Here is a 72089-nt window from a genome sequence, read left to right on the forward strand (position 1 = left end):
CGATGGGCTCGTCTGCTACCTCCAAGACGGGACCTTACCTCATGACGAGACGGAGGCTCGCCGAATCAAGCGCCAAGCCCCCCGGTATGTCCTGTACGAGAATAGACTTTATCGTCGATCATTCACTTCTCCCCTTCTCAGATGCCTCCGCCCCTCCGAGGCGGACTATGCCCTCTGAGAGGTCCATGAAGGGATCTGCGGAAATCACATGGGGAGTCGGGCACTGGCCCACAAGATCCTGCGGCAAGGATATTACTGGCCCACACTCCAGAAGGATGCGACGGATTTCGTCCGGAAATGCGATCGGTGCCAGCGAAACGCCAATATCCAGCGCCGACCTTCGGCCCTGCTGACTTCTATCATCGCCCCCTGGCCATTTGCCCAATGGGGGATTGACATCCTGGGGCCCTTTCCCCAAGCCTCCGGACAAAGGAAGTTCCTAGTCGTCTCCATCGACTACTTCACCAAATGGGTCGAGGCCGAACCCGTCGCCCGGATCACCGAGCAAAAGATGCGGGACTTCGTGTGGAAGTCCATAATCTGCAGATTCGGACTCCCCCGTATCCTTATATCCGACAATGGTCGACAATTTGACAATGTTCATTTCAGGGAATTTTGCTCTGAGCTCGGCATTGATCACCGTTTCACCTCGGTCGCTCACCCCCAGACAAACGGGGAAACTGAGGTAACTAATCGCACTATTTTGCAGGGACTCAAGGCTAGGCTTGATCGGTCCAAAGGACAGTGGGTCGAGGACTTGTACAATGTCCTTTGGGCGTACCGGACCACGTTCCGACTGCCCACAGGAGAGACCCCCTTCAACCTAGCATACGGCACTGAGGCCGTCATTCCGTTGGAGATCGGCCTGCCTTCTCCAAGGGTGGAGCATTATGACCCCGACACCAATTCCTCCCAGCTCAGGAGCAACTTGGACCTCGTCGAAGAGACACGAGAGGTCGCCCAGGCCCGCATGGCAAGATACCAACAGCGAACGGCCCAATACTACAACTCCAGAGTCAAGCCCAAGCTCTTCAAAGTAGGGGACCTCGTCCTCAGGAGAGCCGAGGCTTCTCAACTGACCGAGCAAGGAAAGCTCGCCCCGAATTGAGAAGAGCCGTATCAAATCGCCCGGGTACAACGACCAGGGGCATACAAATTGAAGTCCCTGGAGGGGACTCCGATCCCGCGAAGCTGGAACTCCGAGAATCTACGAATGTACTACCAGTAAAACCCCTAGGGGTTCAAGACAATCAGGATAATGGGCTCAGTTCCTTTTCTGCAAATAATTCTCTTATCTTGACGACTGTAATTCTCTTCTAATGTTGGGCCGTCTGTGATCCTCAGATTCCCCGGCCAAAATCGGGATGCCTCGAGACTCGACCGTAGAGTTCCAAACTCCCTCGACCTCGAGAAGTATCGCAGGACGATGAAACATCGGCTTGACGCAAGGATCCCTCGACTAAGGTCGGGATGCCCCGAGGATCGACCGTAGAGAACCAGACTCCCTCGACCTCGGGAAGAAGCCGTGAGGGGTGGAAAGGGTGGTTCCACCCGGGGCGCCACAAAGTGGACCTCCGGGAGCGGTCGACGATCCCCGATCCCCGAAGCGGACAATACTTTCCCTCGACTAAGGTCGGGATGCCCCGAGGGTCGACCGTAGAGAACCAGACTCCCTCGACCTCGGAAAGGAGCCGTGAGGGGTGGAAAGGGTGGTTCCACCCGGGGCGCCACAAAGTGGACCCCCGGGAGCGGTCGACGATCCCCGATCTCCGAAGCGGACAATACTTTCCCTCGACTAAGGTCGGGATGCCCCGAGGGTCGACCGTAGAGAACCAGACTCCCTCGACCTCGGGAAGAAGCCGTGAGGGGTGGAAAGGGTGGTTCCACCCGGGGCGCCACAAAGTGGACCCCCGGGAGCGGTCGACGATCCCCGATCCCCGAAGCGGACAATACTTTCCCTCGACTAAGGTCGGGATGCCCCAAGGGTCGACCGTAGAGAACCAGACTCCCTCGACCTCGGAAAGGAGCCGTGAGGGGTGGAAAGGGTGGTTCCACCCGGGGCGCCACAAAGTGGACCCCCGAGAGCGGTCGACGATCCCCGATCCCCGAAGCGGACAATACTTTCCCTCGACTAAGGTCGGGATGCCCCGAGGGTCGACCGTAGAGAGCCAGACTCCCTCGACCTCGGGAAGAAGCCGTGAGGGGTGGAAAGGGTGGTTCCACCCGGGGCGCCACAAAGTGGACCCCCGGGAGCGGTCGACGATCCCCGATCCCCGAAGCGGACAATACTTTCCCTCGACTAAGGTCGGAATGCCCCGAGGGTCGACCGTAGAGAACCAGACTCCCTCGACCTCGGGAAGAAGCCGTGAGGGGTGGAAAGGGTGGTTCCACCCGGGGCGCCACAAAGTGGACCCCCGGGAGCGGTCGACGATCCCCGATCCCCGAAGTGGACAATACTTTCCCTCGACTAAGGTCGGGATGCCCCGAGGGTCGACCGTAGAGAACTAGACTCCCTCGACCTCGGGAAGAAGCCGTGAGGGGTGGAAAAGGTGGTTCCACCTGGGGCGCCACAAAGTGGACCCCCGAAAGCGGTCGACGATCCCCGATCTCCGAAGCGGACAATACTTTCCCTCGACTAAGGTCGGGATGCCCCGAGGGTCGACCGTAGAGAACCAGACTCCCTCGACCTCGGGAAGAAGCCGTGAGGGGTGGAAAGGGTGGTTCCACCCGGGGCGCCACAAAGTGGACCCCCGGGAGCGGTCGACGATCTCCGATCCCCGAAGCGGACAATACTTTCTGAAGCAGAGCTCTGCCATTGAACTAGCGCGCACCCTACTTCGGTAGAGCTCCCACAGGCCCGCCGACCTGACACAAGACTCCTCGACTAAGGTTGAGGCGCCCCGGGGTCCGACCAGAGGGTCTCAAGCTCCCTCGGCCTCGAAAAAAACTGTAGATCGATAAAGCCTCCCCAGATCCTCTCAACTTCGGTGGGTGTCGTCGGGTCCGTGAGAAGCCCGAGCCCCCTCACAAGTCAAAATGACTCCGGAGGACGACGAGGAAGGGAAGCAACCTACCCCACCATGTGAAACACAACTCCGAGAATGCAAGAGGTACATCCAACTCGATGCCCTCCTTGTCAAATTTTATCTACATACCGCTAATCATCTAACGTTGGAGTCCTATCTCGCCCCAAAGTCGGGCTACTCCAATGGGTCGGCTTAAGACCGATCTCCTAACTACATTATGCATGCTCCGTTCGACAAGTCTCCGCTCGTCAAGTCTCAACTTGAACAAAGTCTCCGTAAGTTAGGGCCCAACTCGGCCCCCATACGTAGACTCCGATGTCTAGCTGAGAAAGCGGTCCCGGCTGCAAGTGCACCAGCCGAACACAGATACTAAGGCGATCTTCAGAGATTCCAGCCTTACTCACTGAAATCCCGGCAGAGTCCGAGAGCAATAACTATGAAAACCTTCGGCGATAATTCGACTATTAGCCCGCGCTCCCTACAAAGGACCCGGAAGTCAAGTTCGGAAACCCGACTAGACTCCCCCGAATAGCGGCACGAACAGACCTAGCCCGGTCCTACTCGAAGGGCTAAGGCCCGACCTCAATGCCTTGGATTTTCCTAAAGGCCGAACGTGACGACTTTCGCGATTCTAAGATCCGAGTTATAGGACTTAGAAAATTTTCTGGAAACCTAAGCTCGGAGCTCCCTTTGCTCGGAATGACTAAGACCCGAGAAGGCTAAGGTATAACTCAGGAAAAGGGCAACTTCGTTAAGTGGCCCGAGAACTAAAATACAGAGTTAGAGGTCGTCGAGGCGGTTAGCTAAGACCCTAGCCTCATTCACGACAAGAAAGGGAAAGACGAGCACAAAATGACAAAAGTATTTTTTCATTGACAAAGGGCCGGAGGGCCAATTACAAAATTGGAAGTCGGTGATAGTCAACTTTAAAGACCACGCAATAGCACGTATCTGGTAGGATAGTGATTACGGGTATCGATCCACAGGGATTGGGGTATAATTGTTTTTCTTTAAAAATAAAAATATTTGAAAAAGAGAATTTGTGAAGACTATTAAACTAAGCAATTTAATAAAAGAAAATGCAATTAAAGGGATATCAGTTTAGGAGAACCTAGGGCAAGGAATTCACCACTAACATCGGAACAAGGGTTATTTATGTTTTATTTCGTTCTTGGATTAACATGCAAATTGGCTACAAGCCTAATAAGCATTTAAATAAAAATTCACAAAAGTAATTTGGGCATAATCCATCTTCAGTTGGCATGAAATGTCTACCCTAATCTAAGGTGGTAGCACACTGCATCTTCCTTAAGCATGGACTATCTTATATTTACTTAGTGATCATGAAGAACAGTTGTATAAACATCATATTTAAAATCACAGAAATTAAATATGAGATGAAATAAAATATTCATTAGAAGCAGAATAAGGTTTATACAACTCCAAGAATAGAAATCAAAAAATATAAAACCCTTAGCCCTTTGTTAGGGCTGCATCCAGCCCTAGAGAAGAGATCAGCCCTGCATGGAGTTGGAGACGGCAGCAGCAGCACAGCAGCAGGCTCCCATCTCTTCCTTCATGATCAGCTTCCTTTCTTCCTCCCTCAACACTTCATTCTTATTTTTTTATATACATGGGAAGTTATTCCCAAAATATTCTCTCCCTCCTCTGTTTCTTATGGAACTCCCCCGAAGAGATGAGATCCATGGGATCCGTCTCAACCCCCTTTTATAGCTTCAAGCTCCCACTCTCTCCTCCTTATTCCTCGTCGAGATAAGGATAGATCAGCTGCGAATCCTTGCTTGATCTTCGGACCCGTTGAGCATTCTGTTCACGGTTGAAGAAGCTTGGAGGCTTGCAGTTGAAGCTTGCAGATGAATCGGGAGGTTGACGCTGGATTTGTTGGGCTTATCCGTTCGCTGAAGCAGATGGGATGAAGGCGGGATGAGCTGGGGGATGAGCTTGGATGCCGTGAAGCTCGGGATGGTTGTTGTAGAGCTGGGAAGTTGAATACGGTTTGGAAGAGAGATACGGAGAACAGAGGATCTTTGGATGCAGAAGAATGTGTGATCCGGAGGGAGTTTGAACTGATGTGGAAGCCGATCTCGGACGGGAGGAATCCGGAAGAGATCAAATCTAGAAGATGGTTTGATGCCACTCGGAAGAAGTTGGAACTCTTAGATTTGCTGGGAGTTTTGCTCTTCACGGCCGAAAACAGGGGATTCAGTTCGAATGGGATGAGGATCTCAGCGGCTGATGGCTGGGAGCTTATCCATCGAGAACAATCGGAAGGAGTTTGAGAGAGTTGGGATAGCAGCTGAAAAATAGGGGATGAGGCTGGAAGATGAGGTTGAATCGCGGAAGAAAAGGGATTAGCGGAATGGTTGCTTGAGGTTGTTCCAGAAGTAGGTTCTGGTTTTCATCCGCACGAAACATGGGATTTGAGGCTGAGCTGGGAGCAAAAGGAGTTGCTTTGATTCGTGATGACGAGGAGATGATTTTGGATGCGGGAGATCGCTTCCGGCTGAGATGCATTCGTTGGCTTGAAGCTGTGGATCGGCTCGGGAAGAAAAGTTTATCCGTGGATGAAGATAAGATGAGCCGGAAGTTTGTTCAGTGGAGAATGTCGGATGAACTGAATTGATTTGGCTGGGAAGAATAAGAATGAATGCAGAGACGTGGGAGTTAGGATTCTGAACGGAATCTGGGACATATATTGGATGTTATTCGGAGAAGATTTCGGAGCTGTTAAAGCATGGGAGGTGACTGGTTTGGTGGAACCGTGGAAGTTGAAACAGGGGAGAGAACTCATCCGTGGATGGAGTTCAACCCAGAATGGATTTGCACAGCTGAGAGGAGATCTGTGACGCGGGATGGCTGTTGAGATTAATCCGGGAGTTTGCTGGTCCGTGAGGCTCGGGAGGATTAGGAGAAGACGAGGCTTGACTCGCGGACGCTGGGAGCTTCGGAGAAGGAAAAAGATGATCTCGGCTTTTGTTGCGGATTTTGCATTTGATTTGGCTTGGCTGGGATCAATCCGGGTGTTTGGGTTGTTGCCGTTGGATGAGAGGAAATCTAGGGAGAATCCGGAAGAAGATGAGGATCAGTGGTTTGTTCTTTGTTGGGGGATGCTGTGAGTTTAAGCTAGAAGAAAAGGATGGCTTGGTTCCGTTCTTTGAACATGGGAGTGAAAGTGACGTGGAAGCTTAATTTCTAAGCACTAAAAGGGTGACGTGGACATGGGTTCAGCTGCAAACGCGACCTGCACAAATTAGTTCAGATATCATCCCAATTAGTTCGACTCGATCTGCACATATTAGAATTGACCAATAAAATCAAGCAAACTCGAATTATTTTTAATAATGCCATGATGAAGGGGAACACATTTTCTTATGTTGAATTCACTAAATATATGAATTAAAATAATGATAAGTGCTATGAATAAGATATTAATTTATGCATTATTTAGCACTTATCACACCCCCCAACCTACATTTTGCTAGTCCTCGAGCAAAATAAAAGCTAACTCACTTTCGCAGGAATCGCGATTGCATTTACCGTATGCAATAAGGCTTTAAACCCCTAAGTGGCCCTAGTGGACGAGTTTTGTCTCGTGAGGGTTTCCGGCTCAGATACCCACAAACTGCTGTCTCTACCTAATGAATTTGTTTAATTGCTTTATAAAATCTAATTTCAAATGCATAAGTGCCAAGCATTTCAAAAGTACACAAAGTTTTAATACTAAGTCAGCCCAAATCCTAGGTGAAGATGCAACTTAAGTTGAAGTTATTAAGCCTCTGTTAGAGAGTTGTAAGACTTCTTTATACTTGGGTGCTCGGTGATATCTGGACCATACACAAACTAAGGCTTTAGATCCCCAAAATACTGCGAAAGCTAGTAGTTCCAAGAATTGGTCAGATAAGACCTAATCACTGATTCAAAATCATCCTATCTTGCAGGATTTCGAGAGTTGTGGATGTTTACTTTAATACCTCATGGGCTTTATCTGTAATATTCCAGTTTACTCGAATTTTTACAACGATGGCTTTCACACTATCGTCTTTTTCAAGGTCAATATTATATTTATTTTTTTTTTCTTTTTATTTTTTATTTTTTATTTTTATTTTTTTATTTTTTTTTATTTTTTTATTTTATTTTTATTACGCACTTTTACTCTTGTAATGATTCCTCCATGTAACGAGCATTCAGTCAACACTCCCACACCAGATGGCATAAGGTGTTAGGCATCAAGACTCCCCTACGGACCTATGCTCGGATTCATCATTGCAAGCCCGCTGACCTTTGACAATAGGTAGCCCTTTTCGATGTACCTGACTAAATTCACTTCTCTTTTTTTTTTCTTTTTTTTTTCTTTTTTTTTAATAGTGAATTAGATAGGTATGATTCATCAGGACTCAAGGTTGCTACCAGACTTAACAACATCATGTTGAACCTAACCCTTAGAAGTGCAGGCCATGTGTGTTGTGAAATTCCAAAGTAAAAATTATCTTACAACTTACTAAAAGAACTTTTAATAAAAAGAACTCAAATTGACTTACTCCTGACTAGTTATTGGGCTTTTTAGATTTTATATACTTTGTGTGTTTATCATTTCAGCATTAAAGCATAGAAATTAGGTTTTTTTTTTTTTTTTTTTTTTTTTTTTTGAGATGAAATACTTATTCACAAAATCAAAAATTTCAAAAAAAAATTTCTTCAAAAATTCGAATCTTATACCCCCCAACCTGATTAGACATTGTCCTCAATGTTTTTGTTTTTTTTTATAATTTTTTTGTAAAATTTTTTATTATTATTATTATTATTTTTACGAAAATATGATGCATATGGAGGATAGAAGCATTGTACCTTAGTTGCATCAGTAATATGAGGACTTCTGAAAAAAAAATAACAAGAAAATGTGCAAAAATAATCTATGGAAATTGGGTTGCCTCCCAACAAGCGCTAAGTTTAACGTCTTCAGCCAGACGCAGTGCATCCTTAATTATATCATACCAGGTTCATGCCGAGTTCTCCAAGGAAGAAAATTTGTGGAAAACTGATTGTCGGTCACAAAGTTAACTGCTTCTATGGCCTTGTCTATATTAAAGTCAGAATGGGCCAAGCATGTTTTCAGAGGGTCATCTGCTAAAATATAAGGAAAGGCTTCTTCTACAAGATCGTCCATTTTATCTATTAGGAAGCACTCAACTTTCTTTGCGGGTTGATCAGAGGCATGAAATATATTTAACTTGACCTTCATATTCCCAAAAGATAAATTCATCACCCCAGTTCTACAATTTATACTTGCATTGGCTGTAGCTAAAAAGGGACGACCTAGAATCATAGGGATCTGTTTCTTAAGATTAGGCACAGGTTCCATATCAAGGACGATAAAATCGACTGGGAAATAGAATTTATCTACCTTGACTAGGACGTCTTCAATTGTTCCTCGTGGTATTTTTACAGATCGATCAGCCAATTGAAGGGATACCGAGGTTGGTTTTAACTCACCTAACCCAAGTTTCTCATAAACTGAGTAAGGTAAAATGTTGACACTTGCCCCTAGATCTAAGAGTGCTCGATCAATGAAATTATTTCCTAAGATACAGGAGATGGTGGGAGCACCAGGATCTTTGAATTTTGGAGGGGTGTTGTGTTGGAGGATGGAGCTCACTTGTTCAGTTAGGAAGACCTTTTTAGGCACATGTGTCCTAGATTTTCGCTTTTGGGTACAAAGGTCTTTGAGAAATTTGGCATAGGAGGGAACTTGTCTAATAGCATCAAGAAGCGGGAGGTTAATTTTAACTTGTTTGAAAATCTCCATCATCTCCTCTAGTGAAGTTTCCTTTTTGCCAAAGGGAGAGGGTGAATTAAGAGCTTCAGGAAATGGGACTTTTGGAATATGAGTTTGGGCAGAAGCTGGAAGAGCTGAAGAAGAAGAAGGTTTTGGATTTTCATGTGATACATTTTGCTCTTCCTTTTTACCTTCCTTATTGTTACCCTCCCCAATCTTATTGTCTACTACACGTCCACTCCTTAGGGTGGTCAGAGCATTGGCCTGTTCATGATGAATTGTATTCGGTTGATTTTCTTGAGCCATGTATTGTCCCCTAGGATTACTCACTGGTTGGCTTGGAAGCTTTCCTTCCTCTCGCTTGTTCAGTGCATTAGCTAGTTGCCCCATTTGGGATTCTAGCTTGGCGATAGATTGCGTGTGAGAGTGCACCAATTGTGTAATGGTTTCCAAACCTTGAAGGGAGGTCAACACTTTCTCCTCAAAGGCTGTGTTTCTTTGGGGTGGAGGAGGAGTATGTTGAAATTGAGTCGAAGGACGGTAGGGATTAACATTCTGGAATGGTTGAAAGTTTTGGGAATAAGGCTGGGAAGTATTGGAAGTCTGCTGCTTCCAAGAGAAATTTGGATGGTTGCGCCACCCCGGGTTATAAGTGTTAGAATATGGATCATTACCCGGTCGGGACTGTGCTTGGGCAGCATTTACTTGTTCTTGCACAAATTCAGAAAATTGTGCTGCCGAAGGGCACTCAAAAACAGTATGAGACGGACTAGAACAGAGAGCACACACTTGTGCTTGGGAAAAGTTTGGAGGCTGTTCTCTAGACATTAGCTGGTCCAACTTGCGGGATAGTGCATCTACTTTGTCAGATAGACCTATGGACTGGCTAACTTCATATATGGTTCCTTTTCTTTGAGAACTCGGGAATGCTTGACGGGCAGAGGAGGCATGGTGGAGGGAATTTTCATTAAGGTTCTCAAACAATTGCCATGCCTCATGTTCACTTTTAAGCATGAAAGTACTCCCACAAGAAGCATCAACCATTTGACGATTTTGTTCGGATAGTCCGTCATAAAAGCATTGCACTAATTGCCATTTGGGTATTTGATGATGCGGGCATTTTCGGAGTAAGTCTCTAAATTTTTCCCAAGTTTCATGAAATTCTTCCCCATCAGATTGGGAGAAGCTCGTGATAGCACGCCTAAATTGGTTTGTTCTTCCTATGGGAAAATATTTTTTCAAAAATTCATGCTGCATTTGAGCCCATGAAAGAATGGAATTGGCTTCTAATGAATGGAGCCACTGCTTAGCTCTATCCTTAAGGGAAAAAGGAAACAGCCTAAGTTTCAGAGCATCATCAGTGAAGTTCTGAATTTTGACAGTAGTGCAGATCTCAAGAAATTCATCCAAATGTTTATATGGGTCTTCATTGTTAAGTCCATAAAAAGAGGGAAGCATTTGGATGACACTAGACTTAATTTCAAAATGTGCAGCAGCGGTGGTATCAGGTAGTCGAATACAAGATGGAGAGGTATAAATGGAAGGAGTGAAGTACTCCTTTAGGAGTTTGGGTTGTTCTCCAGCCATCTCGACAAGTGGTGTAGATCCTATGGTTCTATAGGTCCGGATTTCGGCTCGAAGGGTCCTAATAGAACGCTCTATTTCAGGGTCAAAAGGTACTAATTCAGGAGCTTTGGAACGACACCCTAGCATACACTAAGACTCCTCTGATTAGTCAAATTCAGTCAAGCATGCACAAAAAAGAAAAACACATCAATTCCTTAAGTTCACCCTAAAATCACTAGACAGCTCCTAACTGGTTCGAAGAGGGCACCTAAGCCTCCAATCCGGTCTAATGACTGAGCTGACCAGGTAAGCTCCCAGGTAAGTGGAGGGGTCACGATGCGTTGCAAAGGTCCCACTTAAAAACCACTTGCCTCGAACAGATGAACTGTCTCCCTTAAAGGGACAAAGCTTGCCTAGACATCAACTAAGCCACAGAGCGAAATTGGTGCAACTTTCGGTGATCTTCGTCCTATTGAGCTCGAATGTCCCTAGGGGCCAACGTCTAATTGATTTTAATTAAGGTGAAAGCTATGTGAGAATTGATTTACCTAGTTTGGGCAAGAATCTGGTGATGAAATCCAGTTCTTATCTTGTTGGGGTGATTGCCCTTACTATGTGCAAATTAATTGGTGTATGTGTATCAAGCATGCATTCACACTTTTGCTGAATTTAAAATCAAACAATCACCACAAAAGAAAATTTAAATAAGAAAGGTTTAGATGTTACCAAAGGAAATTTTTCCAGCAAATTTTTTTACTTTAAACCTCTACAGCCTCCTTTTTTCAATAGTTCCTATTTCTGATTGTCCCAAACTTCCTCTTTGGTTCCTGATCAAATAAAAATCAAAGATTAGTAAAGGAGAGAAAAGAGATAAGAGAAATAACAAAAATAGAAAATATTTTTATTTAATTTTAAATATATATATATATATATTTTGAAAGTTTTTTTTTTATGAAAAGAAAAACAACTATGCTACCAATCCCCGGCAACGGCGCCAAAAATTGATAGTCAACTTTAAAGACCACGCAATAGCACGTATCTGGTAGGATAGTGATTACGGGTATCGATCCACAGGGATTGGGGTATAATTATTTTTCTTTAAAAATAAAAATATTTGAAAAAGAGAATTTGTGAAGACTATTAAACTAAGCAATTTAATAAAAGAAAATGCAATTAAAGGGATATCAGTTTAGGAGAACCTAGGGCAAGGAATTCACCACTAACATCGGAACAAGGGTTATTTATGTTTTATTTCGTTCTTGGATTAACATGCAAATTGGCTACAAGCCTAATAAGCATTTAAATAAAAATTCACAAAAGTAATTTGGGCATAATCCATCTTCAGTTGGCATGAAATGTCTACCCTAATCTAAGGTGGTAGCACACTGCATCTTCCTTAAGCATGGACTATCTTATATTTACTTAGTGATCATGAAGAACAGTTGTATAAACATCATATTTAAAATCACAGAAATTAAATATGAGATGAAATAAAATATTCATTAGAAGCAGAATAAGGTTTATACAACTCCAAGAATAGAAATCAAAAAATATAAAACCCTTAGCCCTTTGTTAGGGCTGCATCCAGCCCTAGAGAAGAGATCAGCCCTGCATGGAGTTGGAGACGGCAGCAGCAGCACAGCAGCAGGCTCCCATCTCTTCCTTCATGATCAGCTTCCTTTCTTCCTCCCTCAACACTTCATTCTTATTTTTTTATATACATGGGAAGTTATTCCCAAAATATTCTCTCCCTCCTCTGTTTCTTATGGAACTCCCCCGAAGAGATGAGATCCATGGGATCCGTCTCAACCCCCTTTTATAGCTTCAAGCTCCCACTCTCTCCTCCTTATTCCTCGTCGAGATAAGGATAGATCAGCTGCGAATCCTTGCTTGATCTTCGGACCCGTTGAGCATTCTGTTCACGGTTGAAGAAGCTTGGAGGCTTGCAGTTGAAGCTTGCAGATGAATCGGGAGGTTGACGCTGGATTTGTTGGGCTTATCCGTTCGCTGAAGCAGATGGGATGAAGGCGGGATGAGCTGGGGGATGAGCTTGGATGCCGTGAAGCTCGGGATGGTTGTTGTAGAGCTGGGAAGTTGAATACGGTTTGGAAGAGAGATACGGAGAACAGAGGATCTTTGGATGCAGAAGAATGTGTGATCCGGAGGGAGTTTGAACTGATGTGGAAGCCGATCTCGGACGGGAGGAATCCGGAAGAGATCAAATCTAGAAGATGGTTTGATGCCACTCGGAAGAAGTTGGAACTCTTAGATTTGCTGGGAGTTTTGCTCTTCACGGCCGAAAACAGGGGATTCAGTTCGAATGGGATGAGGATCTCAGCGGCTGATGGCTGGGAGCTTATCCATCGAGAACAATCGGAAGGAGTTTGAGAGAGTTGGGATAGCAGCTGAAAAATAGGGGATGAGGCTGGAAGATGAGGTTGAATCGCGGAAGAAAAGGGATTAGCGGAATGGTTGCTTGAGGTTGTTCCAGAAGTAGGTTCTGGTTTTCATCCGCACGAAACATGGGATTTGAGGCTGAGCTGGGAGCAAAAGGAGTTGCTTTGATTCGTGATGACGAGGAGATGATTTTGGATGCGGGAGATCGCTTCCGGCTGAGATGCATTCGTTGGCTTGAAGCTGTGGATCGGCTCGGGAAGAAAAGTTTATCCGTGGATGAAGATAAGATGAGCCGGAAGTTTGTTCAGTGGAGAATGTCGGATGAACTGAATTGATTTGGCTGGGAAGAATAAGAATGAATGCAGAGACGTGGGAGTTAGGATTCTGAACGGAATCTGGGACATATATTGGATGTTATTCGGAGAAGATTTCGGAGCTGTTAAAGCATGGGAGGTGACTGGTTTGGTGGAACCGTGGAAGTTGAAACAGGGGAGAGAACTCATCCGTGGATGGAGTTCAACCCAGAATGGATTTGCACAGCTGAGAGGAGATCTGTGACGCGGGATGGCTGTTGAGATTAATCCGGGAGTTTGCTGGTCCGTGAGGCTCGGGAGGATTAGGAGAAGACGAGGCTTGACTCGCGGACGCTGGGAGCTTCGGAGAAGGAAAAAGATGATCTCGGCTTTTGTTGCGGATTTTGCATTTGATTTGGCTTGGCTGGGATCAATCCGGGTGTTTGGGTTGTTGCCGTTGGATGAGAGGAAATCTAGGGAGAATCCGGAAGAAGATGAGGATCAGTGGTTTGTTCTTTGTTGGGGGATGCTGTGAGTTTAAGCTAGAAGAAAAGGATGGCTTGGTTCCGTTCTTTGAACATGGGAGTGAAAGTGACGTGGAAGCTTAATTTCTAAGCACTAAAAGGGTGACGTGGACATGGGTTCAGCTGCAAACGCGACCTGCACAAATTAGTTCAGACATCATCCCAATTAGTTCGACTCGATCTGCACATATTAGAATTGACCAATAAAATCAAGCAAACTCGAATTATTTTTAATAATGCCATGATGAAGGGGAACACATTTTCTTATGTTGAATTCACTAAATATATGAATTAAAATAATGATAAGTGCTATGAATAAGATATTAATTTATGCATTATTTAGCACTTATCAGTCGGCCATTCAAGAGCCGACCTCGGATACAATGAAAAAGAAAAAATACGCCAAGTCTTAAGCGGCGGCAGTAACATCCGCAGGGTCGTCCGTGGCGATGGCCTCAGGACCTTCAGCCGGCACAGGCTCGGGGTCTTCTCCAACTGGCTTAGCACTTCCCAAATCATGCCATCCCCCTTCCCGTTTCAAGTCAGCACCTTTCTTTCTCCCTGACTTGTCTTGCCCACGCTTCTTTAGCATCTCTATCAGGGAAGGATCCATCTTCTCCGCCTGTGCCTCCACAATCTCGCCCGCTGACATGAAAAAATACGCCAAGCCTTAAGCGGCGGCAGCTACATCCGGGGGATCGTTTGGCACTGTGATGACCTCGGGATCTTCAGTCGGCACAGGCTCGAGGTCGGGGGCAAGGGCCTCGGGTGCCGCCTCCGGGACGTCGACCGTCTCGGCCGCCGGTGCCGCCTCCGGGACACCCTCCGTCTCGGCCGCCCTCGTCGAAGGCTCGGCGGGGTCTTGTTCGTACAATCCTGCCTCGGATGTCAAAATGGCAGGAAGGTCTTCCATGTCGGACCCGTAGCCCGCGTCCATCCTCGGACGGACCGTCGAAAAGTCGTACTGGGGGCAGTACCGGATCACCTGCAGCCGGAAGTTCTCGAAACCCCGGAGAAACCCGTCGACCGTCTCCTCCTCTAACATGTCGCGGAACTCCTGCGACCCCTTGAAGAGCTCCACGGCATGATCAGCTCGCTCGAGTGCCCTCCTCTCTCAGGCCTCGAGCTGCTCGATTCGGAGGCGGGAAACCCCGTCCTCATACTTGAGGCCCGCAACCTCGGATTGGACCTCCCCCAGGCGCGCCTCCGAGGCGCGCAAGGCCGACCTGGTTAGGGCGTGAGCGGCCTTCTCCTCCTTGATCCCCTCCGCCATAGCGAGGCGCTCGGCCTCGGTGGCCGCCCTCCGAGCCTCGGCCTCGGCCAACGCCGTCTCCAGCTCGGCGATCCTTTTCTTAGCCGGCTCCAACTGCCGGCTGACCCGCCGGGTCTCTTCTTGGCATCCCTGGGCGATGAACACCAGGGTGTCGAGCTCGTGAACATGCTGTAAAGAAAGAGACAAAATGATCATGAGTTAAAAACATACGGATTCACTAACAACTTTAAGGAAATCGAAAAAAGGACTTACCCGAGCGGTGTTGCAGTAAGCACTGTCAACGACCACCTCCAGCGGAATGTTCCGGAACTCGGCCCGGTCCGCTGGAAGCATCGCACGCCGAAGCACGGAGCGTGCGACCTCGGCGTTATGAAAGGCCGAGCTCCCCTCGGGAATAGGGGAGTCCGGTTCGACTGACTCCTCCCGAGAAGCTCGGGAAGGGCCCGGCATGCCCGAGCCCGAGGTCCCGGAGCCGCTCGCTTCGGGGCCTCGAGTCGGCTCAGGTCCCGGGCGCTGCTGCCGGATCGTGGACGGCTCCCCCCGCTGGGCAATGGGGGCAGGGCAAGGAGGGGCTGATGGGCCCACGTGGCTGACGACCCGTGCCCGCCTCGGGTCGGCTGTGGAGGGCCCCGCCTCGGGGCCACTCGTCCCGGCCGACGTCGAGGCGCCGTCTGATCTCGCCCTTTTCCGAGGCTGAGGCATAGTTCCGCCGGCCTCGGCCTCTCGCCTCCTCAGGCGAGAAAAAAGCGATGTGTTGCTGGTCGGCATGAAGGGAATGTCTGAACAAAAATTTCACTAAGTGTCAGACCAGTAGCAGTGAAAACAAAGGACAAGGAAAGAAAGTAATATAACTACCCTTACCCTCGGGGCGCGCCGAGCTCAGACCCACGCTCGCCAGGGCGCCCTCCCGCAGGAGCTCGGTCAGGTCGTTGCCCCTCCCGAGGGCTCGCAGAGAGTCTAGGGTCCTCAGCTCCCTCCCCGACGGCTCGGAGAGCCTGTTGAGGGCCTTCAACCGAGGGTGTCCCTACCTCGGGTCGAACCCCCAAGGCGCCTCGGACGCCAGAAAGAAAAACTTCCCCTTCCACTCATGAATCGAGGAAGGGGCGCCTTGGAAGAGTGACATACCGCCCCGAAAGGCAAAGTATAGCCACCCTGCGTCCGCCGGGTTCTTCTTCAACAGAAAATACCGGCGGAAAAGACCCACTGAGATCGGGATCCCGTGCCCGAGGCACAGGGACAAGAACCCGATTATCGTCCTCCACGAGTTCGGAGCCAACTGCGCCGGGACGAGCTGGTACTCGGCCAGCAGGTTGTTCACGAACTCGTGAACGGGAAACCGCAGACCAGCCCAGAGTGTCTCGCGGTAGACCGCGATCCGACCTGGGGCGGCTGCATCACCCTGTCCTCCGGCCCCGCGGTTTCAAGGCGAAACCCGGGCCGGAAGAAGAAGCGGGAGCGGATCAACTCCAGCTCCTCCTCTGACAGGCTGGACCCTACCTCCTCCGGACCAAGACCCATTTTACAAGAGCGAAGTGAAATCGAAAACAGAGAATGAAAACTGGGGAAGGAAAAGGAAGGAGAACCCTAGCAGTTGCAGGGTAGGAACCTACTAGACATTGCCGGAAATCGCTCCGGGCACCGACGGCGAGGTTCGGTTGAAGAAGGAAGCAAGGGAGAAAGACAACAAAAATAAGAGGCAGCCAAATAAAACCTTTAGGGCAACCTCAAGGGGTTTATATAGACCCCCTCGGTGGTCCAGATCGGCAGGGTCGGTTCCCATCCCTCGATCGGATTGCGCCACGTGTTGACCTCGGAGACCGAGGCACCGTATTCACTCCGGATCAATAAATCGGGTACGAAATCGAAGCCCTGTCCCATCGGATCTCGGGGCCTCATTATGGGTCCGCAGAATCGAATCGCCTTGAACAACGAACGGACGGCACCTCCGCTCCCCTCATTTAATAAGGCCCTGGGGCACGTGGAGCCCCGACGTAGCCTTCACCTCGCCGGATCCATGATCCAGTAATACGAGATCGGAAGCGTCCGATCCTAGGTCATGCCGCGTGTCCGTTTTGAACCCCGTAACGGCACGCTCATTGATGAGCGGAGAATTCCGATTACGGGATCGAGGCGTCGCCTCGTCGAGCCCAAGGACCCTCATCATGAGTCCGCCGCACGAAGCGATCTTGGCGATCCAAGAGACGCCACCCCCGTTACACCCGCTCCGAGAAACGTAAAGACACGAGCTCCACCATAAGTTCGCTGAATAAAGCAACCTCGAAACGCCCAAGGGCGCGGGTCTCGCCATAAACACTCCGAGAAACATGAGGGCGCAGACGAGATTCGCCCCCCAACTTTAACGATAGACTTTACTTCCCACGTCCGAGCCCGCAAGCTGCTCGAACTCGGAAGTCGGGGGGTAGTGTTGGGGGAATAAGATTTTTCCCCCAAGTGACACAAATGCCCCCAAGAAGCCGCACAATCGCCGACCCTGAACAGCTGAAGTCGGCGTCCGACCTCGGAACGCCCGACCTCAAGACATCCGACCTCGAGACCTCCGACCTAGGAAAATCGTGACGCTCAAGGTCTACCCTTGTCAGCCACCTACTACGGCCGTACTCCTCCGAGGTCCAACTGAGGACCATGCCCTGCCACTGCTTCAGCATTTATTGCGCATGGCCGCTTTAACCCTCCGGTTCACTCTACAATTAATGTGGATCTCCGGCTTACTCCACCATTAATGCGGATCTCCGGCTTACTCCACCATTAATGCGGATCTCCGGCTTACTCCACCATTAATGCGGATCTCCGGCTTACTCCACAATTAATGCGCATGGCTCCTGACATCTACGGATCCTCGGCTCTCCACGGCAAGTTAGCCCAGCAGAGTCTGGTCAACCATGATAAGTCTCTGATCTCGGCCATACCTCCGACACCAATGCAATGATTCGCCTGGTAGCGTACTGGTTCGGGTCGTACGACGCCCTCACCGCCGACATCAGCACAATGATTCGCCTGACCGTGCGCCGACCTGAGCCACATGCCGAGCCGTACTATGGCCTCGCCCTGTTACATCACAGGTAAACCGACCCCCACCTATAAAAGGGAGCCTTAGCTTCTCAGGAGGGGGTTGGGAAATTCCGCGCCTTACAAGCACTGTTCATCTCCTCCTTACACTATCTGCCCCCTCCCTGACTTGAGCGTCGGAGGGCCGGCGCCGGAAAACCCGGCCACCGGTTTGTCTGCAGGCACCCAGACGGAGGACGCCGCCCGCTGACGGATCGCTGCCCCGCCGTGAGGATCCCCAGCTCCCTCTCTCCGGCCACCCCAGACAAAGGACGCCGCCCGCCGACTGGTCGCCGCCCCGCCGTGGTGACCCGCAGCTCCCTCTCCCTCGACCGAAGATTGCCCCCGGGTCCAATTTCCAGCAACAGTAATCATCTCTAAAATGCTCTTTGAGTGATTCCCAATTTGCGACCTAGCTTATTTAATGGCCTTGTGTGGTAACTCTCGGAGCCAAGGATCCGTATGCTTGTCAAAATCTTGGATGGATTCAAAACCTAATATAGTACTTCAAAGATATTGAGTTTTGAGGGTTATCAGTCAGCATGCATGGAATTATCAAGCTTTCTTAGCACGGTGCTGATGCTCCATGCTTTAAACTGCAAGGACGACACGATGCTCTTGGCATGGTACAAGCCCAAGGCAAGCATGACCATGTGATATGAGATAAATATGAATGTAACTTCGGTTTTTTTTTTTTTTTTTTTTTTTTTTTTTTTTTTTTTTTTTTTTTTGTGATCCGCCTACTTTTCATAGCCCTTGAGTAGATACCTAATAATAGTAAGGTATCTACTTTTCATGCCTCTACTAGTGTTGGCTATAATAATATCTTGAAAAAAACTCAGTAAATATCCAAAAAGTTCTCCCATAACAGTGAACCACAATGATCAGCCACGCAAGAAGCCACCCAATCCGTTACCTTATTAGCCTCTCTAAATACATACTTTACTACATATGAAATATTGTTCATCTTAAGCCTCCAAATATCCATCATCAAAAGATAATTAGGTCAATGATGCTCTACTTCTGTAGAGATTTATGAAATAACTATCTTGGAACCCCCTTCAAATATAATATGGTTTGCTTGAAGGATGGTAATGGCATATAACAATCCTTCCCATGCCGCTCACAATTTAGCAGTGGCACCTTGGTTTTATAAAGAGAAAACCCAGCTATCGCTACAAATGCTAATTTGGAATCTCGAATGACAAAACCGCTCCTCCAATCTGGCCTCAATTTTTCTAAACCAAGTGAGACGCAAAATCTGTGCTGATGCGAAACTCCAAATTTTCTATCACCTAATAACCCCTCTAATGGCTTAGCCACATAAAGTCTGAGGCATGATGTAGAGCTCTCAATAAATGACAATAGAGCTCTTGTTGACATTCTCAAGTATTCAACTCTTTCTAGTTGTTGCCACAAATGCTAATTTGGAATCTCGAATGACAAAACCTACTCCACCAATCTGGCCTCAATTTTTCTAAACCAAGTGAGACGATGCGAAACCCCGGATTTTTCTATCACCTAATAACCCCTCTAATGGCTTAGCCACATAAAGTCCTGAGGCATGATGTAGAGCTCTCAATAAATGACAATAGAGCTCTCGTTGACATTCTCAAATATTCTCTTCTTTCTAGCAAGCTAGATATGATATGCAATATAGCATAAAACAACAGACCTCTGATCCACTTCCCTTCTCTAACTGCCTCCTTTTACCACTGAAGAAAACCTGTAGAATTCAGGGATGGATGGCAATAGACGGAAAGCTGACACATTGACTCCAAATCTGTGCTGCTCTGAGCCTAGCCACTCTAATGTACTCACATTAGTTGATTGGTCGAGGCCAAGATGGCTAAATAAATTTCCATGGGATGATAAAGTTCAAGCATGAGTCACTATTCAAAACTTGGAAGTCATGGGTCCATGGCGTGGTGTCGTCTTCTTGTGGGCTTGAACTTTGAGCCCAATACCATGAGAAAGGTGCTGGCCCAAAATAGACAAATTCGATGGGTGACAGGTTTTTGTTGACAAAACTTCTTAAGCATACATCAAATGCACCAGCTGTTCGTGCTGGAAATATCCTCAACTTTTTTGTTTCATTCAGGGACGGGAAACCCATCATGAGACAAAATGAACATTTGGTCATGCCCTGATAATAGCATCTCTGGTCTCATTCATGTTCTAGTCGTAAAAAAGAAGAAAGTCGTAATATAAGATCTACTTAGAAGAAAATGTTAAAGGCCTGTTTTGAAAAATCCAGCAGAATTAGGCTGGATTTTCCTTAGAAATCAAGCACGTTAGCCTGTTTAGTATGTTTTCTTCTAAAGACCCATCCTAGTTTTGGTCTAAATCCTATCTATTAGCTTTAGGACTGAAAACGGGTTGGATTATATCTGATCATATTCATTTCCGTATCCAATTTGGATCGGATTTAGATACTATTTTTTTGGTTCGATCGAGACCCGGATAGTTAGTTCAAAATCTTTCGGATATAGATACGGATGCAAATACGCCTAATTTTTCCGAATTTGGATCCAGATATATGTATAATAAGAAAACAAGTTAAGTGATTAACCAAATCTAAACTAAAAGAATCCGAATATGGGATGACTATCATTTAAGACAGTAATCGAAATATAGAATCCACAATTTGAATAAAATCCTTCGAAGGTTCCGTCCGCTTTCTAGTTTCCACCCGACGATTGCAACCGGCGACGGCTGTGAGATGCCTTGGAGGCGCCATAAATCTCGTCTACTTTGGTGATAAGCAATCTTGAGTGATATATCCTTTATGAAATTATTAGTTTTTATTATTGATGAATGCTCGTTAAAATTATATTTTTAAATTAATTTTCTTTTGTGATTATGTCTTTATTGCTAGCTTTTATCATTGAATATTGCTCAAAATTTAATTAGTATCCAAAAAAAATCCGAATTTGAATAAAAAAATATGAATATTGTTTAATATCCAATTCGTATTTGTGTCCGTATATAACAAATATGGATATGCATAATATTTGATTCATATCTGTATCCGTTTAGAATAAATATGGATATTAATTTTGATATCTAGTTAGTATCTATATCTGTGTCCATGTTCGTTTTAAAATATGGATACAAATATAGATGTACCAATATTCGATCTATATCTGATCCATTTTCAACCCTAATTAGCTCATTGAACTGATGAAAAAAAAAAAAAAAAAGAAGACCTATGAAGATCTTTTTTTTTCCCATAGGATTTAGACTGAAGCAAGAGTGGATTGTTGTGGGCCTTATCTAAATAGATTGTATCATCCATAATTCTACAAAAAATTCTGCCGGATTTTCCAAACTTTCCCTAAATGTTCTTACTTTCAACTTGAAATTAAATATCTTTGTCCTCCTCCAATGACCTAGTCGCCTTCTTCTTCTACGGGCTGGCGATCTCATGGCCCACTATAACCATTTCTCTTCTTCTCCTGGGCAGGCAATCTCTTGGCCCACTTCACCCATTGTTAAGATGGGCCAACAAAATAGTAGCTTAGATTAGACTGGAAGTTTGGGCCAGCTTTTATTGTTTGCCCAGTAGCACAGTTTGTCCCGGCTGTATTCGTATAACCTATTGGAGTTACTTGTCCTAAGTTTAAATGGGCATCCAAAGAAAAGAGGAAGCCGATATCTAACTACCCTATATCCTTTCTCTATCTTGGAACTATTGTGTTATAAATTTTTCCAATCTTGATGCAGGAGCATGCGCATCAAGTTAGGTTTGATTTTTTGTTCGTTTTATCAATCGAGTTCTTAATTGAGTTGCAGTTTGCTGAATTGAGTCTTTTAATTGGGTCCATGTAATTGATTGCCAAGTGATATCAAGAGGTCCATGTCATGTAGTGTGAAAAAAGGACTTGGTCCACTCCTACTTTGATTAAAAATCTTACTTGGTCCCTTGACTTAATCAAATCCTACTTTGGTTAGGAGTCATTTAGCCCTTAGTATTTAAGTTTAGTCATGAGTCTAAATTTGAGTTTTGTCATAACATTAATTTCCTATTTTGTTCCAACGTTCCATCTATTTAAAGGGTGGACGTTGAAGAATAAAGACAGAATTAATTTTGGTTTTAATTGCTCTTGAGATTGAGAGGCGTGAGACTTCTTCCTCCTTTGGTGAGACTCCAAAGGTTTCTTTCTTCCTCGGTGAGACGCCGGAAAATCCTTGAGTTTAGAATAGAGGTGAGACTCTTCTATTCAGCCCATAGTTATCTTATTACTATCAAAACCACAGCACTGTCCAGTGTTTCTTCTTTCACCCACCAACCTTCATCATGCCATAGCTTTAATCCCTTAAATGCCCAACATCACAAAGAACTTTAAGTTTTAAATCTAAATTACAGGCCTAATCCCTTTCTCTCACATCCTAACTTAAATTAACTTTGGGTCCAACCAATTTTAGTCATCATCCACAAATATTCAGCAGCCCCCAACCCCATTCTGCCCCAAATCTTCTACATCCTTTCAGTTAAGGGATTAAAATATTAGTCAAGGATTTTTGACAAGTTTCCTCTTCTGCATGACAGCAAAGGATCTCTGACTGATTCCCCTTTTGTATGATATAAATCAAAGGATTTGTGGTAGCTTTTTTCTCTTATATCTCACCAATCATGGATATTCTTGTAATAGCACTCTCTTTTTTTGTGACTACACTCATAAATCATGGGAATTTTGAATTCTTTTTCTATTTTATATAGACCCAATGTGCACAAGTATGTAAAGTGATGATAATTAGCAATACAATACACCAAATTTAACACTTTTTTTTTTTTGGTTCCAGAAGAGCGGGTGAACCACCTGCCGAGTGCAATAATAGAGAAGTTAGTACGTCAGCTTTATTAACTTTTCGGCCTTTCTTTGGGCTTATCGGTGGTGCACCTAGAAAGGGACCATTTCGTGCCTCTCAAATCTCAATATGGCATTTGTTGTGGGCTATAGCTGCTTGTGATCTCAAATAGTTGCAACAAAAGCTCATCCGAGGCTTGCAGCTTTCATGCATGGATACAACTCATATGGATGATAGTACGGTCACCATCATCAATAATTTCTGAGAGCTTTGGAATTTATACTCCACCTAGCTCAAAGGCCACATCGATGGCGTTTGGGGGACGTCAAGAATCTCCAGCTCCCACCGTCGCGAGTGCATGGGCTCCTCTCGGTGCATGGAATCCGACAAGAGTCGACGTAGACGTGATACCAATCACTTTGGACGAATGCTGCAGGGAGTCGCTCTTCATATCCTTCCGTAACGGAGTGCACTTTTGTGAAAGGTGGTAGTGGCGGCAGCGGCCCCCTTCAACCACTGGTTATTAAGAGGTTTGATGCATCACCTGCTTTATTGGCTGTTACCATGCGTATTTATACCATCTTTAAATCTTGTACACGGATGTTGGTGACGGAGGCCACTCAGACGATCCGATCGGATACATCTTTGATAGCTCGGGATAGCTGGGGCTCCACATCTGCTCGTGGAGCACTCCGATTGGTGTTTTTCACCTAGGAACCTCCACCCTTGAGTTTCCTCAAGGTCAACTTCGATGGATGCGTCCTGCAGGACGGTAGATGGGGCAGGGCAGGCTTTATGGTCAGGGGCTCCGATTTCAGGGTGCGGCTGGGGGCGGCCACTTATCTGATACATCGGTGCCAAGGATAGAGCTGAGAGCGGCCTAGTCTGACTTGTGTTATGTTCGACGTGCCTTGCAGGAGAGAGACGTCCTCTTGGAGGGTGACTCGGCGACAGTGATTGAGTAGATCCTGCAGATTTCAGATGGAGTCGGCGACTACCATCCACTTTTAAGAGATATTCGGACTACGGTTCACGATGGATTGGTGCTTACGTATTTCGAGAGGCCAATGGAACGGCGGACTGGGTAGCATCTTTTGTTGCTAACCATTCGGAGGACCACCTATAGGAGGGTGAGACGAAGTTGCTGACGACTCTCTGTGATGTGCTGTTTTTTAATTTTTTTGGTTGTATTCGTACATGTTATGTATGGTACTTACGTTTTAGTATTTAAAAAAAAAAAGAAAAAAAACTTGTACCCCAAGTACCTTTCCATGTAGGTTATCAAAACTGCATCCAATTGTGGCAAAAATCTGGTGTTCTATTTTTCTTTTTTTTCTAATTTATTATATTTTGTCAGCGCTTCCTCAATTTTGTGATGGCTAATTAGAGATTATTTTACAACTTTTTTTTATTATCCAATATTTATTCAAATATTGTTCATCCATTGTATCACCATTAAGTTCAGCGGTCCAATATGGTAGCCAAAAATTGATACAGAATACAATGGTCGTACATGGTGTGTGATCTTTAGCATTTTCTAACCATTATTTCATGCAGACCTGATTATATATAAATTATGATAGTTATATATGTATGTACGTGTGCGCGCGCGCGTGCGTGTATAGTTTGAACGGGTATTGAGCAACTAAACTTATAAAACTTGACTAACCTGATTAATTCCAATCTGATTATATATTTATATATCTTGCATCACATGACCATCCATTGCCGTGGAGTTGATATTATGTAACGATGAATGCTGGGTGGTGGCAGTTGGGTGTTGTATTTTGTTATCGCTCTTAATGGAATCGATGACACGAGAACTAATTAAATGGTAGTTTGGCAAGAGATTTTTACGCATTCCAATCAATCATAAACACTAGCATTGAAACTAATTCACAACGTCATATCAAGCTAACATCACACAAGTCCTGCCAAATTAAAAGGCTTATTTGTATGATGAAACACCCCATATCCACGTGGCACTGGTACCTCCTCAAATGAGACAAAAATAGGATGCATAGTTGATTTCAGGGTTCGTTTGGTCCATCGAAGCTTTTTTTTTTTTCTCCTAAAAATATAATTTTTGGAAAATATATTTCTAGAAAAAGAATACCTAAAAAAATTCTTTTGGCATATTTGGTTGACCATAAAAAAGTGACAGACTTTCCGAGTGCTTATATTTGGTTAGCTATCCACTTTCTTATAAAAATTATGTATAATTTTTATTATATCTTTAATAAAAATTAGGCCTTTAATGTCTTTTTAAAGCTAAAGAATTTTTTTAAGAAAAAATAAAAATAGAGTGATTTTCAATTCATATAAAAGTAATTTTTTCATGTTGACTTTTCTATAAAATGTGTGAATTATATTTCTATGAAAATACAACTTTTTCATCTCTCTCATTTGAAAACTCCAACTAAATAAGAAATATTTTATTACTTTTTCGTTGACAATACTTTCTCTCCTTCTTTTTTCACGAACCAAACGAGCCCTTAAGATTTTTTGAGACGACAGTAAGTCTACAATATATTTACAAACTTAAATGTCTAATTATTTAAGGGACTTATTAAACCAAAAATGTAAGTGATAATTTTCTTAATATATGGTCCTAAAAGTTTAAATTAGGAGTTTAATTCAACTAACGGTTGCAGAGTATCCACCATCCATTCGAGGGCTAAAAGCTGCCACATCCTTCAACCATAAATATGGGGCAAGAATAAATAAACAGCATATTCACACATGTTGGCTACGTGTCATTTTGTAATTTGTACGTAGCAGACACCTTGATTCCCGTTCCCAAAACACAAATAGTAGCCCCCTGCATGATTTGTACGTACACGTTTCTGCAATCTGATTTCGAAGACCGAATGGCTAAGATATTGGCCTGCGATACATAGTCCATCAGTTACGATCACCTTCGTCTGGAATGCCATATCCTGGTGATACTATATCCCCGTTTTGGTGCTTTAGTAAGTTCCCCTATTCTTTACAGGAAGAATAGCATATACACGCACATCTTTCTAACTATACTATTCCCTGCACCAACCCCACCATCACGGCCACGACTCCGTCACGCACACCCACCGGCGGCGAACCCAATCCTCGACCTCGCCACATCGTACGCTACCCGAAACGTCTGCTGCTGCCTGTTCCCGATGATCGCCACCCTCTCGGACGGCGCAAAAGCCAGGCACGTAGTACCGCTATCCACATCGATCATCACATTCCTCGTGGGCAGCTTCAACGTCGCACCGCCTTGGAACACCATATCCACCTCCGGCGCCACCAGCCCCTTTGCACTGCCCTTGTAGCACGTGTCCAATATCGAGTACGCCGGCGCCCGCGCACGCCCCCTAAGCGCCGCCACCACCGCCTTGCTCAACGCCGAGTAGACGTCGGGCGGTATCCGAGTAATCACAGTCCCCGAATCGATGATCGTCGGCATCTCGGTGTACGCCGACGGCGCCACCGCAATCCCCTTCCCTCCGACCGTGATGCCGGTAAGCCTGACGAAGTACAAAGAGGCATCCGACGAGCTCGAGACCATCGGGGTGTATTCATACCGCGCGGGGGGGTATGACCCGAGGGACAGATATCCGGTGGACGCCGTGGTCGGCAAGCAGTAGGAGAAGGCGTTGCCGAACTTTGGTGCTAGCTGGGATAGCAGGGATAACTTGTTGCGTGCGAGGCCGATGAGGCCGGCCGATCTGCCGAAGAGGCCCTCGTTGTCCTGGCCGCAGCCATAGACGAAGCTGGGAAAGACTCCGCCGGGGCCGAGGGAGAGGGAGTCCCTGCTGAGGTAGCCGACGGAGTAGGAGCTGTCGCCGTAGCTGGCCTGGTAGATGCAGACGTTGGACGCGGAGCAAGCGGAGGGGTTGAGGGTGGCGGACTCGAGGCCGTCGCACTCGGGGGCGGAGCAGGAGACGGGGCGGTAGGTGGCGGAGGTAGTGGGGTCGAAGATGGAGCCGACCTGCTCGTGGCAGGAGACGCGGCAGGGGGAGCACTGGAGCCAGGTGAGAGAAGATCCTGTGTCGACGAGCATGACGTAGGAGGTGGAGGGGGAGCCGAGGCCGATGCGGGTGATGTAGTTGCCGACGCCGATGGACATGCCGGAGCCGAGGGGGACGCTGGCGGCGTCAGGGTTGAGGAGGGGGGATTTCGGCCTGGGGGCGGCTTTGGTCAGCCGGGCGGCGAGGAATTCCACGCGGGAGTCGTCGTGGGAGAGGACGGTGGAGAAGGGGAGGTGGTGGAGGGTGGCGGGGGAGCAGGGGCTCCGCGGGTGGTGGAGGACGAGGTGGAGGCCGGAGCCGTTGAGATGGTGGTTGTGGTGGTGGTCCACTGTAACGCAAAGACAGCCCGTGGTAAGTTGGTTAATTAGGTGGAGTCTAAATGCGATGTGAATGTGTACAGCTGAGGCTGGGAAGTTGGTTTGGAAGTAAATGCACCCACCACGTTAAGAGGTAGTTGGAGCTAACTATAGAGTCATGCTATGAATTATGAATATAAGGACACAATGATGCATGATTCATGAGTATGCTTCCTATAATTTCTCATAAATTTTTCTAAAAGAATATTATATATATATATATTCATTTAGATTTTATATAGTAGATCTGTATGTAGGTCTCTCTCCATTTTTCTAAGAAATATATATATATATATATATAGAGAGAGAGAGAGAGAGAGGGGTTAACTAGAATTCGATTGATTCAATTTTAGCTAGATCCTACCAATCTTGATCAAACGACATGGGTCCAATTTTAATGATCTAAACTGTTGAATATCTTCTAAATTGTTTATGTATCAAAATGATTATATTACTTTATGTATATCTAGTGATAAAACATAAATAACAAAAATGATGTATATCTTTTTAACTAGTCGATATATAAGCGAAGAATTTCTAAATTATATGATTCTAAAATATAAATAACTTAAAAATTGTAGAACACATCCAACAGCTTCGATATCAATATCAAACCTCTATCATCCAATTATGATTGGTTGAAGCTAACCTAGAATCCAATCGACCATCCTCTAGTTCGCTACATATATTATGTATGTAAATATTTATGTAAGTGTTTTTGTTTTGACGGTGAGCTTGTTTAGCAGCGTGAGCACTGCTATCGCAATGTATAAATTGGCAAATCTCAATTATTAGGCTTCACAATGCAAATGTAAATTTTGCTTACAAAGGGCGAGCTACTTTAGCCACAGGGTACTATGGAAGATTTGTCAAGTTGCATGCTATCATATCATATTCAATTTTACCTTACATGGCTGGGCTTTTAATTTGTGACTTCCAAGTGGCTAGATTGTGGGACTCCGACCAATTTAACTTTGTTCTGGCCAGTCTTTCAAGCTAGGCGCAGTTATTGGTCTGAAATTACTGCGTCCAGACTTCCCCCATTGATAGCCCAATGATTCATACCGTGCAAGTAAGTAGCTCGAGTCTGAAGAGGGAATAATATCTTTTAACATGATAAGCTTACTTTATGTCAAGTCTTTGATGGCTTCCTGACCAAGCACCAGATTGCTAACTCCTGCTGACTTTGCATCTAAACAATAAAAAAAAAACCTAAAGATTTTCTCAAGAATTTTTTTTTTCAAAAAGAAAGCCACCAATTTTCCCAATAAAAAAAAGGATATGATTTTTTTTCTTACGTTGTGAATATTTTTTGATTTTCAAAAATACTACCTAAGATCCTTTCTAGCAGTGAAAATCTAATAAAATATTTTAATTGCTTCATCAAAATTTGGTCAATCCAAGAACCCAGATATAGTCTTTGAGATGATGATGTTTAAGTTGCTGCTGAGGTTACCCATTGTTTTAAGCTTTCTTTTTCCTTTTCCAACAAAGTCCACCTTTATTTAAAGTTTATCAAACAGTGGCATATTTTTTTTGATTTAATTAAAAATATATATAAAAGACTCCGTTTTTATTATATTATCAAAGGCAGATCAGAACTCTTAAACAGAGGTTAAAGAGAAGCTGGGTCACAAAAATCTCAGCTAAACCAGCTAAAATCTCATTCTTTTATAAATAAGCCAGCCAAGTATATATATATATAGAGCTTAAAGAGAACAAAAATACAAGAGACAGAGGATGAAACGGATATCAAAGAAAAATTCAGCTCCTTGTTTCAGTATCTTATAAAAAGAGACATAATTAATTCAGAAACATCAGGATATCAGAAGCATAAGATGGAGACGATTACTCTGGAATTTGGAAGAGCATGAGCTGCGGGGAACATCTCTAAGAGAAGATGCTGTTGCGAGGAGAAAAGAGAGAGCAAGAAAGAGAAGCAGCCCCATCTCCACTAGAACTTTGGAGGTGCTCTACTAGTGAGGCATTGTGAGCTCTTTATATAGAGATTCCAAGAGAGCACGGTGCACCCTCTTCGGTTGGGAACCTCAGGATAGCTTTCAGCTCTTCAAATGAATGGTGGCTGCCCCAATATATTGCTGAATATTTATTAGGATGGTGACACCTTATCAAGTTATCATAGCTTTTAACGGCTGGAAAAAGAAGACTTTAGAAAAGCCCACAAATTGATTCCTCCAACATCCCCCCTCCCCCAACTTATCGACGGCTCAGCTACTAAACGCTCTCAATTATTAAAACAAATAAATGCAACCATCTACCTCCTTTCTCTCTCTCGCTCGCTCTCTAAATACGTATCATACCTATGCGCAATGGCCCATCTTGGTCCAACTTGCTCTTGCGTGGACATCAAGTTCACCTTATAACCAACACAAGTAAATTCCAAAATAAAGTCATAGGCCCTAATTTTGAGTTTCTAACCTTTGCAGTATGCATTTTGCATAGCACAGAGCAGTATGAGTCTGGATAGCTGCTACATCATCCATTTCTGAGATAAATATCTCTTATTTATCTTGGAAAACTAAATAGATTCTATGTTGGCACGATATAAGATGCGATAGAGAAAAAAGAAAGCTGATTGTTTCTAAAATGGATGACATGAGAGCTGTCTAAACTTGCACCGTCTTTTATGGTGCAAAACACATCTTTGGTCTCTAAATTTTAGAGATGCATAGGGCAACTATTACAACCACTTATTAGGCGGGGAGGTGTGACCACTGTGGTGCTGATGAGTACCCTAGTACAATCTTTTAATTTTTTTAGGTGTACTCATACTCGACATGTATGACACATCCGCTTCAGCAAAAAATATATATATATATATATATATATCCAAGTACATTTTATGTACTACATAACTAAAAAAGCATGCATCAACATCATCATAATTAGTTATCAGCACAATACAGTTATGAAATGGAGCCCCACGGCATGCATCTATAGCTGTGGCATATCATAATTTTAACAAAATACGTGGTTAATGTTCATCAAAACAAGTGGATCATATGGCTAATCAATAGGAAAGCGAAGGGCCACCTACCATGTGATATGTTGGCACAACCAGACACCGGTGGACGCCACACACTAATGTCTGAAGTGATGATGAAACATTTGTAGACAAATAATGGACAAGGATTGATAATGAGGTAAAGGGTTGTCCAAAATTCACGACAAAATGTAAGCATTCTCGATCATTTTAGACAAAGCAGTCGGCAAATTTGGAAGTGCAAGGATTGATAATGAGTCGATACTTCACTCAATTTGGAAGTGCTTAAAATTTGAACCGTCTGCAATTTATATCTGCAAACTAAATCTGTTTATTACTGTTGCTCTTCGCGTGATCTTCTTCCTGATTGCTTGCTTGCTTGTTTATAATTCACCACCTTGAATGGGTTGGTCCCAGAAGCTGACTAGGTTTTGAAGAGTATCTCAATGATTCGTAATTATATATACAATTTGTTGGATTCTTAACAAGTTTTATCATCTAAAGAGAACAATTAAAATATTAAAAGTGTTATCCAAAAAGAAAATTTTAGATTGGCTGACCAAGTAGTTAGGTCAAATTGAAGCCACCTTAGTAAAAATGGTAGAAGAAACAACTGGTCACTTAAACGAGTGTTTTCTCAGTAATTAACCACTTTCTATCAAAACATTTCATGTAAGCATTTGGTAATAAATCACTGTTTTCAGAAACTGACCCAACCGAACTGACCGGTTTCACTGGTTATCACAAGAACACATCGAACAGTAGTTTGTTAAATATATAAATCTTTCATGAAGTGCTGCCCAAATTTCACTACCATCTAATAACAGCCAGAAGATATAAACAAAAAGGGGCGCAGTCACTCTGTTCAGAAGAATTAAGCCACAAAAATAGTTTCCATTAGAAAACAAGTAAGTTACCATGCTATCAGTCACTGTCCATCAAAAATTTTCAAGCTTGAGCATTTTTTAATTATACAAATGCTTCCTATAGACAACCTTTCCATGAATGGAATCCCAACGCTAATCTGATGCTAAAGTTTTGTAAAGAAAAGCATACAAGAAAAGTCATAGTTATGATGAAGGAATATTGGATGTCCAAGCAATCACCAATCAAAGAATATAGTTAGTTATCCATCACTTATTGGAGTGGCTATAAAGGTCAGTGGTTGGTAGTCAGAAGCACTCCATGCTCGCAGGTAGATGATTGGAACCATGATATCGGAAGCATGCGTAGATATCACTCCGGGCGATGCGTCATCAAAATTGCAAGAAATGAGGGAAGGATCGATTGAATCAGAAGATGGAGATGAATGATTTAGATAATAGTTAATGCTCTAGATGTTCTAAATTAACAGTTACGATTGTGAAATGATTTAGCATACACACATGGCTACGTTCGGATCATAGGCAAATGACTAGCAGTTCAATTCCTGAAGCCAATGATTGATTTTTGTGCTGCATGCATATAGTCTAATTAAACTAAAAATATGGTCCAAATTCATGTCAGTGTCTCTTTCTTAAATGGATTCTTACTGGTAGCACAGCCACAAGATTCTTATGAGAGAGAGAGAGAGAGAGAGAGAGAGAGAGAGAGAGAGAGAGAGAGAGAGAGTTGTAATCTTCACAAAAGGAACTTCAGCATTCCACCAAGTGATGATTTGATATCCATTTCCCATGTCATGTGAAGCCAGATTGGCCCAATGTCAAGTGAGGCCAGAGACTCTCAGGCATCTATCACCGAGAAGGGCCACGAAGAATTTTGGAGATAGTAGCTTTAGCAAGCAAAGTGTCAGCACTTCACCTTTATCTCACATGTCCCCAAAAACTATTCCTCAGAATCAGTCCATATATTTTTCTTGCACTGTAAGAGAACAAAAATCTTTTGAAAAAAAGAGCATCATAGACGGCTTCATAGTGCTCAGAGTACAATGTGGGCCAAGTTTGGTTCGCTATGGTGATGGTCTTGGTAATGGATCTTGCACATATGATTGTCTTATTTTATAACCTCCAGTTCAAGTAAAGGCATAAAAAGGTAAAATGAAGTCATAGTCATCTTGATTGAAGTCTCAAATTGGTTTCTTTTCAACTTGGAGAAATATGGAAATGAAGGGGTTGTGTAAGAGTATTGCAAAGAGCAGCCATGATTTTGGGTAATGTTCTGATGGGTCTAGCAGGAGAACAAATCCTCGTTTATTAACATTCACCAGAGATGAATTTAACTACTGATATAAATGGCGGCTAAGAGAAAAACAAAGCTAATATTATGGAATGTAACTTGAGTGGCAACAGAAAGGGAAGAGAAGAAGAAGAAGAAGAAGAAGACTGCAACAAAAATGGCAGCGAAGAGATAGACCATGGGAAGCTGAAAAGAATGAATGAAGCAAGTTTGTTTTTGTGACTGCAAACAAGTCTAATGGGACCCTCCCTCTTTGTCCTGTCACTGTAAGAAGACAGCCAGGTCTACTTCAATCTCCATAATGCTAGGCGAAAAAGCCAACCTACCACGTCTTCAGCCTACACAGAGTGGAGCCACAATCTATCAAAGAAACGTCCTTTTTTTTTAATTCTGAATCAAGGGGACCTCTATTGGGAGTTGGAATATTATTATTATCAGTTCTGCTATCATATGAATGGGCTTCTTTGGAGTTGGTTCTAAGGTCCCCTCAAGCCACTGGCTAAATCCAATCAGGTCCTGAATTCAACCACATCTTCGCTCGCAATGTAGCTGATCCAGACATTGCAACCTCTACTTCCATGACCTGCAGGGGCCCAAATGCTGAGTATAAAATCTTGAGCTACTGCGAACAGAAGATGAGGACAAAGGATGATGAGTTTAAGTACAGAATCTCGAGTTACTACGAATAGATGACAAATGCAAGTTGGAATTCGTTGTCATCATTGAAGTGCAATGTAAAGGCACTTTGTTTAATTAGATGGCCTGCTGCTGCTTAATTGCAGAGCATCATTGTCATAATACGATATTATTCAATGAGTAAGAATGAGATTACATGAATACCAGGGTGACTCCCGGATTCATCTGTTGGAAAACTACTATTGCTTAGAAATTGCTATATCATTATTTTATAAAAAAATAATTTACTAAAATAAATTCAGAAGATTGAAAAGAGCTTGCCTGGATCGAGGCATATGGTTTGCAGCAATCTCAGCTTTTACATGCAAGTTTGCAGCGATCTCGTCCCTAAGGTACAACAATCCAGCTCAGCTCATAAGAAAGAAAAAATAGAAAGCAGAAAGTTGAAGAGCGGAAAAACTCTGTCAGTGGAAGAAATTCTTCGAATGATAGAGTACGAGAGAGAGAGAGTGGATTGGATTAGAATTAATCTCGAAGGAATCTATTTATAGACTCTATCCAAAAACCGAAGAGATGCAATGGTTCCAAAGATATATAATGTTTCAGAAATACCGTATCTTTTTGGAAGCTAATGTTTTCTTCTGAAGCGTCACAACTAAAAGTATTTTAAAACATTTAAAACAACTAAAAGTTAAGGGATAAAAAATTAATTTATTTTTTAAAATTAAAACTCCAACATCATCCACTACCCTGAGCACTTTGTAGAGCCTTTCCCAAGCCAAAGGATTATGTTCATATGAGAGTAGCTCTCTGATTTCTATTTACTAGCCTGAGCTTGGAATTTGGCACAATCCTGAGACGACTGACAGTATCTTTGTCAAGCCTTTCCAAACCAAAGGTGCAGTCCACAGCCAGCCCAATTTTAGCGGCACAGAGGTAAGACGAAAAAAAAACTTGGAAACGCTGAGAGGATTACACCATAGCTCGGTTCCATGGAACAGAGTTCTACATTTGGAGGCTCAACCCCTTGGGAATCTAGCTCTTTCCATGATACAGCCTCGGCCATGACTTTATGCCCACGATCTTCCAACAAAATGGAGATTTTCTTGTTCCTTCCCTTCTTACCCAAGCGCTGCTCTGATCCACAGACAATAAAATATTTCCAACGCAGACACCAAGCATTATCTTCCACTGCTTTCTAAATCGATCGCCATTGCTTGCTGAGTCTACCCAAACCATTTATTGCACGTCGACACGCAATTGCGTAGTGACAAAGTTGATGGCTTATCATGGCACATTGAGGATCACTTTTTGTCCAAGACAGCCAAAAACCTTAAAAGGACGTTTTTGGTATGAGGTGATCATCCCTAAATGGAACAAAAATAATATGAATGGAGATGATAAAATCACTGCATTTGGTTGCACCGTAGTGATCCTACGTGATAATAATCCCAAATCATTTTCATTTCTCAAATCACCATCCAACTCAGTGATAGAAAACTTATCCTTAAGATCGAGTATACAAGATCATCCTAGCACAGTGATCTTGGATTGAAGTTTGGAGATAAAAATATCCCTCAATTCAATAGAAAAATGAGTATATTAATATACTATATCAATATTATATATGTAATATTATACTAATATTACATTTATTGTATTATAATGAACTATTATTTTCATATTAATATTCAATTAGAATTTTAAATTATAAAAAATATATTATTGTACTTGGTATTTATATTACAATATTATTTAATATGTGAGTTCTATTTACCTTATTTTTCTAATCAAAATAAATATTAGTAATAAAATAATAACATATTATAAATGTAAATATGAATTCTATAATAATAGTTAATATTTTTTAGAGGATTAATAAATATATTTTTATATAATATATTAACAATTAATGTATCAATAAATATATAAATAATTTATTGTTAACGTATTTTATGTGATTAAATATATTTTATAAAATATATTTGAGATAGTTTTGGTATTTTATGGTCAATGATCTTGAATTCTCATGGAATATCAAATAGGTTATTTGTGGATATCTAGGGATCTTTAATCATTTGAATATAGTCTACCAAACACATGATCTTAAATCATCAGAGATTAGATTACTCCAAGATAAGGATCATCAGTAATCCAAAATCACTTTAATGATCTCATGTGGCTCACCAAACGCCATCTAAGGGTTAGCTATGATAAAACAAGTTATGGTAGATGTGTGACAAAGTTCAATTCAGATAAGACCACAAATGAAATCACCAAAAAGAACTGAGAAAGATCATCTTAGGTTCTCATAAATATAATGGGCTCAGAATTGTCTTGGAAGGCAGGAAGGAGGATACCTTTAAACAACAAATGGTACAATTAGCATTGAATTGACAGAAGATGAAGATATGCAGTTTTAAAACCAACCCAAAATGAGGGAAATGGTTGTCAAGTTAATAAAAATAAAATTAAGCTCACCCCTAAGGCTATGTATTTTTCAGCAAAAGAACAGTTAATTGTCCAAAATATGGCATTTCAATTAAATTTTTTAATGTGACTCACAAGTGGTAAGTACAGCAAATTTATTTTGAAACAAACTACAACAACAACTGGGCATGAATGTTCTTCCCTCTGGAGACATAAACTGCTTAATTGATTTAGAGAGCAAGAATTAAATGACTGAGGTTGATATTACAGTCAACCTACAGTCAGCATAAGATTTCCATCAAATAGCATTAAAATTTGACTTACATTATCAGATGCAAGTTGGAAAACTCTGCAGCACGACATGCCCCTCAAAATAACCTAAAGTTTCGCCCTAAGAGTGAAGCTTTTCCTCCCATATCTAATTATAGTATATATAGACCTTCCAAGAGGTCGTGTTAAAACAGGTTTGCAGGCATACAACTCAGGCGTGTGTGCTTCTGGAAACTTTTATCTCAAGAAAATTGCAGCAATAGTGGCATCCCTTACCAAGTAAGAACTTGTCATAGTTATTTAAAAGGAGGAATAATTCTCCTCCGGTGCTTTGGAGTCTCCATCTTCACATACATTTTTTCCAAATCATTCAATGCGCGACTTGATCCATCAGGCAAGCTCACAAACTTCCAGCCGCCGCCACCTCTGCGTTTTCCACGAGCACCCAGCTTTTCTATAGTAAAACTTCATCCTTCTGATGGTCGCCTCCTGCTATATTTGTGGCATATCACATCCCCAGCCACCTGGAGAAAGAAGAGGAAAAGATGAAAAGGTTTTACAGAGAGCAGGAGGTTCAGAACAACTGAAAAGGAACCAATAGATAGCAGAGTATGGTTTGCCAGTTCTTGAGTGGCAAGCTTGGTCCAATATTAGCCTATCAAGAGAATATGCCTCCATTTTCCAACCACAACCAAAAGTTGGTATTCAGAAAATAACACAGAGAGAGAACACCCAAGTAGTATCCTCTGAAGTTATTACCTTCAAACTTTTCATTTTGCACCAACAGTTAAAACCTAATAAAACATAATATATACTATGTAATAGAAGTACAGATTGAAACATTGGTCCTACTACACATGTTTCTGGATCCCTCTTTAGAGTATATACAGATAGCATGCCCAAATCCATCAAATATAAACTAAAATCATACTGGCTAGTGTCACTACAAGTCCTTGCTTTGCAAAGAGGATCGCTGGCCCCATTCAAACACAATCACACATATTAACAGCAGTCAACTTAGAACTAGAGTCACTAGACCCGCCTTTTATATTCTACGTAAATGGAAGAAGTGGCATCAGAACTCTGTCCGCTGCACAATATTGTCTTAAAGTGATAGAGGCGATGCTGAATGCTTCTTGAAATTAATATACAATACATCAAGAAGTTAAACCGGTTGTAAGAAACTATTTAAGAAAATAACGAAGGAAATATTTCCAAACACTAGAAATGATGGCTATGATAGGAGCCAAGAAAGCAGCACAAAGTCCTTCCTAATCGTTAACAAGATGATAACAATAGACGGAACCGAAGGCATCATAACCAGGTCAAGATTTAGTGTCTTTTCTGAATGGTACTTCGATTAAAACCTTGGTCATATCCTTCCACACCTCTGACAACATATTATATGAAGTTTACATCCTCCATAATCATCATTTCATTTGGAGGTGGCATCTAAGCCAAAAGCAAAGAAGCATTCTCACAGAAAATGGGATCAAGAGCGTTAGCATTGGCAAAAGAGACCAAAAAAAGTCGAAACTGGAAAAATAAAGCCCAAAGGACTCAACCTCTACTAAAAGAATAAGAGAATTTCCTATCTAAGATAGTCCCCATTTTTTGCAAGCACTTCCCACCACAAATAGCCATCCTTACAAAAGCCAGGATCTTAGAAGGTGCTGTTGGGTCTCACAAGGCCAGTGCTTCTAATGTTAGCAGGAAAGAATTCCCAAAATGGAACTAAATTAGCAAATGATCCCAGCGAAATCATAGAGATCAAAATTAAGCAACAAGCTTCTTTAAGTTTCTCTACGTGCAAGCCTAATAATAGGAAGGTATATACCATTCATCCTTCCAACCACAACCACTAGTCTATTACTGGAAATTGTCAAACAAAAGTAGAACAAGCAGGAGATAAGTCACCTAGAAGGAAATCATAGAAGGGTTGCAATGAACAACTACATTAGCATCCCATTCCATATCCTACTAAAGGTAGGGTGGCAATCTATGACCTGCTCCATCAACCCGACACATATCTGACCTGCATTAAACAAGTCCCAGTTTATGATAAACAGGTTAAAAAGGTCGACTATCTCAACCTATTTGTTAAACAGATTGGGTTTGGATTCATGGTTTCGACCCGTTTAAACCACATAAACCCATTTATTTATATTCAGGTGTAGAATGGGAGCCGTGCTACGAGGTGTCTAGGCATTTCAAGTCACCAATCTTGCTCCCAGAGCTTCAAGCAATAAGATAAAAGCACATAATTGCATACTTCTTCAAACAAATCTACAGCCATCCATATCCCATCCCATCCCTTTTTGTTAGCAACAGGAGAACCCGCTCTTGAAACCACCGACCCTAGTTCCCTCTCCCTTCTCTCTTTATACCATTTTCCTCCCCAAAATCCCTTCTCTCCACTCTCCCACTCCAAGATCACAAAGGTGAAGGCTCCTCAAGTCTTAGCCCATCACCTGCTTCGATGACCAGAGCCACTCCAATGCCACCAATTCGGTCCTTGACCTCGGCCGCTCCCACCATCACCACTGGTGCAGTCAATCAATTCTCTCTCTCTCTCTCTCTCTTTCTCTCTCTCTCTCTCTCTCTCTCTCTCTCTCTGTGTGTGTGCGCTTGATCTAAATGTTGTCTTCGTTCTTGATCTTGTTCTTGATTTTCTTTCAAAGATTTCAGCTATTAGATCACAAAATTTTGTTCAAAGATTTAATCTTTTTTGGCCCTATTTCCTCAATTTCATGCTGAAAGCACTGAAGAAATCAATGCCAAAGACCGGGAGAGTGATGAAGCCCCCAAAGGTATTGGCCAGGACTGTGGCATTTGGAGATCCAGAAGTAGCAAAAGAGCACAAAGTCGCTGATAAGGAAGCTGCTCATCTTTGATCAAGAAGATGCTACGAGAAAAAATGCAAAATGTTAGAAGAACAGAGCAAATCCTTTTCTTTGTTTATCATTCTTTGTTCAAAGAAAAAATAAATTTGTAATTTGAAATAAAACTTATGACATTGTTTTTGAATGATTTCGTTGTAATATCTAGGTTAACATGCTTAAATTTGCGACCTGAAATTACACTCATGTTCTAAGACTAGTTTTTCTTCTGATTTTGAGAGTTTTTTTCATGATTTGGCTGTAATATCAAACAAGTTACTTGTGTTAACCCTTTTACATATCAAAATGGGTTACTCATGTTAATGTGGTTAACAGTTCATCACAGACCTGATTTAAATTATCTGTTTATCAAATAGGTTAAGCAAGCAGGTTGGGTTACCTATTTACTAAACAAACCGCGTAAGTTTCAAACCCTGACATGTTTAATAAATGTCAGGCTCGGGTTGACAATTTTTCATCCCAATCTATATTTGACATGATCTATATCTAATCCGACCTGACCTGATTGCTACACTAGTACAAGGTTATCAAACTACTTAGGCCATCCAAAGCAAGAGACATCCTACTAGATGGACAAAGCAAAATTCCTATACAACCAGGCCCTTATATAAAATATATTTTGATTATATAAATATTATTATTTATATTCCTAAATATGTATTCCAAAGTTTCCAAACAACAAAATATGAAACTTGAAAAATTAACATTTACAAAAACAATAAAACACATGTCCACAAAAAATAATATGCCCAAGCACCTAAGCATAAGAGCCATCCTATACACCATTGCTTTTGACAACACTAGCCCAATGTATCCAGACTCACTTAAGACATTGATCATTAGGGGTGTCGGCAGCTTGGGCTCTGATCAGGGTCGGCCATATTTGTAACAAAACCCAAAATATGCTTGCTAGATCCAAACTCAAATCCAAATCCAATTGAAACTCTATACTATCACCAATATTGGACTCAAAAAAGGTTGGATAGTGGATCAGGTTTTGGCTAGAAATTGGGTATTTGACAACTTACCATGCTACATTTTTGGACAATTTTCTCAAATTATTTAATAAATCAAAATGCAACCTCATGAACTATGAAATATGAAAAAATAGTGATATAAAAATATAAAAAAATTTATCTAAAAGAGAGCATCTATTCAACTACTATTTTTGTTACCAAAACATCCATACTTAAAAAAAATAAAATTATGAAAAGATCCTACGACAATCAAGCTTGGTATAAATATTAAACCATAATAAATATATTGCAAAAAGACTACCATACGTGACATTAGCTAGGAATTTGGTGGAACAAGATGAGTTACAGTCTCACTATATCCTATTTGATTTTTCCTTGTATGATTAAAAATCAAAATGATAGATACACATATAGACATATATGTATACAATCTATACATATCTGTGCAAGTGTATATATATATGTATGCAAATAGTCAGGTTGGGTTTTGGTATTTTGGGGTATGGATTTACCTAAACCCAAATCCAACCAAATAAGAAGTCAGGTCTAATTTCAAAATCCGAACATAGCCCACTTATTTTTCATACCCAAACCCTATGTTTCGGGCCGGTTTTGGATCGGGTTAGAGGTTATCAACCTCCATAAACAATCCCAATGATCATAGTGATCAGAAGCAAGTCCAAGTTTTACTCAACTTCTTCCTCTTCACACAAGTCTCTTTTCAATATAAAGAACACGCCCTCAACCCTCTGGCCTCCCAATACTAACAGTTGCTCATTTTAGGCTCTAAGTTGGATGCTGAAATAGAAGGTCTAACAAAGCAGGAGACCAAGGTCATCTCTCTGCAACAATGCCAATCAAAATCAAATTCTGAAACCCTCCTGTATATCACAATCCATCTTTCATAAACTCTACTAGCATCCTTCTAAATTATAAATATCAGATTAGTGTAGTCCACCTCCCACATCAATGTATACAACTTTATTTGCAATATGACATAAAATATAATTTTGATTGTGTGATCTTCGTAGCATTTCTATAAAAGAGCCTAATGAATCTCCACGAAGTCCCTCATAACTAACCACCTTCAACCTTTAATGTATACAGTATCCGAAGCAACCAAATATATGCCCTGATAAGTTTATGGAACATAACATGACCGCTGCCTTTAAGCTAGAACAGGACAGCATTATGTGCTTCAAAATAGGCATATAATAAACTGAAATGTTGGTTAACACAGCTTTAATAGGAGAGAAATATGCACACGACAAACTAAAATGTTGATCAATACAACCCTGATAAGATCTAAGAAGTTCGCATTCAACTAGATGGTCTCCAGTCAATGCTCTCCTCCATAAATTCTCACCATGTCTTAGCCAGGTAGCTTTCTTCCCCATCTAGAGCCCTACATCATTTTGGATGAAACAATTAGACCAATGCGATACTTCGTGACTAACTATTTCTTTTGCCTAATAAATACCAACCATCATGGATGGGTTTAGAAATGTTTGGTAGCTTCATCAATAATCTTGACGCCTTGAAGCAAAAGTTAGATGAATTGTGACTATTTACAAATCATTAGCGGAATTTATGCTTTACAAGGTTCTTCATTGCATTCCATTTTGCAACATTTCCTTCCTAAAAGGCCTTGCATGGGTCTTTACCACATGAATGCATTCCTTCTTCATAGTTGAAATAATATGTACCTTCCATCCTTCCTAAGTATGATGTTATTAAATCAATTATCCATACCAAAAAGGCAAATAAGAGATTTGAAAATTAACTTCTTGTAAATCTCAATTAACCCCTTTCATGTATGGATGTTAATGACCCAGTAAACAATTCTACCAAGAAAGTCAGCTTATATCTTTTTTTAAAACCAAAAAAGATCACCATTCAGGCCAAATAATTCAATCATGTTGTTAATGTAGTGTGTTCAAATTTCAGCCCTACAATTACAAAGATGGAAGATACAGTTGATCTATAGTGGCTACTAGAATGTAGACAGGCCAGCTTATGAATCAAAGCAGCTTCTTTAGGCAAAAAAAAAATCAAACATCTTATGAATAGAGATACTCTTAAGTAATTTGTTTTCTTATCCTTCTAACCCATCATAACCCATAATGTTCATTCTTCATATGTCAAGAACATCCATGCTAAAGTTCTTCATAGGTGAGCCACTAGTCTAGAATAACCAATTAATTGAATATCAGTTCCTACTTCAGCGGATAGTGCTTGAAAGTTTATGATTGGATTCTACGTCGTGCCATCCTACTTGCATAAGTTCAACTAGAACCAATAATTCCACCTGATGACAAGCGAACTCACTTCATAACTGTCATTACAATCCTTTTTTGTCAAATATATTTTTTTTAAAAAATGTCACATTACATTAACATCCATCCAGTTTTATAGTTTATGAAGCCACATATTCAGTGATTGACAGCAGCACCTAATATAAGAGCAAGACAAGTTCCCAACTGCATTTCTGTTTAGTCTTACTGATCTAAAACCAAAATGACCATAAAGCATATGGCAAGTGCTCGCACACATAATCGTCATTTTCATCTCAGAACAAGCCACCAATACACCCACTTGGTGAGCTCGCCAAAAGGTAATCTTTCAACCAAAGCAAAAGATCAAGATTTTATAGTGATAGCAGGAAAACTTAAGCTCAAATCATGCAGCTCAAGAAAACTAACCAAAAAGTATGATTTTTTCAGGCTTACTCTGGAAAGTTATCAAGCAAGATCTCAACTAAGTCATCCAGAAGCCGGTCTAGCTTCTTCTCCTCCTCCTCCACCATCTCCTTCAACCACAGGATGGCATGCACGCTCTGCCTCATAACTCGGTAGTCCTTCGCCAGCCGTTCCACCGTGTACACCTCTGGATTCTCCTTATGAAGCCGGTACATCTCCGCCTTCTCCGAGTCCTTGAGATAAGCCCCCCTCGTCCCGGGCTCCTTCACTTGTTTCCGAAGTTAATAGGTCTTCATCATCCTATCCCCCACCCATCCACGAATGCCTTGTTGTCCCGCTTATCCTTTTCTACCGCCCGCAAGATCTCATCTTCCTCATCCATCGCCCTAGCCGCCGCCTTAAGCTCGCTCCCGGGAGCGACATGGCGGCCGACGGCCTCGCCATCGAAGTGCTCCTTGGTCAGGCCCGTGGACCAGGAGGAGACCTCGCCCCAATCGAGCCCGGGAATCGGTTCTCCTCCTCCATCGCTGGGGCCGCCGTCTGATCGGGATTGTCCCAGGCGTTCTCCCAGGCATCGTCCTTCCCTCCGCCTTCGCCTTCGCCTCCGCCGCCCCAGCCGCCGGAGGAGGCGGAGTAAAGTCGGGCGAGGGAGGCCCTAATTCCGCTGACAAGGGTACTGGTGATCGGAAACCCTACAGGCGGCGGCGGCGGCCGCGCGTAAGAGGGAAGGTGGGGGGGCGGAGGAAAGGGAAGGGAGTCGGCGAGGGAGGCGGCGGTGGAGGAGGGTTCGGATCGTCGTCAACATTGCCGGCTTTTTTCTCGCCGCGAGGAGGGAAGCATGTCTTTACTGGGATTCTTCCTCCATGGGAGGGACGAATTCGAAGCTTGGAGCTCTTCTTCGGTGCGTCCGGGGCTTTCTCACTAGGTTTCATGGCCGTTTCGTCCCTCCCATGGTGCCCCGCTCATTTGATATTGAATTATTTAAATACATATAGAGCAATGGGGTGAGCCACTATTAGACTGGCCCACTGGATCTGATTCATCTAATAATTAAACCTATCATTGAAGAACCGCATATCTATAATTAGTAAAAAAAATTATTACATGGTGCGCACAATCATACTAGTGCATGTCACCAATCACCTAGGTGTATTGCTATATGCTTCTTCTGAGATGAGCACGGGATGAATAGAATATATTCTAATATTTCAGTAATAGATTACATAAACCAGTATAGCCGTATATATAATGCATAATAATTTCTCTGTCTAGTGTGGTCCACTGCTATATAGTGTATGCGGTATAGGATATAATTTAAGACGAAGGAGCATTACCCTTGTTAACAAAAAGTTGCATCCATAGTTGCCTATCTTGATAACTTGTAGTTACAATATATAATACTAATATTAATATAATGATAATATTAATAATATGAAGATAATTGCAATATCATATAATACTGGTATTTATATATAATATATAGTAATAATAGTAATATAATCTATAGCATTGCGTCATATAATATATAGTATATTCTTAGAATATATATTAACATAATTTTATATCCAAAATATATGCTATATAAGAATATCTATTTTCATTATTACTCAAACATGTACCCGATATTAAGGAAAATAACACCTAAGCCTTTTTTCTTGAATGGAAAACCTATGTCCCAATGAATTAGCAAACATATAAATTGGCTAAAACAAAAATGCATATTGCCACTTGTTATTACGTTGAACCAAACATGGTTTTTCGATTTGGTTATTTCATAATTCAAATAAGAGAGGTTGTCTCATTTACCATGAAGCTGCTGACTCTGTTAAGAACAAAGGATTCTCGCAAATAACAGAAGCCCAATCTATTCTGGTCTGCATCTTATGGAAAGCTAGAAATGAAGAAATTTTCCAAGACAAGATGATGGTTCTATTCACCTCAATGGTGCCGGCACTGTCTTTGGAATCAGAAATGAGGAGGACCAAGTTCTTCTTGCTGCATCCTTTCCTGTGTTCAGGACTTCAGTTCCCATTGCCGAACTTATAGCTGCTTGGGTTGGGCTAAAATCGGCAACTACAAGCTTCCAACGTGACGGAATTCTTTGAGATGGAGACTTAATGACTGTGGTGGCATTGAGTCTATTTGCTCCTCAATGCTTAAACTTCTCCGGCCGCCATATTCTGCGTGACGCCAAGCAAGTAGGAAATCTTTTAGCCAATTTCAATAGCATGAAGCAGTTGGAATCAGTTCAGACCGAAACTTTTTCTCCCGACCTTGCTCATCTAATTAGAGCAAATGCTAGTGGCGTAACCCTCGTTCAATGTAGTGGTCTTTCACTCCCTGTTACCAAAAAAAAAAAAAGAAGATTTTTTGCATAAATATCCTCATAAATATTGGATTTTGCATGAATATCCTTCCAAAATTGATATTTGCATGTATACCCTCGTAAAACACTTGTTTCATTATTCTATCTTTTTCTTTTATTTTTGCATATGTACCCAGGCTATCTAACGATGTTAAATAATTTACGGTTTCAAATTAAAATGACTAAAATACCCTTAATGGGTAGCCATGCAAATAGATCGCAATTCCGATAATAGAAAAAAAAGACAGGAACAATAGCATAATTTTAAAATTTTAATTTATTTTTAATTAATATAAATATGATTTTTCTTAACACCGTTAGAACAACCGTTATATTACGGACATTTGTACAATAACAGAGTTTTACGAGGATATACATGTAAATATCAATTTTGCAAGGGGATTAATGCAAAACCCGATATTTAGAAGGGTATCCATGCAAAAAATTCAAAAAAAAAAAGAGACTAATCTTGATAAACCAAAACATCTAATTAACTACATTGGTGATCAGTCCAAAAGACCATCAAACCAAAAAATAAGGGGGTCAAATTTAATATGTCATTAGTCGCTTTCAATAAACAAGGACTAATCCTGATAAACCAAAACATCCAATTAGCGCATTCGGTCAATCGCTAATATAAAAATGATTATCTAGAGCTTATCCTTTATATAAAAGTTCATTTTCAAACGAGATTAACAAATATCGAGTCCAAAATTATAGAAAATGTGTCACTATGCAACAAGACATGTCACCCATGGGCTAATCCTATCTGATACTCCAAGCGATGTCCAAGATCAGGTAATCCATAGTCCAACTATTAGAGCTGAAAACTAGATGTGATGCAAGCGGATCTATGAGGAGTAGATCATATATAATTTTCAACAGGATTTCTCATGTGATGGACTCTCACAACCTAAACCAAGCCTTTCACTCACAGTGCATGCAAAGTTTTTTCGTAATGATATGGGAATAGAACTTTGAAAACACTCTTTTGACAAAATATTTCAAAGGAAGCTATATCATGTATAGAGATTTGAATTTCATTTTGTACTCGTGTACATTCCTTTTGTCAAACATTTTTTTTATAAAAGGTCTTCATTTTCTTCTAAAATTACTAGTCAAAACAACATTTATTTCAGCATATATATATATATATATATATATATATATATATGCGCGCTTGATTTAACATCTCTCTTCAATGACAAACTAATTAAAGCATTCAAGAGTAACCAACATTCAAATTTTAAATTTTAACTATCAAAATTATGCAATTTAAAATTTTCCATCCTAATATAAAACTATTACCCTTCAATTCTCCAACTCTTAAGACAACCCATCTTATATAACAACAAGCTATGTTGGATCTAATGGCCCCTCCTGAGACTACCAACTAAATTTGTAATCCATCTTAACTTCTAGAAAATGAACAAAATGATAAGTCCAAAAAAAAAAAAAACTAAGACTTAAAACCATCACACTGCATTCTGTGTCAGTAAATTAAGGATCAAAGATACAGTGTCTCCAATTAATATATTAATCCCAGCCAAATGGATGCAAGTGAAAGCCTCTTAACCGTTTATCAAAAAAAAAAAAAAAAGCCTTTTAACCCATGAAGCGGGACATGATTTGCCACCTGGAAGTGACAGCTGATCCGCTTTCTATTTTACTTCTGATCCGCTGCTCCGACTTGGAACAGACAACACCAAAAAGAAAACAGAAACGAGTAGTAAAAAAAACCGCAAAACTCAATGGGCCCCACTAAAATTTTCCTACGTGGCCTTTACTCATTCATTTGTATGCAATGATGTGTTGCTTATGCCAGACATAATCATCACCTTCCAAACCACCGTGCTCGCTCATCAACGGATCAAGTGAAGCCGACATAACATGATACAGCTAGAAGTCAACCTCCGTCCCTGCCACCTACCCAACTTCAAGTGGGCCCCACTTCGAAACCACTTTAGACTGCTTGGCTCGCATGAGCAACGACCGCCGCTTGCCCTTTTCCCGCTCCCTATATAATCAAAGGAGACCGGAAAACAAGAGGTAAGCAATAAAGAAAAAATAAAGCCATTTTTAAATTTATTCATTCTTTTAATTTCTCCGCCATCCTCCTCGGCAATCGGCGAGGTGAAGAACAAACCCCCACCCCGAGATCTCTTTCTAGGGTCTTGAGATCCGCTTCGATCGGCGACACCACCGCAATGGAATTCTAGGGTTTCTTCGAGGATTCGGGGAGGGCTCGATGTCGGGGGAAGAGTACGGGACCGACGACCACAAGGCCCTCCTCAGATCCGCTCCCTCGGCGTCCGACTCCGATCTGGAGGCCAACGGGCTGCCGGCGGTGGCGACGCCGACGTCCGCAAGGAGGAGCGGGATCGGGGACCTTCTGAGGCACCTGGATCGTGGTCTCTCTAGCCGGAGCTGGAGCCGGAGCCGCCGGTACACGGACCACGGGGGATCGCCTTTGGCGTTCGATGACCCGGCACACGACCCCCTCGGCGACGGCGCGCCGCCGGAGTGGGCGCTGCTGCTTATTGGGTGCCTTCTTGGTCTCGCCACCGGTATTTGCGTCGCTGCCTTTAACCATGGGGTAAGGAGCTGCCCCCCCGAGGTTTTTAACCTTTTTGTTTTCCTGTTACTTTGATTGGAGTCAGGAATCATTAATTGAGTTTGGCGTTTTCGCCATCATGTTGAAGTCAGTATGGAACTACGAATGGTAGCCGAAATTGTGTTTTTTTTTTTTTTATTGTATATAAAGAGTCATCTTTACGTGATTTGTGTATAAGTTATTGAATCCAAAGAGGTTTGGCCTGAATCGGGTAGGGGATATGAATAGACTTCTCGTCTTGGGGGACTTGAAATCATAAGCAAAGTGGAAACCAGAAGGTCAAGTTGGTTTTATGAGTCGGAGCTTTGATGTTATGCTTACTGTAATAGATATCTGGTGTTTCTAACTGAATTACGGGAGAGCTTTACAAATTTAAGGCCGCCTGACTGCAGATTATCAAGCTATTATATGGATTTGAAGCGGTCACTTTGAGTTTGTCCAGCATTAAGTTTAGATCTCAACTTTGCAGTTATGTGGTCATACCAAGAAACTATGTGTTTCTCTTTATAAAATATCATGAACTATTTGCAGGTCTAGAAAAACTATGCCTTCTTTCTTTTAATATTTATGCGACAATTTCATCTAAGCTTGCAAGTATACAAAGATTTGGGTCACTCTGGTACCTACAGAACCAATGGAATAATGAATTGCAAAATTCATTAGTGGCATGCAGATATCTTAAAATGTGGCATTCAACCAAGTAGTCAATCGGTTTCATTTAATAGTTCACTTTCAATTTATGCTAAAAAAGGTTTGCAATACATAGAGTTGGGTCACTCTGGTGCCTACAGAACCAATGGAATAATGAATTTGCAAATTTCATTAGTGGTATGCACATATCTTAAAATGTGGCATTCAACCAAGTAGTCAATCAATTTCATTTAATGGTTCACTTAAAATTTAAGCCAAAAGGCCCCAGAATATTCCCACCTTTGAGCATGAAACTTCTGATATTTTGAGCAGTTCAAGCCACTTAAGCTAGCTTTTAATTTAGTGTTGAATCATACTCATCTTCGAGTCAAGTGTAAGCAACACCCTATAGGCAATTCTACAATCATAATTGAGATACCAGTCTATATTGACTTCCTCTTGTTTTGGAACTCTTTCTGAATCCCACAAAATTTTGAAATTTTGAACTTGCGCTTACATAATCCTAAAATATGCAATTGTGGCAATATTTTGGATAGGTGCATGTAATACACGAATGGGCATGGGCAGGTACCCCAAATGAGGGTGCTGCCTGGCTGCGCTTACAGAGACTGGCTGATACTTGGCACAGAATACTGTTAATTCCTGTTACAGGAGGAGTTGTTGTCGGCATGATGCATGGATTACTTGAAATATTCGAGCAGATAAAGCAGTCAAGATCTTCACAGAGGCAAGGTATTGATTTGCTGGCTGCAATGTTTCCAACGATAAAGGCCATCCAGGCTGCAGTTACTTTGGGCACAGGTTGTTCATTAGGCCCTGAGGGGCCCAGCGTCGATATTGGCAAATCTTGTGCAAATGGGTGTTCGGAAATGATGGAGAACAATAGAGAAAGGAGGATTGCTCTTGTTGCAGCTGGTGCAGCTGCTGGGATTGCTTCAGGTATAGCTTTTAATTTACTTTTCTTTTTAGGTTCCAAATTATGTTGTCAGTTTTCCATATTAGGGATGTTCCACTTTTTTGAGACGTCATAAAGATGCAAAGTTTATTAGTAAAATGGGCTGATATCAAGGGACAGGGCTGTGTTCGCGAGATTTTATTCACTTTTTCCATTCTTTGCTGTTTTATTGTTTCTCTAGAAATGAGTTTGACCTTTCTTTGTAACCCTTGGGCTGAATATTCTGCCTATATGAGAGTACATTCTGAGATTTTTTTTAAAAAAAATTATAACACCAGTTTCATTTTTATTTATTTTGTCACTCATCAATCTTCTTTCGCATTATGTTGTTTAGTTCACTGGATGCATCAAAGAAATTGTTATGTGATCTTGTGTGGATTTCAGGTTTCAACGCAGCAGTTGCTGGATGTTTCTTTGCTATTGAAACTGTGCTGAGGCCACTTCGAGCAGAAAACTCTCCTCCATTTACAACTGCTATGATAATATTGGCTTCTGTTATATCATCCACAGTATCAAATGTTTTACTTGGAGAAAAGCCAGCTTTTATTGTGCCGACGTATGAATTAAAATCTGCTGCTGGTATTTTATCTTTATCTAACCCACTTTGATATTATCAGCGGTAGTTATCAGTATATATTATTGTGGAAGCATGCTGTTAGTTTTATGGAAGGTGGGACAAACTTTTGCATCTTGTTTCTATTCCATCTGTAAAATTTTTGTTGATCAAAGAATCCATGATCAATTCCATGTAGCATTTGCTATTTTTCAGTGTGTGTGATTGACTAAATTTTATTATGCTATGCGGCATAATAAGCTGAGATGCATGTAGGAAAGTTTTGGTGGGGGGAGATATTACTATGATGTCGCCCCTTAATATCTTCCACCTTTTCTGATGTCACTTGCATTTCTGTGACATCATTTATGGACATGCTGTGATGATTAAACAAGATATCACAGTTCCCATTTTGTGGATATTGGTCTGCCGAAAGTTAATTAACAGACATCTCCGTTAAAATAAATGATTTATTTGAATATGAAAATTTGTTTAGGCAGTCAAAGAAAGGCCTACTTTGGGCTTGATAGGGTTGGAAAGGATTAAAACTTAGGCCTGCTGCTTGCTGTTACGATCAGCAAAGTGTCATGATGTGGAAGGCGTTATTTAGAATCATAGTGAACATTCGGGAAGGGTACTGCCAGAAATGTATATCTAGGCTATGATCTTTTTTGCTTTCTTGTTTCCTAGTGGGTATTGGCATGATACAGTGAGTGCGAAATACTAAGGACCCAGATTCGTGCTTCACTAGACTGACTCCTATTAGTTTTAATCAATAGGCTAGCTGATACTTTGGAGGTTATTGTTGGCATTCAGAACAAAGAAAGGAAATTTGTTTGGCCTTTTGCCTTCCTCTTTTCACCTTCATGCTGTTTCTTTTCCTCATCTTTTTCTAATCTTACTTAACCCTCATCCGATCACATCAGAAACCTAAATCCCATTTAGAATGTATGGCACTTTTCTTCCACCATCTTACTTTAAGGGACCCTAGCCCTCCATTCCTGGAAGCCACTAATCAGATAAGGGCTATTTGGCTGTCTGTCAGTTTTACTTAAATATATAGTCATAATGTAATTCTTTATGAAACAAATGTTTGAAGAACAAAGGGGTGCTTCTTTTGTAAAACTCCTTTTGAAGATTTATGATCTGTTAATTTCTTGAAATAAGTTTTATGAAAAGCAGCAAACATGAATTTCATAGAATTCGCTTATTTTTTTTATGTAACTTTGTCTTAGAACTTGATAACCAGTGAGCTTTTAAGTTGAAGGCCGGATAAAAACATTGGGCGGAGCTTATAAGTAGAAAGATGCTTGTGAAAACTTGTGCATATGGGTACTTGTCATTGAATGTGCGACTGACTTGCATTAATTTATGCTTGTATTTTATTCTTAATATTGTAGCCTGACCATCCCTTCTCCCATGCAGAATTACCTCTATACCTTATTCTAGGGATGCTGTGTGGAGCAGTGAGTGTGGCTTTCACTTGGTTGGTAGTTTGGTTCTCAAAATCATTTGATTATATAAAAGAAAGGTTTGGTCTTCCTGCTGTTGTATGTCCTGCCTTAGGTGGCTTAGGTGCAGGCATGATAGCTCTTAGGTATCCTGGAATATTGTACTGGGGTTTCACCAATGTTGAAGAAATCCTACACACGGGGAAGAGCGCTTCAGCCCCTGGAATTTGGCTGTTAACTCAGCTAGCTGGGGCGAAAGTAATAGCAACTGCTCTTTGCAAGGGTTCTGGTCTTGTAGGTGGTCTTTATGCTCCAAGCTTGATGATTGGTGCTGCTGTTGGCGCTGTTTTTGGTGGTTCAGCTGCACAAGTGATAAACTCAGCAATTCCAGGAAATGCTGCTGTTGCCCAACCACAAGCCTATGCATTGGTAAATTTTGTGAATCATTTAGGCAAAGTTCAATTAAAGTTTTGGTCCTTGCAAAATAGTTTTTGAGTTTCTTCTGCATACAGGTTGGAATGGCTGCTACGCTAGCTTCAGTTTGTTCAGTTCCACTGACCTCAGTATTGCTCCTCTTTGAGCTAACAAAGGATTACAGAATATTGCTTCCACTCATGGTAAAAGTTTACCTCTATATAAGTGTATATTTATATATTTTAGATATATGCATACATATACATACACAGATACATATACATACATGTACATGTACACACACACACACACACACATATATATATATGATTGTGTGTGTGTATTATATGTATAGATGAATCATGCATGTATCACATGTTTTATATGGGTTTGGCCCTGCTTATGGGAAATTCGGCTTCTACAGTTCTCATGATATTTGTAGTATCCATCTTGCCTTCTGAATTTGTATGACTTCCCATTGTTTTATAACCAATATCTTGCAAACTCATCTAAAACCATTTTTCTCTCTGGCCCGTTCCCTTCTTTTCTTGATCCTCGTTTCTTCTTGGGTGAATAATTCTTTTTAATCTAGCTTTGTTAGTTATAGAAAAATTTCTCTTTCGGTTTTTTATGCCTTGCTCAACATTGTTAATGTGCATCAAGGGTTCATATCTTGAGGATCAGTGTTGTAGCAATGGCTGGTTGGTATGGTTTGATCCTCGATATGCTGTACTACACCCTGATACACCTTAGTGCAAATGAGAACAAAGAAGTGTACTGAGCAATATGGGTTTGATACAGTTTGATACAATGGTGATATGCCTAGATACAGATGATATGGTTTGATATTGGCTTAGTTCACCCATTCTGGCCCTGATAATATTGGCTCATGGTGGCATGGTACATTCTAGCCAGTACAGGGTTGGTATGTACGAGATTTCACTCCTTGATGGCGGGATAGCATGTAACTCCCTGGCCTATCTGCAGGACAGATGATTGTGGATCTAGTTGCTTAGCTTTTGGCCACCAGTTTTGCATCATGGCCCTTTATGAACAGCAAAAGACACCAAGGTTCACCCTAAAGGACTGTTAGACTGCTTATCCAGAGACTCTGAGTGTCTAAGGGATGGATAGTTTCCTTCTACACTTCAAACAATTTGCATGGTATAAAGGAGGGATCGGTCTAATTGAAAATTGATTACAACTCATTGGCAACTAATATATTTTTCTACCTTTCTTACAATTTCTGTACTAATAGAATCATCTATAGCCATTCTGGGATTCCTTGGAAAAATTAACTAGTTTCAAAATTTTTCTTTGAAGCAACTTCTGGTGTATTAAACAGTGTTCTTGGTTCACTTGACAGCGGGAAAAAATGTCTTGCTCTTATGTGCTGTTAAGCACAATTTGGTGGGATCAATCTGTAACGTACGCCTGCTTGTTTATGCACATTCTCACATACTAACTTCAGTACAGTCCTGTTAAAGCTGTTTGAGGTTGATTTTCTGCTTGATTTGAAGACATTCTGTAGGACTTATTTGGTCCTTGATTTTGGCACCTTGAAGTTATCCAACTTGTTCACAAACTCCATTTTGCATAAGGTCCTTGATGCATATGATTTTCAAAATCCGGTACATGTACCATCATTTTTGCTAGACCGTAAATGAAAAAATATTTAATGATGATTTAACACATGATTAGAATATGTGGTTATGATGATTCATGTTGTATACATCCATGGTCAAATTCTAGAAGTCTAGGCTGTTCAAATAAATATAGAAATTTCTCATGAAGCTTTCCAGGTTTGCTTAAATCCGTCATCACCTAGAACCTAATAGTATGGTGAAAACTCTTTTTCATCTTTCAATTTAGCAGGCACTATTGTCTACGAGATGATCTTGCACTCATGCAGTTTTGGGTTGCATTAGCTCGCTGTTGAGTCATAATAATTTACTGCACTCCAGTCTGGTAGTGAACCATCAAGTTTAAGAATAATGAACATATAGTAAAACGACCTATTGTGAAATGAGGTGTTCTAATAGTTGTTACCTAGTAACATGCATGACTCAATATTTTGGCATTCACAAATGAAATTCAGATATTTTTTGTTCTCTCTCAAATCTTAAAAATAAGTAACTGGGAAGTGTCATAGTGCTGCTGATCATTGTACAATATGATAGTTCAAGTTCTCAATTTTGCCTATATGGGTGAAAAATGAGCTAATACGGATTGTTTATTTGCTGATTTAACGAACTATTTAATCTTTTTTTCTTTTTTCTTTTTCTTTTTTTTTTTGGGTCAACAGGGAGCTGTTGGTTTAGCAATCTGGGTGCCTTCTGTGGCAAACCAGTCCAAAGATAGTGAGGTATTGGAGTCCAGGTCATCTGGGCATGGTTATTCTTCTCTTTTGTCCGCTGAAGACAGAAATGAAGCTGTCTGGAGAAGACTTGATGGAAGAGGTGATCGTGAACTTTCTACAGTAGAAACTGGAATTCACCAACATGGAGCTATTAACGGGGAAGTGGTTCTGGATGACCTGAAGGTTTGATTCTTCATGTTCTTCTAGTTGGCGATTACGTTGGGGTATAATTTGCTGTGGTGAATTTATTCATTAACCATGTTCAATAATTTTGATCAGGTCAGGTTAGAGTAATGCATTTTCTGCCATCATACTTCTTTATTAATTCAGAACTACTTATTTTATCAGGTTTCTCAGGCCATGTCAAGGAATTATGTTAAAGTTGTACCGACAGTTATGGTGAAAGAAGCTTTAAAACTTATGCATGATAACCATCAAAGTTGTGTTCTTGTTGTTGATGATGAAGATTTTCTGGAGGGAATTCTTACACTAGGTGACATTCAGCGGAAAGGATTAGAAGCATGTGGAGGGACTCCTCTTACTCCCAAGGGAGATTCAACAGGTTTAGATGTATGAAACCTCTGAGAATTTTGTTACCTGTTGGTTTTGATTATCATATTATTGTATAAATAGAACGGTTATTTACAACATTACACATCAAAATATTAAGGTTCTGGTAGAGACTCTTCATATGGAGCACTATTTTTTTTTTGCTCAAAGAGAGAGAGAGAGAGAGAGAGAGAGAGAGAGAGAGAGAGAGAGAGAGAGAGAGAGTGTGTGTGTGTGAGAGAGAGAGAGAGAGAGTTATCCACACTAATTGATGTATATGAGGCTGTCTCTTCAAGTGTTCTCTGGGCTTCAGCCTGCACATCTGATTCTTTGATAATTAAGTGGCTAGGTTGGCAAACCAAAGTGTGTACATGGATATATATTCACATTAGCAACTCTAATCTTTGATGTGATCACAAGGGTAAGTGCTAATGCATGGTTATCAATCTTTCTTCATATATTGTGATGTAATATATCTGACTGGTTAAGGTAGGCTCCAAGTTAGGTTGAAGCCAATGTAGGCATAATCTAATAAGTTATCATGTCTGTGCACCATACTGGACTTTTAGAGGTAAATAAGTTATGGCCAGGCTGAATCCATCTTTCTAGGTAGCTTTTTGAGGTAAATAATCAACCTGGTCTGTACTAATTGATAGTTTATCAAGAAATAGTATACGTGTGAGTGTAACTGCTACTATCCAGGTCTCCTTATTTTAATGTATATTCGGTCATAATCTTCCATGTTGACTATCATTAAATCCCACCTAACTTCTAAACCCAACCTCTTCCCATTCAACAACACACATTTTAAGGTTTCCAGCTTGCCCTTTGATTCGCTTTTTAAATACATATATATTGACTTGAAAATTGTTTTTCAGGTGAACAATTGTCTCATTTCATCATGCCTTACTCGAGGGTTTAAGTATCAGGGGATTGAACGTGGACTATTAACATGTTTCCCTGACACTGACTTGACAACTGCAAAGGATCTTATGGAGGCCAAAGGAATCAAGCAGTTGCCCGTGGTCAGGCGTGGTGGGGGCCCTAGAAATGGATGGAAGCGTGGACTTGTTGCTCTTCTTCATTATGATTCAATTGGGCGCTGCCTTAGGTTAGTATGCCCAGATTCCATATTCATGCTTTTGCTGGATACGTTTACTTCATGATTCCATTTTTTGGATTCACTTATTGTTAGCTGCACCAGAAGATTCAAGTAAAACATACATGAAAGGGTGAAGGGGTGTTAGATCTCAACTCACTAGACCATTATGCCGTAGCTTGAAGAGTTAATTGGTAGTCCTAGAACAGTACTAAAATATTTAATGGCTTCTCTTCTCAGTCATATTTAATAAAAGATCTGGTTAAATTAAAATTAGTTTACATCCTTTTGGCTTCTTTTGGAAGCAGAATGAATTAACCTGAAGTAAATGGGTTTACTAACTCCTTCCCTCTTTATTCTGAAATAAATAGCTCCTAGGTCAAGTGGAGTAAATGATTTGGATGGCAAAAATTGTGTCGCAACTTTAAGGAAACACCCAATTTGCCCTTCCGAAAAACTGGTTCATTCCTGATGTTTCAATGAGTATTTGGCTGAAAAAGGGGGCGGAATAATTGAGTTAAATGGCTTTTAATCCCTCTTATTTTGCTTCCAAAAATGCAGCCTTTATTTAATTGTGTTATCTCATAATAGTACTGCAGTTTTTTACATATTTATTGTTAGATCCTTAATCTTTACAAAATTATTGAGAGAATCTTTGGACTTATATTTGTTAAGTAATATATCCTTATAGACATAAAATAATGCCCATCCCATTTTTTCAAGTCAATATTATTTTCTTGATATAAATATACAACTTTTCTCAGATGAATTTATAAAAAACTTTTAGTGTTTAATGATAAATGTATCCTCTCATGGTTAACATTAACATAATCATTACTTACAAGGAAGAACTCACAAACATGACACTTTTCTCTGGTGAATTTATAAAAAAAATAATGATAAGATTAATGTATCCACTCATGATTAACTTTAACATAATCATTACAAGGAAGAAATCATGAACATTACCCTTTTGCATCTACTATTTATGATGTAAAATTCTTCATGTCTGGCCATGCAAAGCCAGTTGAGTTGTCAGATCACATGCCTGGATCATGCCTTCGGACAAACCAGCTGCGCGTGTTTGGGCATAGTGTGGAAAGAAGTCACATTTCCTTCCTCTTATTCTGAAAAAGTACCTTTTGACTCGGTTTTTTTCGTGCCTTCCCTTTCTTTAGGGAGACATACATTTTCAATAAGAAAACAACTATTGGTTCATCTTTGACGTCAGGGTTAAGGAGTAAAGTCGTTCACCTACCAAGAGTGTGGCTTCTTTATCAAGTGACATGAACAATATAAAAAAGTTGTTATTCAGTTGGGATATTACCTTTACCCATGCTTCTTCCTCTCATGCATTGCACATTCACCCACTAGTTATTGCTATCTTAAATTTTTGTCGCAAATGACGTGTCCATCTTTGTGCTTCTTTGGTAGTGCTACTTTAAATTTTTCTGCATCTACATATTTTTTATTTATCTTCATTGGTTTCACCCCATCCATTTCAACCTTTTCATGTCTGCTAAGTGTTTCATGCACGCATGCTGTTTTGTTATTTGATCTACATGCAACATCTAATGGTCACAAGATACTCAAGACATGGTTATCTGCATGGTCATCTGCCTTGTCCTCATAACTTCAGCAATGAGACATCCTAAAATTGAATATATTCCATTGAAAATTTGAAACTGAACATACTCAACTAACTTTAAGATCCTCATTCCCTAAAAACTCTCCATTGTGATTCTAATGTAGGATTTCCTCTTCTTGTTGCATCACTTAATAGAGTATCTTTTATTGACAGCATGAACTGAAGGATTCCTATTGGCTGTCAATATATAGGTACTTGATGACAATTATTGACAAGGTTTAATGCCTACACTTTGAGCGTAATTGGAAACTGAAGTTGTTTTTCAGACTTGTCCGTGCTATCCTGTGTTTCTTTATATAGATTTATATGTTCGTCCTTATTACTTTCATGCTCTCTTATGCCTTTCTTTCCGCTTCATTCATCAATATGTATCTACATTTCCAAGCGGACAAATGTTTTCTCCTTTCCTCCTATTTAGCATCCCTATAAATGGTGTTCAATTTATGCAGAGAGGAAGTGGAACACAGGAAGACCATCTACCTGCATAGGAAAGATCTCCAGGAAATCACCACAAATGGGCATTGAGTATGCAGCAAATCATGTAGTTACCTTTCAGAGTTCCTCAAACTCATATACAGGCCATCTAGCCCAACCACTACGTTCATAATGGGGCACACTTGGAGTTGGGGATCCCATCAGTTCCTTTATTCCAATGCATATGTTCTGTTTTGCAGAGTTCTGCTCCTCTAATTCAACTCGCCGTGCAGACTGTATGCGCCATCCACACTGTATGAACCAGGCTCTCTATGCAAGGATTCTCTGAAGGCAGTGGATGCTTGAGCGAACACAATACTGTTTGGGCACATGCACCTGCAGCTTGTAGTCTTAGTGGATTTGGAGATACAGCATCTTCTATAGAGGATGTAGTAGTATGAGCCAGTGCTTCACTCTTCCATATTAGCTGATCAACATTTTTTTTTTTTTTTACTTGATTTTTTTGAAGCTATAGATCAAGTCATGTGGATAACTGAGTTTCCTTGTATCACCACCCTATGCATTTTGGACCATTTGGGTACTGACAGGATGTTGTAAATCTAGTGGAACAAGCCTTGTATGAGTGAAGGTGCTTAATACAATTTTACAGAACAAATCCTTCAATATCTGCAATATTGTATTGTATACTCTGCAATGGAGTGCGTCCAATGGTCTTTCTAACAAAGAATGCATTTTTTGAGTTTGTACTTCGTCATATGAACTATGAAGATTCTTGAGGCATTGGTTAACTTAAGTGTCTTGTTCATCAAATCTTATCTATATTGGCGGCCGCATGTGGGCTTTGTTTTCTGCCAGTAGGATCTAATGAAGCACCGCTGTGTGGAAAGGATTCAAAATTCTGCTTTGTTTATGTGTCCATTGGAATTTGGCAGGTGTGATGCATGGGGAATGAAAAGATGGTTCGCCATCCGATTAAAACTAATCATGGAGATACTTTGAGATTTTCAAAAGCATTGGATTTGTTAGAATGGATGAGAGTTATTCTGGGTGGCAATGGCTCGAGTTGGGTCGGATTTGTGTTTGGTTGAGAAATTGGTACTTCATAGAGATTGCCAACTAAAACCTGACCTTTTTTTTTTTTTTTGCGGAAAAAAAAGGGGAAGGGGGGAGGGAGGGACAATCCTACCCCCGCGTAGCAGCCCCTACTAGGTTCTCATCTCATCAGGAGAATGTTTGATGCGGACAGAAATGACCGTGTGTTGGGCACCTCCCTCGCCCGCATAGCAGCTCCTACTAGGTCCTCATCTCATCAGGAGAATGTTCGATGCGGACAGAAATGACCGTATGTTGGGCACCCCGGTCGGTTTTACTCATACCCTCCCCACCTATGGGTCCGGCTCGTTACCTCTTTGGGCTCCGATACGGTTATCCTCGTATGAGTACGTCACATTTGGCACCACCGAGGCTACCAGCCGACCAGTAGTGCTTCTAGATTCTGTGTCCAGGCGTGGAGCATCCGGTCTCCAAATTTAATCGACTCCCGCGCGTAAAACCCGTCCTACTTGATCAATAATGTACAAACTGAAAGCTGACTGTGATTTGTTTATTAAAGGTTTGTTAATCTGTTCTGCAAAACCCATTTAAGTAACGGATTCATTGAGGTCACGCACTTGGCAATGAGACAAAGGTAACCTAATAAATTGTAGAGCTAATTTGGTTATGTGCTGTACAAATTTTCAGGTCTTAGTGTTGTCGGCATGACATGATTATCGAATAGGTCGAATCCAATTCCAAACCCAAACATAACCTGTTTAATAGAGAAGCAAAATTAGAACCTCTTCATATCAAACACAAATCCCATAATTTCATGTCAGATTCATGTTAGGCTGGCAATTTGGATGGAGGATTACCACCCTTGGCAGCTGCTAGATTTTCAGAATGGAAAGAAACATGTTCACCCAGAGTATCAGATACTCGCGATTTCTTTTCCTTTCTCCAGTTATCCAAGGATCCATCGAGTGTCGAAGTGTCATGGTAGAGTTCAGCATAGATTTAACATAGTTATCCAAGTGTCATGCGAGAGTTCAGTACAGGTGTAACATAGGTCGCCGCTATTATGGCTGATTCAGAACATGTAACTGGCATTAAAATTGGCTTGTTAGGGTGCAGTCAACAATGGAAGTGAGAGTTACAGGCTATCTTGTGAGGTCTAACTATAGTCTACTATTACTTGAATGGTGTTTTCTATTTACCAGAAGCCAAATAGGCCATCAAGGCCAGAAAACTGCCTCTAGAAGCTACAGATACCAGTCAGCGAATTCAAGGACCTCCAAAGGTCATCCATGGGTCAAAGAATCAGCTCACATACACCATAAAACATCAAAAAAAGAAAGAAAGAAAGATGATGCCGCAACCAAAGCCAGAAACCAAAAGCAATGTTGGAAATAATAGACGACTTGCTTGTCGAGTCTTCAACAAAATATAGTAGCTAGTAATTTTCTTTTCAACTCTTTTCTGGATAGTTCAGTCTTGTTGAGTATGTAAGATAAGAATGTAATGCTGTAATTTTGTTTTTAGGTGGTTCAGTCGACTGTAGCCTAGTATGATGGGCTACATAATGAGTAATTTTCTTCTCTTTTCTGCTGCTGGGTTTGTATGTCTCGTTCAGTTCGGAACCTTGCAGTGGTTTTGAAACAGTGTGCTAACTTATTTTTACAAGACATGATCAGCTGGCGCACTTAAAAATAAAATTAAGGTCCGAATAGAGACCTGTAAGTAATTTACCTCGTAAGGAAACAAACTAATCTCGCGTGCAGCGATCCTGGAATAATAGTTCATTTTTACCGCAGCAGCTACTGGAGAAAATAAGCACAATTAAAGACCTATGAGTAAATTAGTCAGGCAGCTAGCAGGACAATGTACTTAAAAATAATACCAACCTGGTTAAGGATCTGTGAGTAATTTAAGCTATCAGCAGAAATGAATTAATCTCAGAACGCAATGTGCCTGGACAATGTATTTTTTCCACATCAGCTAGTTGGCCTGCGGATTTAAAAATAATTTAAGTGCACTTAGGCGGCTTTTGAGTTATTTGGCTCTGGAATAGAATTAAACTAGTTCGAAGGTATTGCATTCCCAAGCTAGATCACCTTTGCGGGCTTAAAAATAACATATAAAGAATCCTTTTGAGTAATGATAAATGCAAGACATCACCCATTTTTTATCACCTCTCAATCACTGGTCTATGTAAAATATATGAAATGACGATACTCGGGTCTCTATCTTTCATAGATAGACTACCATAACAATGCACAAGACTTAATTGACACCATCCAATCCTCATTCGCCAGCTGCGGTAGGTGATTATCATTTTCTTTGAGCAAGCAGCTTTAGCAAAGGAGAGATACCAAACGGAGACAGTAAATTGGTTACTTCCCTGCAGGATCAACATGACAGATGCAAACACCGTGTGTCCCCTCTCTGTCCTATATAGACTTCTTTTTTTTTTTTTTTTTGCTTAGACGGATTCTTCATATAGTGCGTGTACGAATACACCCAATAAAATCAAAAAATACAAGCTCGTGTAGTGTCTGTGGAAGCTTCCCCTTTCCTGACCACAGGGTGTATCCTGAGTGGTGGGCCGCGTAGGCAGCCACCCAGTCAGCCACCTCGTTGACTTTTCTGAATACATGTTTGACCTCGAAGGCCACTCTATCCCTCATCATCATCCCTATGTCCCGGATTAGGGGGTGGTCCATGCTCTTGCCCATCGGCTCCCCCGAATCAACTCGATAACCGTGGTCGAATCGTCCTCCAAGATGATCGAACTGGCCTGCAGCACCTGCCGCGCATGTCGAAGACTTGCCCAGGCAGCTCGCAACTCTGCCCCTGGAACTGACGTGTCAAACAACTAGCAGACGCCTGCTGCCACCATCTTGGAGTGCGAGCCTCGTATAACAAAGCCCGCACTGCCCCACGTACCTCCATCCAGCACCGACTCGTCGAAGTTGACCTTGAGGAAGCTCGAGGGATGGGGGCTCCCAGGTGAAAAATACTGTCTGAGGAGCTACCTGAAAAGAAAGGCAACCCTAGGTGTCCCGAGCTATCAAAGCTTTATCTGAAGAGGGGGTGGGCCTGATCTCCATCACCTGCACTCGAGCGACTCCGCAACAAACCTCGGCGACACCCTTCTCTCGTCAAAAGTACGAGCATTCCTTGCTAGTCAGATCTGATGCGCTGTACAAGTCACTCTGATGGCCTCCTGACATGTCCGTGAACTAGCCAACCACTGTCGTATCACCTGTAGGAATTGTGGCCTCTCACGTCAGGCCTCATGCGGGATCCCTGTCTACTGCCATGTCGACCTCACCCATGTACACTGGAATAGCACATGATCCACCGACTCCTCTGCACCACATGTCCCGCACTCTGTAGGGATCTCAAGCCATGCTTGCTCAGTACTGCTCTCGTCGGAAGGCGGTCCCACGTCACCTTTCATAAGAAGAGTGCTGTGCTCGGGTGAAGCCCGGACCTCCAGATCTAAGTACAGTCCGGCCCCGACTTGTGCTCCCGCTGGATAACATGGGAGAGGTCTCCCAATCTAACACTGGCCCTGCATGAGATATCCCAAACCCTGACATCTGGCCCCACACATTCTGGTACCGGAAGGGATTGGATCCTTTCAATAAGGTGTACCCCGAACAACTATCGTAGTCTAGCCTCGTCCCACTCTACCCCACCTGGTGCTAGGAAGTCGCACACCTCTGTTGCCTTAGTATCACCCATTGTTGGCCAGCACCTCAAAGGAAAGATATCCACCAACGGATCACCAGTCACATCGATGCTCTGTCCATCACCGATCAGCCACTTGGTGTTTGCTGACGCAGTCAACAAATACCTCCTGATCTCGCGCCACATGAAGGAGACTCTACGACCACTCCATACCACCTTTGAGCCCCCTCGACCATATTTGGCTGCCATCACCTGACTCCAACGCTCGTGTGGCTCTGACAAGAACCAAACTGCGTGCCGAGCAATGAAAGCCTTGCGCCTCTCCAGGAGGAACTGCACCCCTAGACCTCCCTCACTAGTAGGAAGGCAGACCTGCTCCTAGGCCACCAGATGCACCCTATGGCCTCCGCCTGTGACTCCCACAAGATGCTTCAGAGAAGTTGCTCGATCCTCAACAGAGTCATCTTCGGTACCACAGTGTTGTCCATAAGATATATCGACATTGACCCCAACACCGATCTGACCAGTGTCAATCTCCCCATCAATGATAGAGATGACGCCCTCCATCCCTCCAACCTGCTCGGGTCTCGCTGCACCAGATCCGAGCACTCTGCCACCCGTAGTCTCCAGCTTGTGATGGGGACTCCCAGGTAGATTAGTGTCCCCTCCTGCTTTGGTATTTACAGTATCCTCCGGATCTCCTGTCTGACTCTGCTCTCCGTGCTAGGGCTAAAATGAATGGCTAACTTCATAAAGTTCACTCTCTGTCTGAATGCCGTGCAGTAACTCGCCAGCACCCTGCGAAGGACCTGTGCATCAGAAACCCACGCCCTGGTTAGGAGAAGGCAATCGTCAGCGAAGAGTAAATGAGAAATAGGTCCAGCCCCTGGTGCTGGAACATGAGCCTCCAGCTTTCGGCTGGTACACACGTTCTGCAAAGCACGGGACAAGATGTCAGCACAGATAATGAATAAGTATGGGGATGAGGGACATCCCTGACACAGCCCCATGGTGGACTCGAAGTAAGGTGACGGTGTGCCGTTGACTAAGATAAGGAACTTAAGCCCCCGGACACACCCTAGGACCCATCCAATCCACCGCCTGTGGAAGCCATAAGCCTCCAGTGCCCGCCAAAGAAAACTCCACCTGATCCTATCGTAAGCCCTCTCCATGTCCAGCTAGACTACCATCAAGCTTTGCCGCTTCGGTGCTCGCTAAAAATCCCACATCATCTCTTGGGCCAACATAATGTTGTGGGAGATGTTTCTACTGGCTACAAAAGCCCCCTGCTCTTGGCTGATGATGCTCGGCAATAAGGGCTTCATCCTGCCCACTATTATTCTCACCACAACCTTGTACAGGATTGTGCACAAACTAGTGGGCCCAAAGTGACCAGGTTCTATTGCCTCCTGACACTTCGGTATAAGCATGATGAAGGTGGCCTTCTAATCCTTAAGCATCGCTGCCTGGGTAAAGAAGCACTGAACATCCTCTACCACAGCTCCCTGAATGATACCCCAATACTACCGAAAAAAGAAAGGAGGAAAACCGTGAGGTCCCGGGGCCTTGTTTGCTACCATAGCCCAGACTGCCTCCTGCACCTCCCGTACCGACACCGGTTGGACCAGAGTTGCATTCCTATCATCATCAATACCCACATTCACCCTCGGAAGGTGGTCTCCATCATCCGAGTCTCCATCCTCCATCCATCTGGCACGAAAAAAGTCAAGTAAGACCTGTTTGACGGCAGACTCACCTTTCATCCGATGATCTGACCCATCTCGCAATGAGTGGATCATGCTCCGCTGTCTCTGAATAACCGTCGTCCGATGAAAAAATCTAGTATTACGATCACCCTTACTTACCCACTGAACCCGAGATTTCTGTCGCCAGAAGATCTCATGCTGTCGTAGTAGTGAGTGGTGACTCGCTAGAAGCCTCGAAGGTTGACCATATCATTCACCGGGAGCACGCCTCCTAGGTCTTCTTTCCTTTGCAACGCAGCAATCGTAGTCTCCACCTCCTCCAATCTCCAAAAAATGTTGTCCACAACCTCGCGGTTTCATCGGCAAAGACGCCTCTTGGTCAACTCTAGTTTGTGCGAGACCCATTGCATTGCATCTCCCTGCACCGGGACATGCCATGCGTCGCAGACAATATCCCAAGACTGGGGGTACAATAGCTAAACCTTCTCAAAGCGAAAGGGGTTGTGATGACAAGGTTCCGATGAAGTGGAAATCAGCAAGGGATAGTGGTCCGATGCTATCCAGGGTAAATGACTGACTCGGCAGGTAGGAAATTGTTGCCCAAGGTGACAACCCAAGAGGGGGGGTGAATTGGGTTTTCTAAATTTTAAGGCCTCAAATTAATTTTTAAGTGAATGTGGTTTGGCCTATGTGATAATATAGGTGCAGTGGAAGCAATAGTAGTAAAGCTCTAAACAATTGTGATTAAGTTACTTTTAGAATTTAAGTTAGAGCAATTGCTTAAGTAAAAAAAATAAACCAAGAAGCACACAGTGCAAACACAATCAAGTATAGTGGTTCGGTGCACCCCAAAGCACCTACGTCCACTCCCTAAGCATTTCCTTGGGAATTCACTATAACCCCTCAGATTACAGTTGGATTGTTTTCCCGGGCTCACAATCCAAAAATCCTTACAATTGGTTTTACGGGATCACCAATTAACCTAACCGTTGGTTTTACGGGCTCACCAACAACCTAACCGTTGGTTTTATGGGCTCACCAACAACCTATGTTGGTTTTACGGGCTCACCAACAACCTACGTTGATTTTACGGGTTCACCAACAACCTACACCATTGGTTTTACGGGCTTACCAACAAACCTTATAATGAATGAAAAATATAAAGCTTAAAGCTCCTAAGTGAGCAAATATAACAAATGTGCACTTCAAGAAGGGATAAAAAAATAATTATCGCTTTGAAGATCCTCTTTTCTTCTTTGCTGAGATTGTTTCACTCCTCAAGGGTTGGTAGAGCTCTTGAAGTCTCTTGAATTCTGGTCAACCACCTTCTTTCAGATTTTGAGATGAAGTAGTGAATGAAACTCTCTTGGATTTTCTTTTCTCTTGAATGTACACTTCAATTTCCACCAAGATGCCTTCCTTTGATGAATAGTGGCTCTTAAATACTTCTCCAACCTCCAAAGATGACTTTCTAACCGTTGGAATGGAGAAACTAGCCGTTTATAGCCGTTGGAAGCTCAAAAAATACTTCTGCAAAACTAGCCGTTATGTTGTCAGCCGTGCTGGGGTCGACCTGAGGAAATCTGTGCCTTCTCAGTCAATTCCAGAAAGCTGTTTTTGCGGTGGCTGAAGCTGGGGTCAGCTCGAGCTTTTTTGGGGTCGACCCGAGTTATTGTTCATCTGTGCCATATGTGCCATATGCACCAGGATGTTCCAGAATTTTTCCAAAACATGCCAGGGTCGATTCCATCTCTTTTGGGGTCGACTTTTATGCTGTGCCAAGTGTTCCAAAGGCATACCACTTCGTTTCAAGGCGTGCCAAATGTATTGGGGTCGACTCCAAACTAATTGGGGTCGACTCTAACCATGTTTTTCTGCACTTTGAAGGTTAATTATGCACATTGAAACAACAATATGATATTTCAAGCAAATTAGGATGCTAGACACAACAAAATTTTATTCTCTTGATAATAAAAATTACAAAATTACCCTTTAAGGTAATCTTAACTTGAAACTTTGTCATAATCAATTTCTAAGTTTTCTCTCTTGCTCTACTATAACCCTTATCTCAAAATTTACTCTTGAGAGTTGTTTTGATCTTGTATCCATGATGTTTTATAAATGTATCGAGTGTATCGAGAATGTATCATTTCTTTCTTATGTACATACGCATTTAAGTTAATGGCATTAGCACTTCCATATGGTCTCAATGGCTTTGTAAGCATCGAAATAATACTAGAATCCTCAATCTCCCCCTTTTTGATTATTACAAAACATTGAGTATAAACAAATTGGCATTCATATGAAAAATTAGATTTAACATTTATAACATGCTTTTGGTTGTAGAATTTCAAAATAGTCCAATTTAGAGTATGTATCAATGAACCAAAAGTTTTCGCTATCTTATGCAAATGAATGTCAAAAAAAATTCAGTTTTGCTCCCCCTTACTCTTGTATATCATTAAAGGCAAAATTTTCAAAAGTTTGTGCCAAAACAAGAGTTTCATGTTATGTATCGAGGCAAGAAAAATATCTATGATTATATGTCAAAATTCAGATTTTCTTTTTTGTCAAAATTTAGATTTTTTTTTGTCACATGTCTCCCCCTTAAGTACATAATATATGCCTCTTAGTTCAAGGTTGATGCTCATATTCTCCCCTATATAATTTTTCTTATAGAATTTGCTTCTAGTTTCTCTCTTATATTTTCTTTCCTTTTTTGTTATCATCAAAAAGAATGAATAACAATGAAATAGATAGCATTGTAAGGACAATCAAAAAGATCATAACTCAAGAGAAATACTGTATTTCATCTATGCCAAAAGTACAGCATTTTAGAGAAGAAATACAAACTATCACAAAGAGTAAATACATGTCAAAACAAATATAAAATCTAGGAGACACTTTAAGAACATATTTTATGATAATGCTTTAGAGTTAATCAACTTTAACATAATCAACATATTTCAATCTAAGCTAATTTATATTCAATTCAGAACATAAAGCATTATGAACATATACTCAGAAATTTCTCTTCTGTTTTGATAATATCAAGAAGATTGCAAAATAATGAAACATTAAGGATGAAAAAGTTTGGCTTTAAGAATGAGACATTTGAGATACGAGCCAAAAGAGATCCCTAAATATAGATTCCAAAGATAGTTTTCAAATCAAGTGTAGATGAAATCTTTCTTAAGTTATTTTAAAGAGTATCAAAAATAATATTCAAAGAAAGTATGAATGAAAATCCAACCCCTTCTTTTAAAAAAAATCTTTAATATCATATGAAATCTTTTTCATTTAAAATCTTTTTTCAATATATTAAGTATGTAACAACATGAGAGCAATCTAATTAATTTTTAGAGTATAGAATAAGAGCAGATAAATATCAAAACTTTTATACTCGAAAAATATATGATCATGTTGAATTATTAATTCTTAATGATTTCAAGGTTCTTCCAAAATATAAAAGTATTGGAGCACAGATACCAAAATATAAATTCATGCAATTTATGATACATCTTAGAGCATACATAAAATCTAAAGTTTTAAAAGTTCTTTTAGAGCTCTTTTAAAGACTTTCTTTTACTCCTTTAAAGATCATATCATCAAAATCAATTAACATAAATTGGCTCAGGATTGAAACACTGAAGTGTAAGCCAATAAAAGCTCATTAGTAGATTCCAAAGTAAATTTCCAATACTAAGACAAATGAAATTTTTTTCAATTAGTTTTCAAAATAAATGATTTACCAATTAAGTACAGATGAAAATCTAACTTTTAAAAGATATTCAATGAATCACAAAGTTCAATACCAAAATATGCTCAAATTGATATCAGTTTGAAACCAATTAGACATTAAAAGCATATTAAAAGTCCTTTGCCAAATTTACATAGAGTAATCTTTAATGATTTAGCTTTAAGAATATTCATTTCTCTTTCACTTATATAAGGCTTTTGATATCAATTCATGCTTTGTAAGTAAAATAGTTAAATTTCGAAATTGACGGTAATGATCATGAATCAAACATAAAACATTCAAGGTATGCATCAAATGAAAGTAACTTTTGAATAAGATGCAGAATGCAAATGGATTGAATATTTAAAGCTCCCCCTCAAAAGATGCGTTGTTCTTTAAACATTCTTTTCTTTTATTGATTTTCAGATTTTAATGATAATTGTGAATAAAATTAAAATTTTGTGATATCAAGAATGTAGAGTGATCTAGAGTTTTTCAAGATTTATAGCAATCATACTTTTTAATCTTTCAAGAACAAGTTGTGCTTCCTCTTAATTTTTGAGAATATGTATTGAAAACTTAATCAAAAAATAATTCTTTTGAAGCTCAAATTTTCTTCAAATGCAATTACATTTTCTTTCTTTTAAGAATCATTTGAGTGAGTTGAAATATTTCTAGCTTTAGGATCATTCACTCTCCTTTAAAATAGCTTTTTCCTTTTAATGATAGAAGCAATTAATTATGCAGAAGAAAATATATATATAAAAGATTATCAAGTGTATATTTATAAATTTCAATTTCTTAGTCGTGGTTTCTCAGCAATGTATACATGAAGCACAATAAATCTTTTTAATATCAAAATAAAATTATATATTTAGAAATATTTGTTTGCAATCAAGATCATTGAAAAATACATTATTTAGACTAATTTCAGTAAACTTATAAGATAAAAAATGATATGTTTCAGATGTGTATCGGAGCAAACAACAAAGGCATTAAAATTAATTCTATTTTTCTTATACTGTAGTTTTTATCTGAAAATCATATTGAGTTATTCTCCAAAATGATGCAATCATTGAAGCATATAATAAAAATTACAAAAATGCAATAGTAGAAGTATTTTTAAATTAAGTTTAAACCTTCATTACAAAATCAGATTCTGAATTTTATAAAAAATTTTAAGAAACCTTTCAAGATTATAATTTGAGATAAGTATCTTCTACATTGTAGCTCATCTTAAATTAATAAGATTGAAAACACATATTTCAAAAACATTAGAGCACATCCAGAATCTTTGTAATTCATATTGTATTTTGGTACAAATTGGAGGACATTATGTACTAATATTAGGCAAATTGAAAGATAAATTAGAATCAATATATTCTGCAAATTCATATTATTCTTTTCTTTTATTTTTTTTTGAAGATATTCATTAAAATAGAAGTGCCCTTCTCTTCTCCTTTTTGCAAATATATTCAACTTTTAGATTTCAAAGGTGATCATGAACGACAAATCTGAAATTTCTTGCAAAAATACTTTAGAAGAATTCGTATGTAATTTTTCAAATATTCAAGCATTGGAACCAATTTAATAAGAAAAGTTTTGATCAGAAGGGTACAAGAGAAATCAAAAATATCATTGATAAGTATGGAATGCAAGTGAAAACAATTTTCATTAGGCTTTGAAATACAAGTTATTTCGAAGTCAAAGGTGAAGCAAAAACTTGTGTGCAAAGTTAAAGCCTATTTCAAACTATAAATGTCATAAAAGGAAAATAAAATTGCTATTGGTAGAAATATGTTTCAAACAAGTTGTTCAAGCATAGAGCATTACAAGTTATACTTTAAAGAAGATATTTGTTATCTAAATATATAATTCAAATCATCATGTCACATGCAAGACATAATATGCATTAAGTTATAACATTATATATTAAAGCATTAAGAACAAGCATGTCAAAGTGTGCTTTAAGGTGATTGAAACTTCATTTGTTTTTCCAAATTTCGTTAGTTTCATTTGTTTTTACTCTGAAATTATCAATGTGAGCAACAATCCTTCTTATATATATTTTTATTTATCTTGTCATTCATTTCCTTATTTTTATGAATTTCTTTCTTTAAGCAGCCAATGAACATTTTGATCTTCATTTCTTTTTGGTTTTACTTTTCTATGCTCTATACTCTATTTGCTCCCTATCCGGTAGAGTTGGAAGGGGCACGAGGTACTACCACTAGCCTTCTTCTTATACCGTCCCTAATATACCCTACACCGAATAGTTGGGTCAAATAGTGTCGGGTACTACCACTAGCCTTTCCATTGACACCATTCCTATGATGAGCAATATAGAAAGGTTAAACCGTTCCCTTTAAAAATATTCACTCCAAATTCTCCCAGTTTAAATATAATTAATTACGGATTTTATTTCTTCCAAAAGAATGCTCACACAAGTCTCACAAATATGCCGAATATATTATGCTTGTTTTGCTTTTCCTTAAGATAGGAGTATTTGCTTTTACTTAGGTTTTACTTTTTTTGAATAATGTTTATTTTTTTTTCTTTATCTCTCTCTCTTTTTGTTAGTCTCAAGTAATTTACATGAAAGAGCAGAATAAAAAAATAATCTAATGTATCATATAGATGTATATCATGCAAATAATATTTTCATTATGCTCAAGAATTCATAGTTTATCACAAGTTATTTTAAATCAAAATTGAAAGCATAAACTTGTGTATTTCATGGTTATGCATTACATAGGCAAAGGTATATTTCAATTTAGGCAAACCATAAAATAATTTCCAAAAGCATAAGTTAGTCAATACATCTGTAGGCATGATATCAAGAAATTAATAATTAAAGACTTTAATCATGCCACAATCAGATTTAAGTTATTGACTTTGCTCAGTTAATTTACAAGAGAGGTATCTGAAGTTACCGATTCATTCTGCATTCTTCAAGTCAAATACCTACTAGATTTCTTATGTATAAATTTTTTGGCTGAAGAAAATTCTCTCTCTTGTTTGCATGTGAATGTTTATTATATCTTACGTGAAGGTGTCCTTCAAGTTGAAATCTCTCATTTCTTGCTCATAGATCCTGCATTATTAGCAAAATCTTTTTCTTTCTTGAAGAAAAATCATTAGTTTCTTCAAGATACAAAACATTCATACAACATATTTTTTTTTTAACTAGATGACTCAAAATAAGATATGACAATAATTGAATATTGAGTCTACTCAAGAGATTGCCTAAATATAAGAAAGCACAAGTCACTTAAACTAAAGAGATAGTTTCATTAAGTAAGAAGGTTCAAGGACACGCATGTTAGGCAATAGGAAGATTCATTAAGGTCAAATCAATTTCTTGTTTTCAAAATCAATTTAGCTTAGATTTTATTTACTTAAGATAATTATTAATAAGATATACAAGTTATGTTTTAACCAAATTATCTTAAACAATTGTTTCTATCAAAATTCTGATTATGATTCAGCTTTTAACACAAGTAATCATGTTTCAGAGAGATAAGCAATCTTCTTTTAGAGCATATAAGATTTTATTTTTGACTTATGAGAGATAGTTCAAAGGAATTAATATTCATGCTTTAAAAGATTTTTATACTCAGATTAAACATGATAGGTTAAAAATAATCAGCAGAGTTCGAGATAATTTTAGAGAAAGATATTAATCATGGATACAATGATTATACTCAATGAAATATTTTAATGATCAGATTTATTGATTTTAAATTTTAGAATAGTCTTGAGCATTACTTGTAAGAGGGAAGACGATTTGTTATTATAAAAACTTTTAAGTAAGTTTCTTATTATGATCATAACACATTAATCATTTATGATTGAACCAATTTGAGATGATTATGATTTAACCTATGATGCATATATGAGACTTATAAAGCAAATCATAATACATTTCAGATAATCATATAAGGAATGAATGGTATAATAATAACATGATGAATTACATTCATACCTTCACAAAGGATAACATAAGATTTCATAAGTATTATGCTCAATAAAGTTTTAGCATGAAATCGGCATCAAATATTTATACTGGAGAAGAAATTTAGATTTTAAAAAACTTAAAGGAGAAGGTTATACATATTCATTCATTGTTTTCTTATTATCATGCAAGCACTAGAAAAAATTTATGCTAAGATTGTTGAGATAAAAATTTAACATACATATAAGGCATTTAAAGCTTTGATGCAGAGAGTATCGTAATTTTAATATATGATGTAGAATGTTAAACCTGATACTAGATTTAATGAATAAGTTGAGACTTATTTTAAATTATGTGTCAACGCACCCATTTGTATGAGAGTTCCATTTATTCCATGGGTAACTTGGCACACCTATATCTACACCCTCATATTTTCATTTTAAGTACCCAAACTTGCTTGGGTCCTTGATGGTTAGTGCATATAGTTCCTTTTGGAAGCCAAATTTGTTTAATAGTAACAACTTTACCATTTGTTTTAATAGTATTGGAACTATAGGCAAAGTTGTTATGCCCAATCTTTTCATGTTTGAACTAAGTTATCTTATTTGATGGTTTGTTTGGTGAATTGATGACCTTTTTATTTAGGGGTTTAAG

The 72089-nt window shown here is 40.7% G+C and overlaps 3 protein-coding genes across 6 annotated transcripts; 1 reads left to right on the forward strand and 2 right to left on the reverse strand.

Annotated features, from left to right (window-relative positions):
* Positions 1–25471: 25471 nt before the first annotated feature.
* On the reverse strand, positions 25472–29320 carry LOC103711981 (aspartyl protease family protein At5g10770-like). The gene is made up of 2 exons (XM_008798335.6): positions 28973–29320; positions 25472–27092 (listed from the first exon to the last, which is right to left on the reverse strand). Exons 1-2 carry the CDS (start codon positions 29067–29069, stop codon positions 25825–25827), a joined length of 1365 nt encoding a protein of 454 aa, XP_008796557.3. The 5' UTR covers positions 29070–29320; the 3' UTR covers positions 25472–25824.
* Positions 29321–31688: 2368 nt separating this feature from the next.
* LOC103712009 (protein GAMETE CELL DEFECTIVE 1, mitochondrial-like) lies at positions 31689–43566 on the reverse strand. 2 transcript variants are annotated; one of them, XM_089926055.1, is made up of 3 exons: positions 42242–43187; positions 36395–38540; positions 31689–36159 (listed from the first exon to the last, which is right to left on the reverse strand). In XM_089926055.1, exons 1-2 carry the CDS (start codon positions 42424–42426, stop codon positions 38384–38386), a joined length of 342 nt encoding a protein of 113 aa, XP_089782181.1. In that variant the 5' UTR covers positions 42427–43187; the 3' UTR covers positions 31689–36159; positions 36395–38383. The 2 variants fall into 2 exon arrangements, 1 of the variants encoding a protein (XP_089782181.1); XR_016397776.1 differs by lacking the exon at positions 36395–38540 and having other exon boundaries at positions 42242–43566.
* Positions 43567–46566: 3000 nt separating this feature from the next.
* Positions 46567–57967, forward strand: LOC103711982 (chloride channel protein CLC-f). 3 transcript variants are annotated; one of them, XM_008798336.4, is made up of 9 exons: positions 46567–47172; positions 48378–48780; positions 49181–49375; positions 50775–51229; positions 51313–51417; positions 53520–53756; positions 53922–54143; positions 55001–55233; positions 57319–57967. In XM_008798336.4, exons 1-9 carry the CDS (start codon positions 46825–46827, stop codon positions 57392–57394), a joined length of 2274 nt encoding a protein of 757 aa, XP_008796558.4. In that variant the 5' UTR covers positions 46567–46824; the 3' UTR covers positions 57395–57967. The 3 variants fall into 3 exon arrangements, 2 of the variants coding, with proteins under 2 accessions (XP_008796558.4, XP_088563277.2); XR_015971268.2 differs by having other exon boundaries at positions 46626–47172; positions 53922–54135; XM_088707151.2 differs by lacking the exons at positions 46567–47172; positions 48378–48780 and having other exon boundaries at positions 49182–49352.
* The last annotated feature ends 14122 nt before the right edge of the window (positions 57968–72089 follow it).

This window comes from Phoenix dactylifera, chromosome 11 (genome assembly GCF_051530095.1).
Source record: "Phoenix dactylifera cultivar Ajwa chromosome 11, Ajwa_hap1_PhDact_Kaust_v1.1, whole genome shotgun sequence".
In the NCBI taxonomy this organism is placed as follows: Eukaryota; Viridiplantae; Streptophyta; class Magnoliopsida; order Arecales; family Arecaceae; genus Phoenix; species Phoenix dactylifera.

Excerpts from the sequence above, each read along its gene's own strand:
- LOC103711981 (XM_008798335.6), bottom strand. The coding sequence starts at position 29,069 with ATGGGGCTGCTTCTCTTTCTTGCTCTCTCTTTTCTCCTCGCAACAGCA. Across the intron at positions 27,093-28,972 it reads ATGCTCTTCCAAATTCCAGA|TGGACCACCACCACAACCAC; the intron begins GTAATCGTCTCC and ends TTTGCGTTACAG.
- LOC103712009 (XM_089926055.1), bottom strand. The coding sequence starts at position 42,426 with ATGTACCGGCTTCATAAGGAGAATCCAGAGGTGTACACGGTGGAACGG. Across the intron at positions 38,541-42,241 it reads TTGCTTGATAACTTTCCAGA|CATCTTCTTGATCAAAGATG; the intron begins GTAAGCCTGAAA and ends TTTTTCTCGTAG.
- LOC103711982 (XM_008798336.4), top strand. The coding sequence starts at position 46,825 with ATGTCGGGGGAAGAGTACGGGACCGACGACCACAAGGCCCTCCTCAGA. Across the intron at positions 47,173-48,377 it reads TCGCTGCCTTTAACCATGGG|GTGCATGTAATACACGAATG; the intron begins GTAAGGAGCTGC and ends TATTTTGGATAG. Across the intron at positions 55,234-57,318 it reads TCAATTGGGCGCTGCCTTAG|AGAGGAAGTGGAACACAGGA; the intron begins GTTAGTATGCCC and ends CAATTTATGCAG.